The sequence below is a fragment of the Zootoca vivipara genome, chromosome 6 (assembly GCF_963506605.1).
Source record: "Zootoca vivipara chromosome 6, rZooViv1.1, whole genome shotgun sequence".
In the NCBI taxonomy this organism is placed as follows: Eukaryota; Metazoa; Chordata; class Lepidosauria; order Squamata; family Lacertidae; genus Zootoca; species Zootoca vivipara.
Window position 1 is genome coordinate 49658697 of NC_083281.1, and position 66296 is coordinate 49724992.

The window sequence follows — 66296 nt, forward strand, 5'->3', positions numbered from 1 at the left end:
ATTATTGCTCTGCCTCCATGGTCAGAGGCAGCAATTTTTGGGATTCCAGTTGCTGGAAACCTCAGGAGAGGAGAGTGCTCCTGTGCTCGAATCCTGTTTTTCAGTTTCCCACAGGCATCTGGTTGGCTACTGTGAGAAAAGGATGCTGAGCCATTGTCCTGATCCAGCAGGCTCTTCTTGAGTTCTTATTACTTTGTTGTTGTTGTTGTTGTTTAGTCATTTAGTCATGTCCGACTCTTTGTGACCCCCTGGACCAGAGCACGCCAGGCACTCCTGTCTTCCACTGCCTCCCGCAGTTTGGTCAGAGTAATGTTGGTGGCTTCGAGAACACTGTCCAACCATCTCGTCCTCTGTCGTCCCCTTCTCCTTGTGTCCTCCATCTTTCCCAACATCAGGGTCTTTTCCAGGGAGTCTTCTCTTCTCATGAGGTGGCCAAAGTATTGGAGCCCCAGCTTCAGGATCTGTCCTTCCAGCGAGCACTCTGGGCTGATTTCCTTCAGAATGGATAGGTTTGATCTCCTTGCAGTCCATGAGACTCTCAAGTCTCCTCCAGCACCAGCACTAAGTCTTATTACTTAGCTGACTAATACAATAACAATAGACAAATTGGGCAGGTATTTTTAACAACTATTGGTCACTGATTTCTTAAATTGAGCCTCCATGTACGTACACAGTATATCTGTGAATGTGACATGCCCAAGAAAAACAACAGGGGAAGACTTGTTTATCAGCTTTCTAGGCTTCAGGCCATGGCAAGGCATTTCTTGTGCTTGTCATAAGTATGTTCAGAATGTAAAGGCTAAACAGATGCAACTGCTTGCCAAACAAAACCCATTATTTATCCATTGAAATGGTTCAGGCTACCGAGATAATAGAATACCGAACTTGAAAGAGGTGTGCAGGCTTCCACTGTGCTGCTGAGCCAAATTCAAGGTGCGAGGGATGATGCAACGTTCTTACGCAAGATGAAGATGAGGAGAAATCTGCAACAGTCCCATATTACCATCGAGACACCTCTAGACTTACCTGAACTAAATTAGAGACAGAGGCAGCCCTATCATTAGTGATGTGAAAATGTGAAATGTGCCCTTAGGCTCAGGGCTGGGCACCACACAACATCCATTTTGTGCCCAGTATTATATTGTGCTGCTTTCCTGAGTTTGGCTGGAATGATTCGAATATATTGTTATAAATTGCATTTAAGTGTATTGTGCTGCAGGATTACAGCCTTGCTGTGGGTTACTCTGGGGTGGCAAAGTTGATGCACATAGCAAGTTTCAAGAGCTGGGCCTATTGGAGCAGCTTAGAAGGACCCAATCTGGGTTGGTGGTCAATCCTTGGTTCCAGCTCCACCCTGCCAATGGCTCTGGCTCCACCTTCTCTGCCTTCTGCCCTGCCAGTCCCAATAGGCACCACTGGTTGGGAAGAGTTATGGGACGATTGTGAGGGATCTCTGCCTCCTGTACATCTCTCACACTTTTCTCCCATGTGGCAGATTGCAGGGCTAAAGCTGCATACTTCTTTGTGTGTGTGTGTCTCCACCTGGAGATACAACTCCTCCACCTGCCTAGGGTAAAAATCCGGACACAAAAGTTGAGCTCTTTTTTTGGCAAAGTTGTTGAGGGAAAGTGGCAGGAGGCCAGGCAAATCTAGAGGCTGTGGGTCAAAGCCTGGCACACCTATTTTGTGAGTTCTCTCTAGTAGACGGGAGGCTTCCATTTGTTTCTGGCTGAGGCACCAAAACATCTTAGGCTGGACCTGGATTGACAAAACCAACAGTTCCCTGGCTGGCTAAGTTCTTATTCCTTGGCAAACAAGGGCGTTCCCTCCGAAGCAAAGCTCTGTGTGAAAGGAGGTGGGTGTGGTGCTGGCAGCTGAAGGCACCTGGAAGGGCTAGGCCAGAACACGTATCTACACCAGCATGACTCTGGCAGGAGAGGAGGCAGCACAGCGCATTCTGCACCTGTTGAGCCATATGCCTGGTTTTGGTTTGTTTTTTTTAATAAATATTGACACTGCAATTCCTGTAGCAATAGAGTGATAAAACAACGGCCAGTCTCTTAGAATGCACGAAGTTGGGGGGGGGGGGTTAAGAACAATTATGACCATGTGGAAGCATTTCCTTAGTTCATGCAACGTTTGCATGGATAGGAAGGCATGGATGGTGGGCAGTGAGATTGTACTCCTACCTCTGAGACCTTCATGCATTGATGCAAAGCTCTGAGGAAAGTCCACATTTGAGCACTGAGAGGCTCCCTCTGTGCAGCTGGATCCCTGCCTTTGCATAGCACTCCAACACTTTGAAGCAGAAATCTGGCATGTCATCTTCTTGGATGACACCTTCCCGTTTTTTATGGCAAGAGCGTGGCGGCCATTTTGGTTGTTGTGATCCTGCCTGATTTATCACCACTCTTTCCCCCCACCCCCCCAAAAAAAATACTTTTTCAGGCATGGCACCCAAAAATGCGTACTTTGCAATGTCACATGAAACTGCAGCCCTGAAAAAAAAACATTTTTTAGGGGAAATCACGCCATGAAATCATGAGAGATCACGACAACAAAAGTGGCCACCATTCTCTTGCAATACAAAAACGGGATGTCCCTGTTTTTCCAGGACACTTGTGGGGTAACTCTGTACAAACATAAAATCAGACCTTGATATGAGCATAGAAAGATCCAGGGCATAACTCTTTACTTTTGCATGCAAAGCTTGTGATCTGCCACCGAGCGTCAACCCTTTCTTTTCAAATCCTTCCCCAAATCTCTCAAAACATGCCCCATTCAAAATGTTAATATTACAAAAAGAAGGTATTTCTGTCAATTCTAATATAGCTACAACCAACAACAAACAGGGTCTATTTTTCTCCCCACTTCAGGAGGGACCTAGATCCATTTCCTCTCTGTTAACATGTTTATTCATTTGTCCGTATCACCAATCTACCAAAACGCTGATGAGCCTATTCTTTGATTCCTGAAAATACAGTGGTACTTCGGGTTACAGACGCTTCAGGTTACAGACGCTTCAGGTTACAGACTCCACTAACCCAGAAATAGTACCTCGGGTTAAGAACTTTGCTTCAGGATAAGAACAGAAATTTTGCGGTAGCGGTGCGGCGGCAGCAGGAGGCCCCATTAGCTAAAATGGTACCTCAGGTTAAGAACAGTTTCAGGTTAAGAACGGACCTCCAGAATGAAATAAGTTCTTAACCCGAGGTACCACTGTATAGGCCTTTTCCAGTATGGAGGAAGCACAATCCTGACTGCTAGCCAACAGTTAAATAAGAAGCCTAGAAGAAGAGGATTAATTTTCGTACAAAACACTGAATAACACAGTCAACAGAGCCAAACTCAGCCTGCCTCCGGGTATTTGGAAGTGGCCTCTGAAAACAGGGGACAATTTATCTGAAGAGAATCACCTTAGCGCTACAATTGCCAAAGTCTGTCCGGACCATAGAACAATGTCTATTATAGCAGATCCTGCACCCAGTGTTGAGACACTGTTTGTTGCATTCTAGTTATGCTACTGACGTGCATTGTCAGCTTTTAAGATGGCCAGGGTAATGAATGCAACAACCTGGAAAGAAAAGCACAGTTCAAATAAAGTGGCATTGATAAGGAACTTAGGGGAACATTTTGGAATGATAAAATTAGCAAAGTTGAAAAAAGCAAGAAAACACCAAGAAATGTTTAAGCTGAAGAAACCCAGGGTTAATACAGGCAGAGTCATTGTAGACAGCATTCATAAGGAGTGCATAGAATTTATAATGTATCTTGAAAACAGACAAAATAACAATAGTAACAATTACCGTATTTTTCCATGTATAAGACTAGGTTTTTAAACAATAAAAAAATAGGTTTGAAATTGGGGCTGGTCTTATACACGAGTAGTGCTGAGGGGTGTTTTCTTAACTTGGAGTCCCCCAAAATCTTATACACGGAAAAATACGGTAATCAACTTTCACCAATGAAAAATATTTTTAGAAGTGCACACTGCGCATTTAGGCCAACATGTAGTTTGGCCCATAGAAGGATTCACCCCAGCAGCAGCTGATGGAAAGAAGGAAAAGGCAGCACAGGCAATCACGCTGGGACAAAACAGGCAGACTCGCCTCTGAATTTGCACTCAGTTTTTTGTTTTTATGCTGCTTTTCAGAGGAAGGAGCCCTCTCGGCAGCTCACAATCTGTCTCATCGAACAATTAAAAAAACACGATTAAATTACAATCAGCAGCACAAAACACATCCTGGTTGGTCCAGCCCAGCAATCCAAGTAAAACTCATTCAACAATTAGTCCTGGGTCCAACAATCTAACCACTACACCACAAATGGCTATTCTGGCTTGCAGCCTGAAAACAGGATGACCTCTAGCAGCCAGTGTTGGCTGGTGGTTGATGGGACTTGTAGTCCAAACCATCTGGAAGGCCTCAAGTTGTGTGAAGGCTGCTCTCTCTAGAAATATGACTTTCATAACTCAAGTTAAAGCTGAACAAGAGTAACATTTCATTGCAGCAAGTTCCAGGTTACAAATTAACTTTGCTGGCACTGCATGGCCAGGGTCTTAACCACACATGTCGCAGCAGGAAATGGATCCTGTTTTTCTTCTCTGCAAACATTCAATACCTGGTTCTTAGTATTTTCAGCCCAGGAAATTGTATTATATATAGATCACAAGTTGGGAATGCATGGAGGAAGGAGGGTGACTGGAAGTGGTAGAATTAACTAGATTCTAAGCAATTCAGAAAGGTCCCCCCCTGCTTTTTTGAGGGTTGGAAGGGCAAAGCTCTATTAATGAATATACAAAACAAATGAAAAATTGAACATAAAATATTGCATCATTATTATATTACAATCCTCCCTCCCTTCAAGGAGATCTGAGCAATATATACTGTTCTCACTCATCCCATTTAATCCCCAAGCAACCCTGTGAAGTACAATAGACTAAGAGTGAATGACAGTCACCCTAGCTGGCAGCATGGTGGGGCAGAGGCACTTACCAGACCTCCCTGCAGGTGTGTCACTGCTGCTTACCAGGAGAGAGAGGTGGCAGGTAGCAGCAAGGCAGGCATGGTGCAAACACACCGTGCCAAGCCAATCCAGTGCTCCTGCTGGCGCATTTGCACCATGCTTCTCTCTTGGTAAGCAGCAGTGACTCACCTGCCAGGTGGTCAGGTAAGAATATAGCCATTGCAGCTAGTATCTATTGATGGATGGCCTTTAATTCCCAGGGTGAGCTTAATAGATAAACAGGGATTTGAACCCAGATCCCAAACTCTCTACACAGCACTGGCTCAAAGTACGAAAATCCATGGCCGCATATGAGTCAAACTGTAAACTATAATCTCGGGGCAGAGACCTGTCGTCTTGTATTTGGTAAAGTGTTGCCCACATAGTTGATTCTATATATATTAATATTACATTGCACTATGAACCTAGAAATCCCACTTCAAATCGTGCTTCTGGCACACCGTCTCAACCTCAGCCCCTCAACAGTAATATGGGATAAGACTGACCTACCTCTCAGGGTTGGTGTAACACTCAGAAGGCACTAAGGTAAACAATTTTTTTGCAGCTAGGGAAGAAATGCACTGAAAAGTGTGGGATCAATGAGAGCAAAGGTGCCAGTTCCCTGGGGGCCCTGGGGGCCCAAGCACCCACACATTTCCTCATAAAGAGGCCAGGCACCCACAAACCCCACGGTCGCAGGGCTAAGCTGGCACTCCTGAATGAGAGGTTAATGGGAAGACCTATAAACACCCAGGTCACCAGGAGAGCCTCTAGTGGAATTATGCACATTAGTTTAAAACTTTTGTGGGAAGAAAATGTCACCTTCCTCCTCAATATGACTCTCTTTTTTCTTGGAGGTTTTATTTATTTATTTTAAAAAAAAATATTCATTTTATATCAACACTTACAAAAACAAAAATACAAATACAAATACAAAAAACAGCAACACAACAAACAAAACAAAAACAACACAAATAAACTCTTATCTTTCCATCTCTTTCTCTAACCATTGTCATATGGACTTCCCTAAGTCCCCCCTATTTGATTTTCATTTCAACTCATCTTTAGCAGTTCCATACATCATAATCTTAAACATTTTAAACAACTTAACCATTACTATAAATTCCTCACATTATAACACTTACATATATTCATCTTAAATTCTATACTAACATCTACTTCTAACCCTACAGCCTAAAATTGACTTCCAAAGATATCCTAACTTTTAAATACTGCATTATTTTTCTAAATAAACTTTAAACTCCCGGTACGTTTCCGAGCACAATTCAAAGTGTTGGTGCTGACCTTTAAAGCCTTAAACGGCCTCGGTCCAGTATACCTGAAGGAGCGTCTCCACCCCCATCATTCTGCTCGGACACTGAGGTCCAGTACCAAGGGCCTTCTGGCGGTTCCCTCGTTGTGAGAAGCCAAGTTGCAGGGAACCAGGCAGAGGGCCTTCTCGGTAGTGGCACCCACCCTGTAGAATGCCCTCCCATCAGATGTCAAAGAGAAAAACAGCTACAAGATTTTTAGAAGACATCTGAAGGCAGCCCTGTTTAGGGAAGCTTTAAATGTTTAATAGATTATTTTATTTCATTTTTCTGTTGGAAGCCGCCCAGAGTGGCTGGGGAAACCCAGCCAGATGGGCAAGGTATAAATAGTATATTATTATTATTATTATTATTATTATTATTATTATTATTATTATTTATTAACTTCTTCCAATCTTCTTCCACTGTCTCTTCCTTCTGGTCCCAGAGTCTCCCAGTCAGTTTGGCAAGTTCCATAAAGTCCATCATCTTCATTTGCCATTCTTCAATAGTTGGTAATTCTGGTTTCTTCCAATATTTTGCTATGCCTTTCCTTGGAGGTTTTAAAGCAGCAGTTGGATGGCAACCTGTCATGGATGTTCTAGTTGAGATTCTTGCATTGCAGGGGGCTGGACTGGGTGACCCTCAGGGTCCCTTCTAACTCTGCAGTTCTATGGTGATATGTCTCTCAGTTACCCTTCCCCCTAGTAATACAAACAGTGGCTTCTTCCCCTTCTTGGCAGACCCTGTAACGGAGGCACCTGCGGCAGGCATTCAGCAAAGCCACTTAACATTCCATACCTGTGCAAAGGCCACTCCATTTTCAGCTCAACACTCCCTTCCTCTTGTGTGCTGGATCCATTTCTACAGAGAAGACAAGAATTCACTGAGCCACGTAAGGTGGTCAAACCGCATCCCCCACCCCAAGTCCAACCAGCAAACACACTTTGGGCTATAACTATATTCAGTCAGTCCTCTCAAACATCTCTTGTTTAAAGCCACTGGTGTGTATTCGAAAGGGCTTGGTTTCATATTCTGTGGTGCCTTTCTCTGAAGCCATGTCCAAACAGCTGCCATTATAGTGCCCGGGAAACACCTCCAGATGCAAATGGTGCTGTTTCTTAACCAGATTTTTATACCTTCCTTTCACCAGCAGTCTCTGGGCAGCATTTTAAGACTATTAACTTGACAGCAGAGACCTTCTATAGCCTCCTGTAAAGGCTGTGCTTGAAGGATGGGTGAGGAGGTGATAACTTGCAATGTAGGCTACCAAATCTTAAAGGGAGGGGCCTATAAATTTGCCTTGAACAAAGTTAGGCCTCAAAGCTTGCCGATCACTTCCTCCTCAGGCTTAGGGAAATAAAACTTCACCACATAAATTCCTGCCAGCTGTGCTGTTGTTAAATCATAGGAGCCCTGTCAGTTTATTATTATGATTATTATTTAAAGGAAGCAACCTTCAGCTGTTTCTGTAAAGCAAATGGTGGGACAGGAGGACCCACCTTTGGGCAACTTTTGGCAGGGCCTCAGTGCCACAGCCTTCCAGCCATGCCATAGCCTTTGAGCTGGACACTCCTTGCCTGCTGAGTGAAGGTGACCAGAAGTTCCAGGACAGGAAAGAGGCAAGGCCTCTCTCCTCTGAGGGGAAAAGGGCCAGAGGAAGGTGTTGAAGGAATTTGCAGACAAAAGCTTGATATTTATTAACAGTGTGAATGGACAGGAAGGGCATAAAGAGAGAGAAACTTGTGGCTGAGGGACATGGCCTGGATTAAGACCTTTAGAGGCCCTAATCACTGAAAAGATTACAGTGCTCTTCTTTTTGTAATTCAAAATGGAAACCATTAAAGGGGGGGGGGTGTTGTGGAAGGCTAGCAAATGGCTTTCTCACAATGGCTATTTCAATGCTTTTTAAAAAATATCAAATAATTTCAAAAGAAAACGCTCATTTTGTGTAGGTTTTGCTGGTGCCCTAAGCATGTGCCTAGTCTGCCTCTTGGGTAATCCAGTCCTGCCTAGTAGCCACATTCCCTTTATGGGGAACCTTCTGAGGCATTCCATACCAGTGATGGGAAGGTCCAGAGACAAATGTGAGTGAGCAATGGATGCAACTCTTACATTTGTACAGCATGGTACATTCTAGCCATGCAAAAACCAAAGGTTTCCATACACCCCCCTCTCCATTGTGCAGGCAGGCAGACAAGAGGTACCATCACAGTTCAAGGACACATTCCAGCCAGGCAAAAGCCTCTGAGGACACCAGGGGCTGGTGAGCAGGAAGGGGCCTAGGGCCAGGTAGAGAGGCTATGAGGCATTCAAAAGTTGAACAAATAGAGGGAGACAATTCCAGCCACTAAAAGTTGTCCAAAGGGCTCCCAAACATTTTATTCAGAAGTTCCACTAAATTCAATGAGAAGAGGAAACCTTGTCCCTTGTTTCTCCCCCCCACCCTACTCAAAAAAGTGTTTCAGTGTGATGCATATGCATTCTTTGCTTGCTTATTTAAGATACTTCTGTATGAAACGCATTTCAAAGTATAGGAACACAGAATAAAAACCACCAACCAAGAAATAAGACACAATAATGCATCATAAAATTAATACAGCAACTAAAAACAAAGCTTAAAATGCCTTCTCAGATGTGCAATAAAAACATTTTAAAATAATCAAAACCACTGTTCATTTCACACTACACTCAGCTGCCCCCACAAGCAAAGTTTTTGGGTGACGGATAGGAGGCCCAACCCGCAACAAGTCCCCTTGTGGCCAGGTGCAAAATTGGGGCGGTTTCTGCACCTTTAATAGTTGCATAGCACAATTTCAGATTGCCTGCTGAAATCCCCTTTGCTAAGCAATTATTACTCTTTTGCATCTGCCCTCCCCATGCTGTTAGATTTCAGTTTCTACCCCCACCCCTTGCACCCCTGACCATTGGGCCAGGCTGTCTGGGGCTGATGAGAGTTGGAACCCAACACCTGGAGGGCAAATCTGGAGCTGCCCCACCCCTGCTATAAACTATGCAAAGGCTGTGTTTCTGTCCATTTGTGAAATGCCATCCTAAGCATGTTTACTCTGAAGTAAGGCTCATAGTTCTGCCTTAGAGGATCTGTCTGCAAGCAGGTACAAGATCCCAGCCTTATAGCTTCATTTGGAGGCTTTTTAGCTCACAGCAGCAATGAGGTTTTTACTTCTGCATAGAATTGAGAGCCAGTATTGGGTAGTGGTAGCCTAACCCACCAGATCAAATCAAACTTTATTTGCGTAGCCGACAGGCCATAGCATCAAAAGGACAAACACTACCAATAAAACCTATTAAACCTATTAAAACCACAGGTAAAAGCTGGGTTAGCCTAACCCACCTCACAGGGTTGTTGTGAGGATGAAATGAGAGGGAGAACGAACCACTTGCATCACCTTGAGTTCCTTGGTGCAAAAGGCAGGATATAAATGTAACAGATTTTTTTTTAAAAAAAAAAAAACACGGTTGCAGCTTTAAACAGTTAAAGATTTCAAAATAATGGGATCTGTGCCCAGGTGACAAAAACCGGCAGGTAAATGGCGAGAGAGGGAAGGGCTGACCACAAGATATTGAGGACGGAAATCTTGCGAGCGAACGTATCCTGGGGGGGGGGGGGTTCCACTGTGCCTTTAGAAACGAATTGTAGCAGGAATGTTGCATTCCACTTGCTGATAAAAGACTCCTTGGGAAAAAAAACTCCCTGAAAGCAGGTTAAGACACTTCCTGGAGTCAGAATTAAAACTGAGGAAGGAGGAGAAAAGGGAGTTTCCCTTCTGATCTCTCTTTCTCTCCCAGTCAGGAGCAAACACCCACCCACACCAATCAGGTAAGCTCAGCCAGGCGTTGATTTCTCCCTAGGTCCCTCCCCTATACCTTTTCCAAAGGCCCAATGGCCTTGCCCCTTTGGGAGATTGACTAGGGTCACATGGTCTCACTCATGGGCAGGTAACTTAGGAAGAAGAGGAGAAGAAAAAGATTTTTTCCCCTCCTTGATTAACCAAAGCTGGGTTTCCTGCCATGATGTCAGAAGGAGAGAAGCCTACCGCTCGTTAATTTCATCCCCCAGTCTGACCTAGGAAATAAGAGAAGCACCTCATCAAGGCAGGTACAACTGCAAAACAGAATATCTCTTTAAATAATTAATTTTGGTCTTAGCTACCTCTCCCCCCCCCTCGCCCCTTCCCCCATAGTTCTGGCTCTTCTAATATTGTCCTTTTTAATCTCCACTTTGATCACTTGGAGAAAGGGGGCAACCCTTTATTTGTGGGGGTTTGTGTTGGGTTTGTTTTATACTCGATCTCTCTCTCTTTCTCTTTCTCTCCCTTTTTTTTCTTTGTTTTGTTGTTCTTTTGTTTTTTACCTCTGCTTTTGATTGTAGCTGTTTCCCCCCCTGTGGTCATGACGGCTGCTTCTCCGCACAGTGACTCTCTGGTGGTCTTGTTTGGGGCAACAGCTGGTGCATATGGGGCTAAGCTGGGTTCCGATGAAAGGGAACTAATTCTCTTGGTGTGGCAAGTTGTGGATCTACACAGCAAGAAGGTATGGCTTCCCAAACTCTTGATACAAAGTTGGGTGACGTGCAAAAAGGAAAAGAGAAAACAGCAAATGCAGACCTACCCAAACTTGCCTGAGAGTAACATTTCCTCCCCCCCCCCCCGCACTCCAAAGCTGAGAAGGGCTAAGTATCCCCCTTTTCCAAAAATCTCCAGAGCCGGGGGGGGGGGGAGCAACTTAAATAGTTTGACCACACACACACACACACACACACACACACTTAGAGTGGGGAACTCACTCGTTTCAAAATTGTCCTTAAAATTGATTGATGGAGGGGGAAATCTAGACTACAAAAGTGTTATCTCCCCCACTCCAGCTACTTTTTATCTGTTAGGCTTTAAATGTCAAAAGCTTTTGCTTCTTCTAGAAGTTGAGTCTTTTCCTCATTTGGGGTATTTGGTGTGTGTTGTGTATTTTTTATTTTTTTTAAATCAGGCCTGCATGTTGCTTCTGGGACCTATCGCTTTATATGGGAATCGAACCCAGGGAGGGGGACTTTCTGTGTGCATTAAGAGCAACTTGGTCAAATCTCATTCCCTCCCTGCCTTCATTCTTGCACCCTATGTCATATATTAATAGCTATTTTAAAAGCAAAAAAAAAAAGCTGCCCAATTGTCAATATGGTTGAGACCCTTAATGAGAGAGTTTCAGGGTGATCTGATTGACAATGAAAACCAGCCAGTTCTGATGGGATAAACATAACTCTTCTCATCAGGATTATATAAGAATTGCAGCCAAGTCCCTTTTTCAGGGGAAGGGAGCAAGTCTCCAGAGGAAGAGAGCAACCAGGAGTTAACAGAATATTGGATTTTGTGAAATTGGCAAAATCTAACCTTTAAAAAAAACTTATAAGGCAGATTCCCTTAAACCATTGTGCTTTTCTTTTAACACACATGCATGTGTGCACACCACCCTGTTGCATTTTCATACTTTTTCTTCTCCCTCCAACCCTCCCCCCCCCATTCCCACTTTGTTAAATATTTTCAGGTAGGGACGCTGCACAAATGCTTGGTGAAGGCCGACAATTTGGAGCTGAGCGATGAATGTGGAGAGGTGACGGGCTTAACCCCTGAAGGCCTGAGCAAAGCTGAACCACTTGATCGAGTTCTCCAGCAGGTGAGGGCAGCTGAGGGTTAATGTTAATGCAGAGAGCAGGATTTTGACTGATGCAACAAGGCAAATAGACTTGCTTTTGACTTTCGCTTTGAAATCCGCTCCGCGGACCAGTTATTCACAGCAGCAATATTGCAAGCATGGTTTCTCCTGCCAGTAAGGCCTGCGCTGTTTATTCACCACATGCTTGCACATTTCTGATTATCGTCTCCAGTGACTTCTAGCTGAACGATGACAAGTATTGAATCTGGTGCTGTTAATAACCAGAGTGTTCGCCATGAGAGCCAGGAAGTCCCAGGTTGTAATTTCACCTTTGCCTTTAACTCCCTAAATGGCCTTAGACTATCTGTACCCCCACCCCCCAAAAAAAATGATTACTAAGCTTATGTGTTACACACTCTGAAATCTCAAATGTGGTGTCTAAATGCAAAGTATAATGTTGACTATAACCTGCAGTTATTTGGTCTGCAGTGGCTCATTCAGACATGCCACTCATCCAGGGACAAATGTGAACTCTCCATGGGAATTTTTGTATGGGTGACATATTCAGGCAGCTTTGGTTTTGAAAGCCTCTTGACAAAAGTCCAGTAGCACATATTGGTAGTTCAGAGGTCTAAAAACAGTCACAGATTGCTTGTACAGCCAGGTTAGCACTCTTAATGCAATGTGGTAAGGCTGTTCCTATGGGATTTGGGCAGTGATGTAGTCTGGACATGACACTTTTAAATGCTGATCTACTTGTCCAGTAAATAAAATAAAGAAAAATAAATGATGGAGCCTCAAGAGCCTCTTTTTCCCAAATACCAAAGAGAAATTGAATACAGAAATATTTAAATAGGATCCCTAATGGGGTTCAGGTGAAACTGAGGATGATTGGGGGGGGAATTATTCTGAATATGGTAAAAGGACAGAAATTGGTCACCAAAAGGGCCATGCCTGTACACAACTTGGACAGCAAGCCAAACTGGTTTGTCTTAATGTAATAGGTTAGGGGGAAACAACTGGTAACCCTGAGGCTAGGGGCGGCGGCAGAGTATGTTGTCTTTTAAGCAGTCCCACCAGTAGCCCATTGCCATGAAAAAAGGCTTCACATGAGGGAAAGGAAGGGGTGTTTTAAGGGGATACTGTAGTTGCCTTAAGAAATATTTGAATGTGCTCTTCACAGCTTCTGCAAAGCCAGTGAGGTGCAGGGGGCCAGAGTATGGCTCTCTGTCTGGGGAGATGACTCCCACCACCACAAAGTTCACTGGGTGACCTTGGGCCACACTCAGGCTGACCTGGGAGCTAGTTATTACAGGGCTGATATGGAGGTAAAAGTGGTTGGGAAAGCTTTGCATGCTACCCTAAACTCCTAGGATGAAACTTTGGATAAAACTGTATTTTTTTATTTTTATCCTTTTTGGGGGGATACTCTGTCCCTGAATGCAGAATTGGCTGCCCTCCATATGTTGTGGACTACCAAACATGTGTAGGACACCAGGTTGAGGACACCAGGTTGAGGAAGGCTGATATATAATACTTTATTCTTTTAAGCAGTTCTGTAAAGGAAAGTTAGACTGAAGGGCAGGGAGTTCGCCACACATTCAGATTTACTCAATGAGCTCTGTGGGATTTGAACATGGATGTAACTACTGTATTTAGCTTTGTTTTCTTACATTTTCATCCCATCTTTCTCCAACCTCGAGGCCCAATGCAGTATACATGGAGGTCCTGAGTAGTCTCCCATCCATGCCCTGGCCAGATCCAGACCTGCTTAACTTCAGCAAGGTGGTGGCCAAACTTATATATGTTGGAAGGCCCAGTTCTCCACCCAGGGAAAGTTTTCCATCTAGGGGGAAAGGCTTGGGGCATTAAGACTTTTTTCCGTCCTGAAATTAGTTGTATATGGAGTTCATGAGTGATACAGTTCTGCACATTCTCTCCCCACTCCCTCCCCAGCACTCAGCCAAACTGCAGCTTCACATACAGTGCTGCCCTTTCTGTATGTTGCTGTTAATGTGGGGAGAGAGTGTGTTGGTTCAGTTTTCAAAACATGTAAAGGTGTTTTGCCTTTTTCATTTATGTGTATGTATGTGTGTGTTATGCTTTTGAGCAACCTGGAGTCAAATGGAAAAATACAACGCCATAGCTTTTTTGGAATGTCTGGAACTAGTTCTTCATATCTCATTAGAATTGCTGGTTGAGTGTGGGGAAAACTTGCTTAGGCAGTGGAACAGGTTAGTGTGTTGCCACTTCTGGTGACAGGGATCGGCCCAGTAAGTAATGAGCAATGTATTTTGGTGTTGCTGTGATTTTGCCCTACATTGAATCATCCTCGGTTTTAATTATGAGTACAGGAGACTCTGGGTAGGGCAGGGGGAATGAAGTATTTTTTTGCAAAAGAAATCATTAGGAGTGGTGTATTCTCTCCCCCCCCCCTTCTCCTCTTCTCGCTCTCCCTGGGTAGATTTCATGCAAGACCAGTTAAGACTGTAAAGTGACTTTTCAGTAGTTTGGAAATAGCTCTGAGACAAACGTTACATACTGCATGTTCAATCTTGTCCTTCGTCTTGCAACCAAAGACATCTGGAACAGCTTAGCTAAGTACACTTTGTTGTTCATCTTTTTAAAAAAAGTGACACACTATAATTATGCTCAATACTTCTATGTGATTGTATCCTATCATCACAAATTGCAAGTTAGATGTAGCTACTGCAGCACATGCACAGAAGACATGCTATTGCCTCTGTCTAGGTGTGGTTGATGCTTCTTGGTCAAATGAAGGAGGATGCCTTGGGTGAGGCAGAGAATTTTGAGCTAAAGGATCCACCCGAAAGTCTTGCTGGTTCTTAGAAATCTCGGCTCTACAGTATATCCTGTCCTGTTTTAAGACACAGGAATTTGAACATTTATTTGAACTAAGGAATCTTCTAGTCCTCAAGAACCCAAAGCATGGTTTCAGTGTTCCATCAATACTACAATTCAGATGTGTGGTGCATTTCAGCCCATGCTAGTTCCTGCTGGCCCATGCAGTTGATGGAACCAGGACAGTTTCTAACGTCTGCCCGTATGGTTCCCCATAGTGACTTATCCTCCAATTATTTACAGAAGAAAACTTGTAATATTCCAATCCTCACTGTCCCATCACTACCAACCCCCTCTCTCGCTGTCACACCTTGCTGAAAGTTCTGTTCCTCCTCCTTAATGCCTTTTGTTTACTCTGTGGTCACTGGTCTTCCACCAACTTTAAAAGCCAGAAGGGTGTGTTCTTGTTAAGAGAAATACTAGAAAAGGCATCTTGTAGGACAACTTGCCTTATCAATTACGAAATGTACCTTGGCAGCTGTGGTGTGTGAAATGGCCTTGCAGTCATTAACATACATTTGCAGGTGTATTACACATAAGTTGCACCCACACCCCACTTAACTTATAAAGGCTCTGAAGAGAAAGTTGAATTCTGAAAAAACGGCAAATCAAGGATAACTAAATTGGTGCCATTTCCTAAACTCTCTCTCTCTCTCTCTCTCTCTCTCTCTCTCTCTCTCTCTCTCTCTCACACACACACACACACACACACACACACACCAGAAGTCAAAAATTGGCAGAGTGATTTCCCGCCCCCAAACGCAGGGATTGTCCCTGCTAAAGTGGGGCAGTTCGCTGTTTGTGTGCTTGGGGGAAAGTGGGGGCTACAGTGTTGAACCTGGGGAGCTGGGAGTTGCCACTGAGCCCACACCCTTTAAAATTGCAGAAATAAGTTTGAATGGCAGGGAGATTGTTACTGTATATAAATATTTTCACGCCCAGTGATTTAAAACATTGTTAAGTATCCAGTGCAATTGAGGTTCAGAAGTTCTGTCTTGCTTAGCAGAACTTACAAAGCTGCCTTATCAGAACACAGATCCATCTGGTAGTGGCTGCAGTACTCTGGGATTTCGGACAGGGATTTCCCCCAGATCTCCCTGGAGTTGCTAGGGATTGAACCTGGGACCGTGCATAGCAGATGCTCTGCCACTGAGCTGTGGCTCTTCCCAGATTTGAGCATGGAAGCAAGAAAGATTTCAGTAGATGGGGGTGAGAATCCCAGCAAGACTCGAAAGTCTTGTCCTTCAAACTCTAGTCAAGTTAAAATTGCAAAAAGCAGCACAGTTCTGGAGCATTTGTTGTGGCCACTTTTCACAGGCAGAGCTGTTGGCTCACACCAAAGGCTCATCTAGTCTAGCACTCGCCTCCTTCCCACACTTCAGTGTCCAATCTGATGCCTCTGGGATACCCACTAGCAGGACATGAAGAAGGCAAGAGCCCTCTCTTGTTGTTGCTTTCCAGCAACTAGTATTGTATTTGGAAGCACAGTGCTCTTGAACTTGGAGGTTTTGTTTGGCTATCATGACTAACAGCCACTGGTAAGCACATTCCTGGAGGATAAAGAGAACACCCTTTTAAATACATCTAAGCTACCGGCTGCCTCCAATAAAGTGCAACAGGTAATTCCTGCCCTGTAATTCAGCCTCCCTCAACCTGGTGCTCTCTAGATGTTTTGGATTATGACTCCCATTGGGAGGGACACCAGGTTGAGAAAAGCTGTCATAATTACACGAAAGTCATCTGCTCAGGAAAATCGCCCTCTGCTTCTTTTGAAAATGCAAAGGGATGCTTGTGTCACGTTGCAACCCACGGTTCAGTGTCATTTGAACTTGAGCCATCAGACAATGCTAAAACAATGCTGATAGTAGCGATGGAGCTAGTTGCAACTGGCAAGTTGCTGGTGTTTGCTGCAGAAATCGTTACCCAATATCCAGGAAGGCCACAATGAGGAGTTGACACATGCCTGGAAAATATGCACATATGGAGCAGCAGTTGACTAACCTCAACCCAGATGTTGTTGACCTACAAAGCCCATGAATTCAGACCATTGACTGTCTGAGGTTGATGGGAGTTTGCCCAATGACATCTAGACAGCATTGTTTCCTTCCTCTTTGCCTTGACCTTCTGATAGAAAATAGCACTGTTTCAGAGTCAGAAGATCAGCAACCTGTTTGAAGCATGGGAAGCTGCCTTGATCCTGAGTTGGTCCATTAGTCCATCTTTCTTAGGTCAATTCCAGACAACCTGCTTATTGAGCAGTACTTAAACTCCCATCAACCCCAGCCAGCATAGCCAATGAACAAGTTGTCCAGCAACAGTTTGGGTGTGCTTGAGTCCACTCTTTCCCCATGCACATTAAGTTGTATCCAATTATGCTCTACTCAGAGTTTACCCATTGAAATTCATTAACCTTAGCCCTGCCCATCAATTCTAACAGGTCTACTTAGTTGGAGACAGCCCATTGCTGGTACACAAATATAACATGTTCACAGTATGATGGGTTGTGAGCCTTAGAAGTCTTTATTCTAGCTCAAACTTTTATTGATAGTTCTCTTTGCTTAGTCCTGATTTAAACTCTCGGATTGCAGGGCTAAGTTTGCGTTATCTTGTTTTGTTAAAAAAAAATCTGAGTCCTTGAAGATCAAAGGGAACCTTCACATAGCTGAATAGCCATGTGCATAGCTTGTTCAGTATGGATCTAAGTATTTGGTTAAGTCCACAGGGACAATTGCTTATAGCTGCCGCAGCAAACACAAGGTAAGGTCTTTGACATGTGTAGACACTGATAGCTCTGTCTGCGGGCCCTTTGCTTCTTTTTGTCTGACTTGGAAGCAAGCTGGATGAATAGGCTGATCTCCTGCTATTTTACACCTCTCTTATCTCCTCTCGCTCACTCACTCTATCCATAGATTGCAAGAAGAAGTGTGTGAAACATGAATGGCATCATCAGTTTTTCTTTTGGCCTTTGTCCCTCATTTGTTGTAGGGGATCCAGGTCCCAATTTACTTAATAGTGTGCACCATGCATGTGTATGGCAGTTCCACAGTTTCATAAGCAAACGTATATAGGTCATGCCTACAAGGAACTAAAATGTTTTCTTTCCATCTGTTATGAGGTTGGATGTATTGCCATTTGGTTATCTGTTCTTGTACTATGGCTTTCCATGCTGTGTGTCCTGAACTACTGCTATCCTTGAGTATGTGAAAGATGACTCTTGGCTCAAGAGAGTGCAGGATAATGTGTGCAACATTTTGTGATGTTCGTTGGGTCATTATTTCCCTGCTTCACAGCCAGAGGTGTGTCATAATCAATGTCTGTGTGCCAATCAAAGGCCGTTCAGACATCTTTTTTATTGTGTGTTTGTGATGTTTTGTGCTAATTTTGGTATTGGGGCCATTACATGTGATCTCGCTTTCAATACTATATGTTTGAGATAGTTTGGTTTTCAGTCAATCCATACCTTGTAGATTCCTGCTGAAATCCTGCATTTCTTTCCCTTGAATGTGCTGTGCTGGTGGGTTTTCTTCTCACTTTTGTTGTGCTATAATGCCTCTCTGGACAGCAATAATGCAGTAGTATTCAGGAAGCATGATGTGCAGACAGTCCAATATAAACCCCTCACTAATGTATTCTTATTGCATCAATGACATGTAATATACCTGCAAACAAATTGGAGGAGCACTAACTCTTGTCTCTTAGTTGCTGTATTTGACAATGCATTCTGCCCGCATCCCCTGCATGATAGCCTTGAATTGATGTCTAATTTCCCCTGACAACTACACTTCTTTGAGCTTGGAATTCTAATGGAGATTCTAATGCACTCTGACCCCAGGGCACCTCCACACAACAGTTATGGACTCAGTACTGCTCATTCATATAAGGCAGAGATGGAGACTGGCCAAAGGTGAATGTAAGGCCAGCACCTTACCTTAGGAGGCAGCAGTGGGCGCTGCCAGGTCTGCATGGTGGAAAGGTTTCCCTTCATCACCAGGCACTCAGCTCCCAGACAGGCCTTGCACAAGAAAGGCCAACGCAGCGCCTGCCTGCCTGCCCAGTCTGTCCATTCCCAGCAGCAAGGGTTGGTGGACTGGCTGGCTGGGCTATCTTGCCTGCTTGCTTACTTAGTCTGAGGCCACCTCAGCTCCTGGCAACCAGCACCCCCTGGCCAGCCCCAGAGGCACCATTTGCTTGCAGAGCTTGTAGCCAGGGCTGCTGCAACAAACAGCTGGGCAAGCCTTTGGGCAGCAGAGACACAAGAGGGCATCAGAGGAGGGAGGGAAAGAAAAAAAAGAGATACAGAGACCCGCAGCACCCCTGAACATCATTCAAGGCACCCCACATGGCACACTGGTTGAAAACCACTAATATAAGGCCCTGTCAGCATTATACATTTAAAGTAGCATCATACCACTATAAGCAGTCATGGTTTCTGCCAAAGAATCTTGGGAACTGTAATTTAAGGGTGCTGGGAGGTGTTAGGAGACCTCTATTCCCCTCTCAGAGCTATAGTTCTTAGACTAGCTTAAGAGTCAATCTTTCTTCTCAGGGAACTTGGAAATGTATCTCCCTAAGGGGAACAGGAGGCTTCTAACAACACTCAGCACCAATTCAGATAGGAAATCTTGCTGGTTCGTTTGGTGCTGCACATGTTCTAGAGCACTTCCAGAATTGTTTTTACAAGAAGAAACTGTTGTATCTATTTTAGTAAGGTGCTCAGGTCCTGTTCCTTGGTTTGCGTCAGAATACAATGACCTTTTTCCATTTGTGATTTTTTGGCAGCCATGATGCTTCTACTGATTCCATCAGCAGATGGAATCTGTCTTTATTCTTTCAAACTAGTTTGGTTCCTGGTGTATTTGCTCTTAGTAGGGGGGAAACAAATTACAAAATATAGTCTCTTCTTCTGATGCCTGGTGGGAACTCTTCTTCATTTAAATTGCAAGGAACATCATGTTTCCTTTGATATTCTGAAAAGGTAATACGTAAATTTAACATGCTGGAAGACAGGTCATTTAACAAACTAAAATTATTCACCTGGTTGACAGGCTAGTTATTACTTCGCTTTTTTTCAATTGGGCTTCTTACCTGCCTTTTTCCACAAGGTCCCAGGGTGTGTTGCCACAATATAAAAATCCAACATTAAAATCAGTTGAAAGGAGCTGGGGGCAAAATGCAGTCTAGGAAGGCTATAACCCCTTAAAATATCTGGAGAATGTGATTTTGGGGGTACCTTATTTTTTTATTTAACAAGACTGATATACCATGTAATCAGCCATAACTTCTAAGAGGTTTACATAAAAAGGTAGAAAATATTCATAAGAAAACACTGATGATAAAATAAAACTTTAAAAGCAAGTAGACTTAAAATTTATGAAAAGACGGGTGAAATCACCAGTTTCAAAACAAATATTCATAAGCAAATCACATGTGTAAGTAGGTTTGCCTAAACAAATATGTTTTTAGCAAGCGCTGATGAAAGTGCCTGCCTAATATCAGTGGGAAGGGTATTCCAGAGAGTAGGTGCTGCTGCTACACAGAAGGATCGATTCCTTGCAAGTGCAGAATGATCATTATGTTGGTTCCACAGATCAAATGGGCAAATGTCTGATGAGGTGATCCGTCAAGTAAACTGGTCCCAAGCTTTATATACGAAAAGTAACACCTTGCATTTGGCCCTGTAAGAGATCTCGTGGTGGTAAAGCACTCTGGGTAAATGCAGCGCAGTGCCATGCACGAACTGACAGTTCAGGAAAGCTCTTAAGAGCAGGGCCTATGTTGACTTTGGTGCATTCATGTCTGGTCCTGCAGATTAGTGGGAGGTGTTGGCTCTTGGTATCCGAAGAACAGAGGCATCACCTTTCTCAGCATCAGTAGAGTGAAGTCAGCAGAAATGGGCTGCATGTTTTCAACTTAAAAAAATAAAAGGGGGAGAAAAGGACACAAGGGAAGATGGTACAGCCATAAGATTCCTTCAGCCTGATTAACAGGTTGTAATTTTGTTTCAAGGGAAACCTGTTCTGCAGCCTTTTCCTCCTTCCTCTACCACCCCCCACCGCACCTTCCCCATTTGATGGGAAGGGGCGTCTCCCTTTTCTGTCTCTTTATATGGCCTTGCAAACCATCTTGATTTTATTCCGGGTGGGGAGGGAGTGCAGAAGGAATTATTGCAATAATGCATCAGGGTTGGGATGGGAGAATTTCTGTCTCATTGCAGGAGTTTTCCTTTCTTTGATATGCACCTTTGGCCCCATCTGAAAAAGTGACCAGGAAAGCTGATTCAGCAGGATTCCTTTCAATTTGAAGAATTAATTTGGTGAGGGCCAAAATGCTGCTTAGCCACTCCTCTGCAGTGTATGGAGGACTGAGACCTGCCTGTGTGTTTGTGTGTGTAAAAGTACTATACAAAAGTTGTGTGTGCATTTGTTGCCCCACCCACTTTTGCCTCTGGCCCCGCCCACCACTTGCATGTGTTCCTTGAAAGGTTTGCTCAGAAGGAAATGCTGACAACATGGGCTGGGAAAGATTCTCTACTCCTGCTCTCCCCACCCCCTTTTTCTTTTGCCTGAAATGTTCCCCAGCCCTTTAGAAGCAGTGACAGAAAGCACAGGGATTTGCCCACCAGCTGCATATTTACGGTAATACATTGCATGCCTTTAAAATGCAAACCAAGCCTGCGAGTTGGTAGGGTAAACTTTGGTTTTGTTGCAGAAGTGGATGCAATTCTGGTGGTGGGTGGGAGGTATTAACATTCCCTCACCAACATGCCGGTCAGGTGTTTACCTTTTCTTTGGAGCCAGCCAGCGTTTCTTCCACAGGGCATGTGGAACTGAAATGCCATTGGACTTGCGGTTTGATGGAGCTTGGTTCTATTTCCTTCTCTGATTTAACTGGGTGTCAGTCAACACTTGTCCGTGCTCATCCGTGGTGGCTGATGCCCACTGAGACTGGTAGTGGCAAAACGTCCTAGGCCGGTCCTGCCCCAGGCTCTCCCTCCCTCCGCTGCCCCCAACAATCTGCATGAACTAAGTCCAAAGGCTCCATAGAATTAGCTCAAGGTCTGTAGGGTCTCCCACCTCATAATAGCAGATCAGACAGGTTGCATTAATTATATGGGTGTGCTGGATTTTGACGGATATGCTTGGTTGCACTTATATGCCAGAGTTCTGCCAAGGCACTCGAGGCTATTTACAATATTAGGATAAACAAATCATACAAAATATTCTCAGGGCAACTTCAGGAGCTGCTGGCACAAGCTCCGTGGTCTGGGCTTTATGTCTTCTGCATTCCCCCATGGCCTGCAGGTCTTAATACCCTCAGATGGGGACAGGGATAGGCAACCCCAATAGTTCTCTCAGTAGCTGATAAGAACCACAGGCAGGAGGAATGCTGCTGTGCTTGGGTCCTGCTTGCAGGTTTCATATTATGGCATCTGGTTTGTCACTTTGAGAGCAGGGGGCTGGACTGGGTGAGCTACTGCCTTGATACAGTGGAGCTTTTCTTGGGTGCTTATGATTCTTCTGCAGAAGTTAGGTTTTCAGATATATTAGTAGCAATTTATTTTTTGCACCTCTTTCTTGATAGCATCCATTTCTCTTTTGCATCAAGATTACCTACCCCTTTACCTTTCCTAGGGGCAGTCTGCATCCTATTTAGTTCCTCTTCATTCCAGTCAGTTTTCTTCTGAAGTGTTGCAAAAAATAAATAAATGGTGTGCGCTCTTGAAAAATTGCATAAAAATATTCAAATTTCCAGAAATGGCACTTTCTTAATTTTCGTTGCTGAAAAAAAAAAAGAAGACCAGAGTCCTGTCACTGTGTAGGCTGAATTTGATGGGAATTGTAGTCAAAACATCTGGAAGGCAACAGGTTGGCAAATGCTGAAGTTAAGCTTTGCAAAGAATTCAAATGGATGCCCATTAAAATTGGTAGTTGGAGAACAAAGATGCCTTTAATCAGTTATCTGGCCTTCAACATAGCAATGTAACATGATTTAATGGGTCAAATGCATTTCAAAATTATTACTACAATAATTATTTAGCTGTGTGCTAGGTACTGTATGGAACAAATATACAATGCAACTTCTCCATAATGATAACCCTGTTCATGGGAAAGCCATCTGAAGGAGTGCATAAAATAAAATGCCTAGTGCACCATTTTTAATTTGGTGGACTACTGAATCATGTTGATTCACCTGACAAGGTGTGTGTGTGTGTGTGTGTGTGTGTGTGTGTCAAGGGAGCAAAAGCTGTAGCTCAGTGGAAGACCATCTGCTTTGTAGGCAAAAGATTCCAGGTTCAATCCCCAACATCTCTAGTTGGGGTTGGGAAAGACTTCATTCTGAAACACTAGAGCCTTTGGGGAACCTTTGGCTCTCCATATACTGCTGAACTACAACCTCCATCATCCCTGGTGGGAACTGTAATTCAGCAACACAGGTAGAGGGTCGAAGGGTTCTCATCCATGCTCTAGAGCAGCGTTGACAACCTAAGGCCCGTGGGCCGAATGCGGCTCAATCGCCTTCTCAATCCGGCCCGCGGACAGTCCGGGAATCAGCATGTTTTTACATGAGTAGACTGTGCCCTTTTATTTAAAATGCATCTCTGGGTTATTTGTGGGGCATAGGAATTCGTTCTTTTTTCTTTCTTTCAAAATATAGGCTGGCCCACCACATGGTCTGAGGGACGGTGGACCGGCCCACGGCTGAAAAAGGTTGCTGACCCCTGCCCTAGAGAGAGGTGTTGCCAGTTAGTGCAGGTAGATACTGAGCTAGAGGGACTAATCTCACTTCTTCAGTGGCAGTGCCCTATTGCTAAGCATGAAAAAGTACTTTTGTACTTGAATTCTCAGTGATCATTAAAATAGAATCCCAGAGTCTGCTGTACTGTTTTATGCCTGAAATGGGTCTCCACTTGCTGTCCATCCCACCACAAGCAACTTCTCTGTAACGTCCTATAAAACAAGCACCTCTCTTTGTTTATAACTTCTAAAGTGTCAGAGAATACAAAAGCACATGCACTCCTCTAATGCAATAGTTACCTAGGATCGCATCTGAGGTCTGTTGTGCCATCACTGGCTTCCTCTACTTTCGCCAGGAAAAGGATTACCCTGTTCTTTGCCTTAAAAGTAACATTGTTTTCCCCTCCCCTGCTTTCTTCATTTTGCATTTACTTGTGCCAAGGCCTAGGTGACAGCATGCATGCACCCATGTGCATAATAAATGTGCAGAAACTGCAAACCCAGTGAAGGTTTCAGATATGTTGAGATGAGTCTGCCGAAAAAGTACTCTTTATTCTAAAGTTAGCACCATGCATGCCATGTGGGGTGGGGGGGGCATACTTGATATCTGATATGGATTTTTTTTAAAAAAAAAATGTGTACACCAGCCTTCCTCCTGCTGGTGGGAGTTGTAGCCCAAAGCACCAGGAAGGCTGCTGTGCACGGTTTCCCCCACCTCTGCAGCTATTGTTTAGACTTCCTCCTGATTGGTCCAGCTGTGCAGTACAAACAGTGAAAGAGTGTTGGGTAAATACAACGGGACCATGCTTTGCAATCAATAGAGCCAGTGCTAAAGATCACGTTGCTTAGGAAAGCTTGTCCTTGGAGTGGGGGGAGAGAAAGAGAGAGAGAAGGCAAGAGGAAAACTAAACACTAACAACACACTGCAACACCCACCATGGGTGGTTGGTTTTTTACTGACTCAGTCTTATCTGTGTGCATGTGTGAATTCTTCTTAACAAGTGTTGCTTTTTAGAAATAGCTTTGGAATTACCTAGTTATTGTAGTTCACTGTCTACAACCAAGTTTGGGTAAGAGTTGAGGCTACACTTGTTGTCATAGAAGAGATACCTAAGGCGTCTCTTCTCTCTTCCCACCCCCTTTAATGCAACCACGGAGAGGGCTCTGAATATGATGGGATCCGTAATGCAAAGAGGAGGGTGCCTTAGGGCCCCTCCCAATAGGGAGGTGTGTTGGGAGTTTTTGCAGCTGCCTTCTACAACATGTCAATAATGAAATGCTCACTACAGCAGCACAAATACAGTGGTACCTCGACATCTGAATGTTTCGACTTCCGAAGTCGGCAAACCCGGAAGTCTTTTCGCCGTGCGCGCGTTCTGCGCATGCGCAAAACAGACGCTTCGACAACCGAAGAATTCGACTTATGAAGAGCGCCGCAGAACGGATCGCCTTCGTAAGTCGAGGTACCACTGTACTAAAATTGGAATGATACAGAGAAGATGAGCATGGCCCCTACGCAAATTTGTTCCATATTTTTAATATTAAATAAAGAGAAACAAAAAAAAACACCCCCCAAAAAACCCCAACATGTTGTTAATGAAATAGTAGTGGATTTATGCTGAATGGTCCAAACATCATTATTGCCATCTGAGGAACCACAAAAGCGGGACAGAAAACCAAATCCAGAGCATTTATGGTGTGAAAAGTTGCAGGATTTTTTTCAGAAAACCACAGGGCACAAACTTATTGCAAGTGAAACACTATGCCCACCCTGAAATTTTCCACACCAGTTGGTGATTATTAGTTTTTTTGTCAGCATTTTGGTGTGTGTTTCTCCTAAATTTGTGTCTGTTACTTTTCGTAACACAATGCATTTAAAGATTTTCACCAAAAAAATATTTTTACACTTTCCCTTAATGCAAAGGGGACTACCTTGTGTGTGTTCCCCCCCCCTCCCCATGGCATATGCTGTTTATCCACAACCCTTAATTGTTCCTGGGCATTTGGGGCTGCTGGGAATTGCTAGTTGACTTCAGTTGGGGAAGGCTCTGTTACAGCACTTCCAGGCTGCCGTTGCTCTTTGGATGGGATTCATCCACACACCCAGTAAATTTGGGTTGTGCAATTAGAGATGATTGGTGTGTGTGTGTGTGTGTGTGTGTGTGTGTGTGTGTGTGTGTGTGTTGCAGAACAAACTTTTTCTAGTAAGAAAAGTAGCAGGAAAATATCCTGGAAAGTGTGAGATGACACTTGACTTGCTGCAACATTGTCTAACCTCCCTGCAAAAAGAAAAAGAAAAATCCGGATGGATGCTTAATAACCAGGTCATCTGGTGTGTGCTGGAGGATTTGTTTGCAGTTCTGATTCCTGAACTATGAATGAAGCAGAGTTTGTGGAAGTGGTCTGAGTGTGAGCTCCAACAAAACCTGTATTCTTTTCTTCTTCCTGGTTCTCTCAGTAGTGCAGCTTTACCGTGTGTGTGTGTGTGTGTGTGTGTGTGTGTGTGTGTGTGTGTGTACACAATGATTGTACTGCCAGCCACCACTGGTTAGGAGTCATCAGACCAGCAGGCAGTGTTTAGTGAGGTGTTTGCAGGTTGAAAGATGGCCATGGAAGTGGAAGCTGGCAGGGCGGGGAAGCGAGAGAGCCACGTTGGATGGAGAATTTTTTAAGAATGGAGCAGATCTCAAGACTTCTGCTGCACTAGTTCCTCCAGGTGTGTGGTGTGCGGGGCTGCAAATGGCAACAAGTGATCATTTGCTCCACTGTTGTAACCTGGAGCCCTGCAGGTGTTTGGGGGCTACAGGGGGTTGGACTGGATGGCCCTTGTGGTCTCTTCCAACTCTGATTCTAAGTAGCTGTAGTTGCTGGGGCTGATGGGAATTATAGTCCAAAACACCTGGAGGGCACCAGGTTGGAAAAGGCCATGCTGGATCACGGGTGGGGGATCCTGAGGCCCTCCAGTGGTTGTTGGACTCCAACTCCCATCAGCTCCACCTAGGATGGCCAGCTGGCCAGGGATGATGAGTGTTGTGGTCCAAGAACATATTACTGTTAAGTACAACCCTGAAATTATTATCTGTGAGTGCATGTTTTAACTTTTTAATCTGTTTTTGGAAGGTTTTTTAAAAACTGCATTTACAAGTTTTTATTGTATTCTATTGTTGGCAAGTTTGCCGCCCTGGGCTCCTTTGCGAGGAAGAGCAGCATATACATATTAATAAGATAAATATGCTATAGTTCCTCTCCTTACTATGTCTCTGTACTTATTTTGTTTGTATTCTCATCTTTGGAAGGTGCCTTGCTCAAAGTCTTAGGGGCTTCCATTCCCTCCCCCCTAAGAGTTGTTTATTGTCTTCTTACTTATGAAAACTGAAGCCTATTTTCTGTCATGTTTGGTTGGCACTGTTTTGGTTGCATAAGGATCCATGCTTGGATAATGTGTTTGCTCTCAGTGTGTGTAGGATGACCAAGAGGGATTTGCACAGACGAGTCTGCTCCATTAGGGCAAATGGGGCACTGCCCCACCACTCTCAGCCAGCTGCCTGCCTGCCTTCTTACTTACAATCCGTCAAAGGGGTAGCAGGCGTCAGCTTTATTCTCCTCTTTACAGTGCTGCCTTTGTAGGACTCATCAGATCTAGGATTTCTTTGGCTTTGCCCATCATTTGCCTCCCTGCCCTATCGGGCTCAATGGGTACCAGCCGCCACTGGATTTGCATGTGGGTTTTTCTCCAGCCCAGCTTTGGAAGGTGCAAACTTGGGGCTTTGAGATCATGAATGTTTTACTTTGGCCCATCGAGCATCCAGCCACCATAGCTTGTGTGTGTGTGTGTGTGTGTGTGTGTGTGTGTGTGTGTGTGTGTGTGTGTTGCCAGAAGCAGAAAGAAATTAGCTACAGCTTGATGGATTGCATTTGTTGCGTGTGGCAGCTTTTTAGCACAAGGTCACAGTGATCCCATTTTCAGTCATGTGGAATAACAGTTAACAGACGAATGAAAAGCAAAACCCCACTGACCGGGGGGGGGGGGGCTTTCTGTTTCAGAAAGTTTCTTTGCTTTTATTATGCCTGCAGGTGCGTTTGTAATCCCAAAAACTCATCTCCCTTCACCAGTATTTCGTGGGCACGAGCTTGCTCTTGGTGAGGCCAAACTGGAGATTACAGCAACACCAGATTTAGCAGAGAACAAGCTGTTAGATTTTTAAGAGGTATGGCCATGAAACAGAGGCGATGATTTGGGCCCCAGCCTGTGTGTGCCCAGCTGCGTGTGGCGTGACACCATGACATCATGTTTTGAGCATGCACACTGCCGCTGCTCTCTTAGCACCGCTTCTGTGGTGCCGCGGCGGGGGTGGGGTGGCAGAGCATGGGTGCACATTCACAGCAGAGCTCAGCAGAGGCCCAGAGGCGAAGGCCTCAGCCCAGTCGCCTCCGTGGTGGCAGAGTTAAGGCCGCGGGCAGCAGGCAGAGTGCCATGAAACAACATCCATGCCATACATTCAAAGCTCTTGGCTCCCCGGCCTTTATTCTGAAACCTGGGGGCTGTAATTAACTCTTTACAGAGCTACAATTCTCTGCGGCCTTAACAAACTACTGTTTCCAGGATTCTTTGGAAGAAACCATGTGCTTTAAAGACCTGGTATGGATGTGATCAAAGACTCCTTAAAGATACTGTGCTCTCCATTTGATAAGGGATGCTAAACCATGAAGCCTGAATTGATAATCTATGAATTATGCCCAGCTAGCTGAGGGCCATAGTTTTGAAGCAGGTTTGAAACCATGGTTTGTGCTAAAACATTGATGCAGTGTCTGCATTGTCAAGCCAGAGTTATGGCTGTGTTGCGCTGCCCCTGGAGGTTACTACAACACCTAGAAATACGGTAGGAGTGTTGAGCCAACAGAGTGTTGAGAAACCAGTGTAGCCTAGTGGTTAGAGTGCTGGACTAGCTGAGAATGTCCCCTGCCTGTAAAACTCAGGAGAGCCACTGCTAATCAGGGCAGACAATACTGAGCCAAATCAACCAACCATCTCACTTAAACGTAAAGCAGGTTATGGTCGCACAAAGGGAGTAGGGGTTATACGCTGTCAAGCTTGGAGTTGTCTTGAGGAAAAGAGAGCAGACAGATGCTGGCATTTGGCCAACATGCAACTGACTAAACTTGCTGAGCCACTTTTCTCTCTGCTACCAGATAAATAGCCAGAATCCTGTCCAACCAGTTTCTAAATCTGCTGCTCAATCAGTTTTTCCCCTTCTTGGCCCAAATATTCACTGTAGGCTAAATGCATTATAGGAGCTGGCGGGGGGGGGGCAGCTAAACTTTTTAAACAAAGCCCTTTACAATAATTTTTCTCTTGTTACTTCATGATTCGTGCTTAGCACTGCAACTTTATTATTGGTTCTGTTTATGAGCCAGTAATCATTGTCGATTATGATGCAGAAAGCCCAGGTTCAGTCTCTGGCATGCATACACACACACACATACACACACACACACGAGAGAGAGAGAGAGAGAGAGAGAGAGAGAGAGAGAGAGAGAGAGAGAGAGAGAGAGGAGAGACTGGGAAAGACTTCTGAGACCCCCGAGTGTTGCCGACAGGCAATCCTACAAGGACCGGGCTTAGTAGAATATGACCCTTGAATCATAGAATTGTAAAGTTGGAAGACACACTGAGGATCATCTAGTCCAGGCATCCCCAAACTGTGGCCCTCCAGATGTTTTGGCCTACAACTCCCATGATCCCTAGCTAACAGGACCAGTGGTTGGGGAATATGGGAATTGTGGTCCAAAACATCTGGAGAGCCGAAGTTTGGGGATGCCTGATCTAGTCCAACCCACTGCAATGCAGGAATATGCTGTTTTCCCATATGGGGATCAAACCTGCAACCTTGGTGTTATCAGCACCACACACTAAACCACTGAGCTAAAGGAACCATCAATCATACTTGATGCCAAGTGCCCATGTGTTTTACAGGTTCAAATCTTCACTCTGCTGTCAAGCCTGCTGGGTGATGGTGGGCCAATCAGTATCTCTCAGCCTAACCTCCCTCAAAGGGTTGTTGTGAGAATAGAAATAGGACGGATTAGTCACATGTACTACCCTATAAGACTTTGGATCCCACTGATCCACAATGTCTGACATCCCACTCCAAAACGCCCTGTTTCAGAGCTTTGTTTCCACCACTGGTGATAGCTCCCCAACCTGCCTGGGTGGTTTTCAGCCCTCTGGACACTCCACCAACAGCAGAGGCCAGTGGAGAAGGAACTAAACTGCATGTTAATCTTCCCAGGGCATCAGTAATCAGGGCAATTCTCTGGTTGCAGCCCAAAGCAACCATATATTAAACAACAATGAAACAACCTGACATTTTACCTTGAGGGCTGCTTGAGTGGATTGGTGGGGTACCAGTTTTCAACAGACATTGTAGGGAAGATTCTGTCTCCCCATAGAAAAATCTTTGCTCTGGATCACTCTATTTTGAACAAATATATTCATGTATTGACCTCAATCCCCTATTATTGAGTTGCTAATGAACTAACTGTTACTGTTTACCAAATATTTTCAGATACATACTGTATTTGGATTTCCTCTAACCTGAGTCACCTGCAAGAGACTGGTGCTTTGGACAATGGATCTGACTGAGTCAAAGCCTTGCTTTTGCTGTAATTCCTGTAACCAAACACACCTTGCGCACAGCTACACTCCTACAAAACAGACTGGGGGGTGTCAAAACTCCAACTGCATTTGTTAAAATGTTGGCATGAAGACAGTTTCTCTTAGGCTGCTGAACTCCACGCTCTGTAACAAGGGAGGCCTCTGAACTCCAAAATGTGCAGACTTCTGAAATGTCATGTTAATGAGAATAAAGAATAGAAGTGTGTCTTGGGATTTAGTTTTGAAACTGGCACAAGCCCCAGAAACGCTTTTTTCCTGCTGCATACTGTTTTGCATCATTGGGTTCTATGAGTGAACCTTGAGGGGAAGGAGAACAGGTGGAAAATACTGTTTCTGACAGTAAAAGACGTTTGTTTTGTTTTGTTTCTTTGCAGATTTCTCAAGACTGGTGGGTTTCTGGTTGTGCTGGTGCTCATTAGCACTGTCTGATAGCTGCAAAAAATATTATTGAAGGAAGGAGTGGCGATCCTATGTTTTAAAGAGATCAGTAACTAGGAAGCCCCTGATTCCAATGTGGCCTCAGCCTGCTGTGAAAAGATGTATGGGGTTGTGAAAACACCATACATGACTTCTGCCAAATAATCCTGGGAATTGTAGTTTACCCCCTCACATAGCTACAGTTCCCTGAAACTACAGTGCCCAGGATTCTTGTGGGGGGGCGGGCGGGTGAAGAGTCTGGTGCTTTAAATGTATGTTGTATATCAGTCTTGGACTAAGTACTTGGGTCTTCTGCCCTCCTTTGCCTCATCCTCTCCATTATTGAGTTGCTGAACATTGTTTGCTTAACTTTCTCTCCTTCTCAAATTGGTTAACAGAAACTTGTTAATTAGTGTTAACTGTTTGGTAGCTTTTGCTAAAACAGCACTGATCTTGCACTGGCATACACTCTTTTGTTTTTTAAAAGGCAGTGGTTAGCACCCATGAATGGCAGATACACATAATTACTGCGCTTTTGCCAAATTGGTGCATGTGTTTAATCAGGGATAGAATAATATGTGAAACCAAAATGTTCCTGCTCCCAGTTTGACTGGATTGCTCTGCTCTGATCCTCATTTTATATTTATTGTATTATTATTTTTAAAAGAAGTCTGAGTTACCTTTCGTCCAGGCACTCGGTGCCTGCTTTGCACATCACACTGGACCAAATCATGGCTTAGCACAAACATGCAGCTTCCCAGAGAATTGATCACATGAGCAGTGTTCCTCCCCTAATCCTCTGGTCTGGAGGAGGCAAACCATGGACCAAGTTGGGAGGATAAGCTAAGCCAAACCATGGCTTGACTCAGAGCAGCACAGCAGGAGGAGGAGGACCAGGGAAAGACCAAAGCAGCCACAATCTCTTCTCTGGGAACCGTCACATTTCCCAAGCCTCTCCCGACTGCATTTCCCAGAATGGGCTGGGCCTTTCTGACATTTTTGCAGAAGCATTCCATTGGGTCATGTTTCAAACTCGCACATTTGGTGACTAGTATTTTAAACTGGGAGAAGAGGGACTGAGTTGGAAGCTTGCAAATCTGAATACAACTGTTTGCTTTTTCTAGTTCAGCCAACTGGTATCCAGTGACCTAAAGGCTCTGGGAAGAAACACTTACACATTCTGCACAGATGGCCAGCTCCTCATTCGGCAGGTCCTTCATCCAGAGGCCTCAAAAAAGGTATGTGGCTAGCAGGATCCTAGCACTAGCCTGAAAAACACGAATGCAGTCAGTGGTGGTTAGAGTAGGTCTGAAAAGTACAACCCCTTCGCCATCGCCATGGCAGATTGTATAGTCTCCAAATGTGAGTGGAACTCATGAAAGATGCACAGCACTGATTGACCCAAATCATCTTGCTGCCTGAGACAAAATGCTTTTGCAACTTGTAAGAGACACAGGAGTTTCACAATGACTAGGTTTGGATGTTATCATGATGGGAATGGGACCTGCCTTCCACCCCACTATCTAGCATGGCTGAAAGGAAGAGATTTTATTTACCACAATTTACATTTCCAAAACCCTAAACTTGTTAATCCCAACTACTGTTAGTTGGAAACAAGTCAATTTCAAACTGATTTATTGAAGCTGGCTTGTTTCGGTTAAGATAAACCACAGTACAGGGCTTTGGCGTAACCCTAAAGTATGGATAACAAAATTTGAAACAAAGGCTTCCAATCTCTTCCTTGCTGGGGAATAATATGAAATAAAACAATCTATTATACATTAAAAGCCTCCCTAAACAGGGCTGCCTTCAGATGTCTTCTAAAAATCTGGTAGCTGTTTTTCTCTTTGACATCTGATGGGAGGGCGTTCCACAGGGCGGGCACCACTACCGAGAAGGCCCTCTGCCTGGTTCCCTGCAACTTGGCTTCTCGCAACGAGGGAACCATCAGAAGGCCCTCTGTACTGGACCGAGGCCAGGGGAGAAAAACAATAAGAAGAACGGGGGAGTGGGGAGTTCAGAATGCTACAGGGAGGCAAGGCTCATTATCATCAGAATAAACCAGTTTGTTATACCACCCTAAAGCTGCCACTAAGTATGAACAGAAAGTGCCTAAGTTCATCTCTCCTCCACTGCCATGCCTTCCTCCAGTAGTTTACGGGTGCTGGGAATGGTAGCTCTGTGAGGGGCAAACTACAGTTCTCAGGATTCTTTGGGTGAAGCATTGTGCATGAAATGTATGGTGTGGATTTGACCTTAGTTGGAGAAACGTAAGGATCTGCATCTATGTAGATCTGCATGAGTTTTTGTAACAACAATAATTATAGTTATAATAGTGCCTTTGTGTTACTCTTCTTCCATTGGAGAAAACTAAACCTGTGTAGGATATGAATGAGGCTTTCTAATGCTCCAAATATGTTGTTGTTTTTCTCCATCACAGAATCTCCTCCTGTCTGACTGCTTTTACTCATTTTATGATCTGCGCAAAGAGTTTCATGACTGCTACCCTAACGTGGCCCCCGTGAAAGACCAAACTATCCAGTCTATGGCAGAATGTATCCTTTCTCTTGCTCCCTCTAAAGCTGGATTAGCTCCTTGTGTTGAGACAGGTCCCAGTGGCCCTACCAACTGTTAATCCAATGGGGTGATTTCTTCTCCCCACTTTTAAGGAAAAGGAAAACCTTTTTTCTTTTCTTTTTTAGTTTTAAGAAAGAGCTGAGCTTTACACCACAATGCCACACTCTCTTTAGGGTTTGCTTGTAATGCCCTAGCTGTGACTCAGTATATGTGACCCATCTACCCCTTTCCTGCTAGGTTGCACCAATGGTACTGTAGAGTTGGGGTAGTTTATGTGGCATAATACACTTCAGGTCCCTAGACCACTGTCCCGAGAATAATCCGCCCTGCGGAATGCAGGTGTGGGCCATCCCTGTTCTAGAAAACATAGCATTCACCCTAGCATGGATGGGATCTGTAGTCCAAGAACTTTGATCATTGGCCGTGATATCTGGAGCTGTAGTTCAATCCCTGCTCTATCACTGTAGTGAAATAACAACAACCCATGTAGCTGAAGATATCATGGGTAGTGCTTTTTTCTAGAAAAATAGGTGTTGGTACTCACCATGAAGTTGTACAGTAAGTGCCACACATTTCAACCCAAAAAAGAGATGGTGGTACTGTGTGCCCTTGAGTACCCCCTGGAAAAAAGCACTAGTAATTGTGTGTAGCCTTTACTTCATGGAGACCATAGCCATATATGCTGCTGGTGTTTCTTACTAAGCACTTGTGCATGTATCAATTGCGGTCGGATCATCATTTTTCTGATAGAACTCTTCATAATCGCAGCCTGCTGTCTGACAAACAGAATAAATATTAGTCAGCCTATGGTGCATTCACTGCCATAATTGTGTGTCCTTGTTGCTCGTGAAACCCTTTGCCCTGTTTTCTTGAACGTGCTCTCTAGATATAGGCTTTAGGATTAACGAAGCGGAGGAGGATTTTGGAGTGTGGCAAGTGAAAGCCATGGTGGCCATTATTTTCAGCATGCTGCCGGATACATGTGGTAAGTGGAAACAACTGGTTCTGCTGAATGTGGGCACCTTTTCATCATGGCTTACAAATGCCAATTTTCCTCTCTTCAATCTTCTGTGTGCATTTCCATTGGAAAAAATAAAGTTTTTTTTTAATGTGTTTTGGTCAGTTGCAGATCACAGGTTCACTGTCCCAGAAACTGTGAAATACAAGTATGAAACTGGACCCTGGTAAGTAGCAGCTTCACAGTCCAGCAGTGGGTGCATGATTGGGAGGGGGGTGCAAACATCTCTGTCCCCAAGATGATTCTGTCACCCTGGTGTGAGGAACCATTGGCCCTCTATATGTTGCTGAACTAAAACTCCCATCAGCCCCCATAAGCATGGCCCATAGCCAGGGATGATGGGAGTTGCAGTCCAACTACATCTGGAGTGCCAAAGCTTCCCCATACCTGGTGCATCCCATGAATCTGGTTTTCTTTTGATTTCTAGACCTTCTGATTCCAGAGAGAGTTTCTTTGTTGGTGGGGCAGGGAGAGAATTGGTCAAGGTGGTGCAAACATGTACATAAATCTAAAACAAGCTGGGCACTTCTGTTTTTTCCTCATTTTAGCATTCATATATGAGTTTTCCCAAAGTGGTTAGTGTTCCTGTATTTAAACAAAAGAAAAGTTCCCAGTGTTTGCATCAAAAATTGCAGTGGGTATAACTAAATGTAATATATAAATTTTGAATAAATTAAATGCTTGCTTTTTAAAAAAGAGCCAGCCTAATCTTTCAGGAAGCTCATTCTTGCTAATACGAACGTAATCAGTGGGCTACCTATAAGTTCTTTCTTATATAATTACCATCATCCCATCAGCCGAGGCTTATGATAGTTGAGAATCCCAACTACCTGTGGAGGGCCCACAGCCTTTTCCAACCTTTGTGTGTGTGTATGTGTAAAACACACACATACACCTCCTCACTCTTTATTCCAGTATATCACAGGTGTGTATTTGGGGCGGTGGGGTTGAAGGGGAGCCTTCATAAGTCTTCCACATATAAGTGTTCATTTCTTTTTTCCACAAGCACATATTATTTTCGTGGTGTTTTCTTTAAACACCAAACTTGTTATGAGAAGAATTTGTCCATGTTGTTGATACAAATTATTCCTCATAAGAAATGGAATCCCAGTGGGCCAAAGTAAAATGTTTTGCATGAATCCAGGGCATGTTCCCCATTTTTCCCATGCCTCTAAGAAACATTTACGTTGATGCAGATATGGCCTTTGACCCTCCAGCAGCTAGGATGCAATAATACCAAAATAATTAAAGCACCTAGACACCAATCATTACACAATTGCAATGAGACCTTTAGATACCTTTACTCATTTTTGCCTGTTGCATTAAAGGTTAATCAGCCCCTCGTAAGGTTTTTCTCACAGAATATCCTATATTCTTTTCTTTCAGTCCAAAGGGATGGGGGAAAGGAGCAGTTATACTGTAGAACTGTATTGCAAACTGCAGTTGGATGTAATGTAAGCAATGAAAGGCAGGCTGCCGCAAATTGTGTGGGAAGGTTTGGGGCATGCTTGGTCTTTGCACTTGTGCTGCCACCAGAGAGAGAGAGAGAACATGACATGAAGGGACAACTCTGTTTATCTCGGTGCTCTTTCTGAGCTTCTTGGAAGTCTCCTGCCATGCAGCCTGCCTTGAATCAAGGGCTGCCACCTCTCTTGAGCCAAACTTCTCAGTGGGCATTTGCACACTTCGCTCTTCACTCGTATTGTTAGTGTGTCTCTGTATGAGTGTGCATTTTGTCAGACTGAAATGAAATCATCAGGAGTGTGTAATCTGCTGTATTAGTGAGTGGGCAGTTGGCATCCAGGCCAGCTGACTAACAACTTGCTTGTGAATTTCCCCTTCCCCAGCCTTTCCTCAGTCCCATTTCCTGGGTCACAGGATGTGTGGTTGTTTTGCTGGGTCCTTAAGAGATGGAGAAGGGTGTGATTGGATTGCTTTAAATTAAAAACACGCAAATAAGCTAATATGGCAAGCAGGGGGAGAAAAAAGCCGCAGGCAAATTTACAGATGGACACAGGCAGATGGACAACAGGGGGCTTCCTGCAGCTTGTCAAATCTTTTGGGTGGTTTGATTTCTGATAGTGTGCTGTTTTTCTTTTATTGCATTGGATAATCTGGATTCCCTTTTTTCATAGATATCTTCTATATTCTGTGCTGCATCATAGTTACAAAGGGGGTTCTTTTACTGTATGTGCTGTCTAATCTTTAAGCAGAAAAGCAGTATCTTTTTTGTTATTAAAAATGTGATAGTGAAATGATGAAATTTGTCCTTTATTTGGGAGGTGGCAATGACAAGGTGTCTTGAATGGCATCCATTTTCCATTGCTCAAAGCAGGAACACAGGCTGCCTCCTTATACTGAAACAAATCGCTCTTCTAGCTCAGTGCTATCCATACCAGGGGTAGCCTCCAAATGTTTTGGCTGTGCAGGAAAGAGCAATCTCCTTGCCAGCCCAGTGTGCACTTATGTTTTGCTTTGAATGCACTATCTTGGAGCAGTGTCTTTTGCTTCCTGCAAGCTCAAGCTCATGTTTCATTTCACATCCTGGCTGGGATCCAAAGAGCTATTTTCATCCAGTGGGAATGGTTCGCACTTCCCCCTCCTTGAATATCCGAATTCTCCCATCCCATATCACAGGCTCTCTCACATTAAAAACTATGTGGACACCTGAGTTAGCAGGATGTGTTACTGTTCAAGAAACGCAAGCACACAGGTGCTTGGGTTGCACAGAACTCATTGCGTAGTTCTTTGGTTCCTGGCCTCCATTGTGAAAGGGGTTGAGGCTCCCACTCCAGTGGCTGAAGCTGTGCACACCGGAATTGCCAAATAGCATAATTTGTTTTGTAGAAAGAACTCAACACTGGTGTGCTTATTACACGGTTGCTTGCAGCATTGTTTAAAAAGAATTGTGGAGTGCTTGGATCAGTTGCTGATCTCAAACCTCCTCCTCTTCTTTTCCACAGTAGTAAATCAGAAGCAGTGGACAGCGAAACAGTAATACGTGCCAGAGGGCTCCCTTGGCAGTCTTCCGACCAGGACATTGCTCGGTTTTTCAAAGGCCTTAATATTGCCAAGTAAGATCTGCTCTAAAGTTCCCTGTTCAGGATGCAGTGCTATTTGACTTCATTGCTACAAATTCGTATGTGTGTTACATATTCCTGCTGAAGGATTCCGAGTGCTTGGGAGAGAAAGAGGCTTTTATGCTTTCAGCCCATATGACTTGAGAAGTCAAGATACAAATAGGCCCCAGCCGATAAGGGGATCCTTAGGGTTGCAGCCTAAGTTGTCTACTCAAGTCCCAAACTTTACTGCAGCGATGGACAACCTCTGGCCAGGGGGCTCTGGCTGACCCTCAGGGCACTCCCTGCCCACACCGTATCCACAGAGCTGTGCCAAGCTCTGCACCTTTCACAAGTGCTTTCCCCCGCTGGAATGTGTTCTTGAATAGTGATATGTTGCTTCTGGCTTGCTTTGACGGGGGACAGAAAGGGGGGGGTCTGACTTTTGCAAGGTTGGGAATGTAGCTCGAAGTACCAAGCTAAGAGTCAGATCCATTGTTCTGACCAATTTTGCCTCCCCCCTCCACACCAACGTATGTAACCCCTGGAATGTTCCCAACAAATAAATGTGGCCTTTGAGCTGAAAAATGTTCCTGCTTTACCTTAAATATGTCTTGCATCCATGCACTCTGCCCCAGAAGAATAAAAGAGTGATTGGTTTTTTCAGGATGTAGATGAAGTCATCCTTGTTCATCTTTTTTTTGTGTGTCTCCCTGCTAGAGGTGGGGTGGCCCTGTGCCTGAATGCCCAAGGAAGGAGGAATGGAGAGGCCCTGGTGCGATTTGTCAACTCTGAGCAGAGAGATTTGGCCCTAGAGCGGCACAAGCACCACATGGGTAGCAGATATATTGAGGTACATTGCTTGGGTTCAGGTCTGAATGTTTTTGGATGTTGTTAGCCCCTGTTGTTTGTACAAGAAATAGTGGGGAATGGATGAATAAATGAAAAGAAACAGATTTATCTTTACTAGGTTTCCTATTTCAACATTAAATCCGAGCCATTGTCAAATAATACTAATTTGGGAGCTGTTTGATCTAACATCACCAGAAAAGAGAGTACAAATTTCCACAATACGTCCATGTGCTAATTTGCAGGTAAAGATGGAAATTCAGTAATAATTAACTACAATTGAAATAGAATTGAGATGCTATGATTTAAATGGATGCATCTCATCCTAGTGGGGAATAAAATGGAGGACTGTCCTCTGTAAAATAGGACGTGTGGCCATGATAATTTGAGGGATCATCAATACGTGCCCACAGGGTCCCCTCCCCTCGCTCCTCCCTCTGCTGAAATTAGGCTTGGAAGATGCATTTTGTGTTAACCAGTGTAATAGGTTGCTCTGTGTGTGGCGCTTCTAGGCCCAGAAGGTTTGCTGACCTCTGCATTATCAGATCAGTAAAGTGTGTTTTGCATGCACAGAAGGGTTAAAAACCCGTGTGTTAAAAAAAAAAAGTCCAGAAGTTATGCAATGCTAATGTTGTTCATATTTAGTAGTATAATCTGTCGCACCAACACAGTACTTTATTTTTGCCTTACTTTACTTCAGGTTTACAAAGCAACTGGGGAAGAGTTCCTGAAGATTGCTGGAGGTAAGAAGTTTGGAATAAACCTTTTTAGCTTTGCCATTGAAAGTTTGCAGTTATGAATGCATGAAAACAAAAGAAATTTATAGTGTACTATCCATGCTCCATTAGCTTCCTAGTTAGACTACTGTCATGCACTTCACCTGGGGCTGCCTTTGAAGGCTACTTGGAAACCACAGTTAGCTCAGGATGATGTGGGATTGCTTACTGGGACTGGGCATTATGACAATATTGCTAACTGCACTGGCTCAATTTCCAGGCCTGCTTGTGAAATAATTAGCAGCGAACAAGAAAGACCTGCCCCAAAGAGTTACCCGAGTTACCCCCTGTAATGTATTGTAATGCTAGAATGTGCTGAAGTGTGCGAGTGCAGGGGAACTGAGTGCTTGACAGTGCTTTACAGATGCCATTGAATGGCAGGTAACGTTTGATAGGGTTGCAACATTTAACCAGTCACATTAGATCAAAGGTGGTAGACCTGCGGCCCTCCAGGCACTCTTGGACTCCAGCTCCCATCAGCCCCAGTCAGTGTGGCAAATGGTGAGGGATGGTGGCAGCTGATCAGCAACATCTAGAGCAGGCATCCCCAAACTTCGGCCCTCCAGATGTTTTGGACTACAATTCCCATCTTCCCCGACCACTGGTCCTGCTAGCTAGGAATCATGGGAGTTGTAGGCCAAAACATCTGGAGGGCCGCAGTTTGGGGATGCCTGATCTAGAGTGTCCTAGGTTCCCCATCCCTGGGTTAGATGAATTCATTTTGAAACACTTTTGATCATCTTAAAAGTTGCTTCAGAAGTTGAGGGAAGTATCTCAACGATCGAGCATCTATCCTGCATGCAGGTTCCAAGATCGATCCCTGGCATCTCCAGGTAGGACTGGGAATGCCCCTTTCCTGAAACCCTGGAAAGTTGTTGCCAGTCAGTGCAGACAGTACTGAGCTTGATGGACCAATGGTCTGACTTCTTAGGTTCTAAGCTTCCTAGGTTCTAAGGACCAGTGAACTGAATGCCAGGTATGTGTAAAAGAGATATAGCAAATTATTGTAACTCTTCACCCCCTACCCACCTGCAGGTACCTCCAACGAAGTAGCTCAGTTCCTCTCCAAGGAGAACCAAGTCATCATCCGGATGCGGGGTCTCCCTTTCACAGCCACGCCTGAGGATGTCCTGGGGTTCCTGGGACCCGAGTGCCCCGTCACAGGAGGGAAGGAGGGGCTTCTCTTTGTCAAATATCCAGACGGCCGGCCTACGGGAGATGCTTTCGTCTTGTTTGCCTGTGAAGAGTATGCGCAGAATGCACTTAAGAAACACAAGGAGATTCTGGGGAAGCGATACATTGAGCTCTTCAGAAGCACGGCAGCAGAAGTCCAGCAGGTTGGAGCACTTGCCCAATTCTGTGTATATGGGGGGTGGGGAGAAAAAAGTGGCTCATCACTGTCTCACAGGGAACTGCAACATCTGGAGGGCGAGAGGTTCCCCATTCCTTTCTTGGCAAGAAGCTGCATTCCTGCTATGAGGTGGCTGAGGGCAGACAGAGGTGGGCCAGGGCCCCATTCACCCAGCCTCCACTGCTTCTTTCTTCCATCCTACCAGTAGGAACTTTGACTTCCATGCAGCCCAAGCAAGGGGCAGGGGCAGGGCTGCTATTTCTTGCTGAGGCCTTTGTTTCCTCTTCCTTGTCACACAGCAGCAAAGAGCAAGCGAGAACTGGAATTCAGTCCAGTCTTGTTCTTTTCCCACCTGCAAGGGCAGGGACCTCCTGAATGAGAGGCAACCTGGGTTTAGCACCCAAAAGTCACTACTGTGAAGAAACAACTGCTAGGTAGTGGAAGGTGGAGAATTGCTATACAGAAACTCATCATCTTGGGGTCAGGTTGCTGCATCCATGTAACGCATTATTTATTGAACCTCACACAAAACTGTGTTATACTGAATCACGTGTGAACTTAAGAAGCTGCCTTGATAATGGGCCATCTAGATCAGTATTGACCTAGGGCATCTCTGTCTCATTGGTCTGGCACATGCAGCTTCCATGTCTATGCAGTTATTCCATTTAATCTGTTTTTTATTAAAAGTAGTGACTGATAGGGACACGGGTGGCACTGTGGGACGCGGGTGGGGCTGTGGTCTAAAGCACAGAGCCTAGGGCTTGCCAATCAGAAGGTCGGCAGTTCGAATCCCCGCGACTGCCAACCTAGCAGTTTGAAAGCACGTCAAAGTGCAAGTAGATAAATAGGTACCACTGCAGCGGGAAGGTAAACGGCGTTTCCGTGTGCTGCTCTGGTTCACCAGAAGTGGCTTAATCATGCTGGCCACATGACCTGGAAGCTGTACGCCGGCTCCCTTGGCCAATGACGCGAGATGAGCGCCGCAACCCCAGAGTCAGTCACGACTGGACCTAATGGCCAGGGGTCCCTTTACCTTTACCTTTTAGTGACTGATAAACAGAAGCAGACGCTGCTGACATGGAATCCTATTTTTAACACGTTAGGAGTTCTTGAACAGGAAAAGAAGGCAATCTAAGCTCCTAACCACATTTACCTGGGAGTAAGTCCCATTGAACTCAGTGGGACTGACTTCTGAGTGGGCGTGTTTAGGATTGCACTACTGTATTGTTGGCCTGTTGCAGCAGAAGCCATTAAAGCCTCACCAAGCCACCTGTAACCTGTTGCCCTCCAGGTGGCTGGGAGTGTTGACTTCCATCAAACCCCCCCCCCCCTACAGCCAGCACAGTTACTGATGGGAGTTCCAGTCCAGAACATCAGGATGGCAACAGGTTGGGGCAAGGCTGACCTCACAGATTTTTGTGTGTGGCTGAATAGCTATGACTGCAGAAGTGCATCACCAGACAGCAGCCACTTTATTTGCTGCTCTGCCTCCCTCTTGTCCTCTTTTAATCAGCTTTTGAACAATGGGCCTCAACAGGCAGCTTGTCTCCAATTATTTCTGTCTGGTTTCTGTCTGTTGGGAGGAACCCAAGAGGGAGAAGCTTCAGAAAGTAGCTCACGGGAACTGGGAGGCAAGGGGACCAGTGAGAAGCAGAGATTTCCCCTGGCCCAGATCTGGCAAATGATAATAAGCAATCTTTCTGCAAGTGGGAGCTGGTAGTAGATGTTGTGTTTGTGCGCGCTGTGTGTGTGTGTGTGTGTGTGTGTGTGTGTGTGTGTGTGTGCTTTTTGGAACGTGTAATGTCATTTCGTGGAGGCTTTCCTTGCCATTAAAACAAAATGGTTGAGCAGGGCTCAAGTTATAACAGCTATTTGTAGCATTGTAGCATTTAACCAACTTTAGCAGTTGGTTACTTTTCATATATTTTCAGATTATGTCTGTACCACTTAAATATAATGAAACATTATAACATACCAAAGAAAAAAGACCAGGGTTCAGGTGCTGAGGCAGGTAACCAATATCGCTTCCTGCACGATTAGAGGGAAGAGCATTGCAAGCTAAGCAGTGTGGCAAGGAGAGGCTTGCGCTGGTTTTTCCAAGGATGTCCCAAATTAATCTGTGGCTCATACTTTTTGGGGAGCTTGTTTAAAGCAAGCAAGGATACCAGAAGCTGCTAGTCTGCAGTGCTTGTTTCTTTTTGGCAGCTGGACAGAATTACTGTGTGTGCACCCTTTTGTTCAGAGTCCTTGCTCACTTTGTAGGTGCAGCGTGCCCTGACCCCCCTTCCCTTCTATGTATATGATGTAAAGGTGCTGATGTAATGTGGGCTGGATTGTACCAATAATGAGCAATTGAGAGAGTAGCACAATACTTCCTACAGCCTGTTGCTCATTAGCCTCAGTTAAGTTTCTTTCTTTCTTTCTTTCTTTCTCTCTCTCTCTCTCTCTCTCTCTCTCTCTCTCTTGACAGGGTCATGGAAATGATGCACTAGCTGCACTTGGACTATGCTTTAATAAACCAAGATACAAACAACCCTGTGATTAAGGGAACAAGCAAACCAAAAAGTCTTCAGTTTTCTACAGTTTCCCATTTTGTCCAAGCTAGGAAATGAACAAGCTTTGGAACAAGCCAGAAACCCATCTTCAAACCATGGCATAATATCCTGGCTTGTTCTGGAGTAATTAACAATTGTTTCATGGTTTGGGTGAAATGAGAAATTATAGTTAACTGAAGAGTTCCTGGCTTGTTTTTCTTGCTGCAATGGGAAGAGTGAAGGGGCTGGATAAGTAATCCAAGGCTTGTCTATATCTTGGCTTGTCAAACTGCAGCAACCCATTGCAGAACTCTTTCTGCATTTCCTTGGAGTGATTCCCCAAGCAGGAGAAGATCTGCCTGCTTAGTTTTACTCCTATATCACTTAGTTGCTCCCATCAGTGCTCCCAGCTGAGGTTTCATAATGCTGGCTGGATCCCCCCTCCCCTGGCTGCAAACCGGTATCTTGTGCTGCCAAGTGCAAAGTGTAGCATGGTGTCCTCTAGCTCAGCTGTGGGGAACCTTTGGCCCCCCCAGATGTTGCTGAACTATAACTCCCAACAGCCCCAGTAAGCACAGCAAATGGCCAGAGGTGATGGGAGTTAGCAACATCTAAAGGGCCAAAGGTTTTCCCTCCCTGCTCTAGATTTTAGTACATTTTTTCCCTGAACTGCATTCTACATATATAAATTGGATTTCCAAATTCTTTTTAAAATTGATGGGGGGGGATTTAAAAAAATTAAAGCGTTGATTGGTCTGTGTGTTGCAATTTTTGTTACCTTAACTTGATTATGGTCATCAGAATGCAATGCTTTCCCCAGTGTGTCCCGCCTAGCACTAACATGGAGTTTTGGTGCCAGGCAAAGATGTCCCTCTTCTCCCGCGCATTTGAGAGAATATGGTTTTTATTGCTGTTTCTGTGTAGTATTGCTGTTTTGTTGCTAAACTTGATGGTGGTTTTTAAATGCGTATTTAAGTCTTCAAGAGACTTTTTGTATTGGGTCGTGACAAACAAATTGCATAAATAATAAGTGGCATATTTTGATCAACAAATCTCTGTGAAACAGAATTTGTTGCAAGTGAAAGAGCGCCTTCCTAGCAACATTTCTGTTTCACTGTGCCTTATCAGAACAGTTGCAGCTGGATTTTAAAGTTCAGTATCCATTCCTCAATTTATGACATATTGAGTCCTGCTTAAGTCACACACTGGACCACAGCTGAACAACTGCTGGCCCAGTTTGGATTACCATATTCAATTTTAATTAGCCTTTTACCTGTGCATGCATCCCCTTTGATCCTCCCTTTGTAGCCCGAACAGTCAAACCAGGAAGTCTCTAATTAACCATAGTTTCCCATTTCAACTGAACTGGAAAACTATAATTACCACACTTGAAACAAGACAGGACATTAAACCACAGTTGGAAGCTGGTTGGCTATTACTTCTAGTTCAATTTGCTTGCCTCATTGAAGGAGATGGTGGATCAAAAGAGCTTTGTGTTTGTTTATGCAAAAACCCACTCGGCTATTCCTGCCCAAACGTGGCTACTGTGTTTCCTAAAATGTGAACTTTTAGTCTTGTGCTTTGGGTTAGTTTGCAGTCTGGAGCTGCTCTATATGATGCTTTTGCCCTGCTGAGTTCTTGGTTTTATTTTAACTTTTGTAGCGCATCACCTGCCAAGGGTTCAGGGTGGGAAACGATAATTTCATGTGAGTGAGAAGAATTAGAGGAGACCTTCTGGACAAGGCTAAAGGTCTTTCGAATCCAGCTTTCTGGTCTTGCAAGTAGGACTTGAGCGCCACAGCACTCTCCCCTCCTGTGGTTTCCGGAAACTGCACTCAGAAGCACACTGCTTGTGGCAGTTGAGGGTGGAACACAGCCATCAGGGTTAGGTTTTATATAAAAAAAGCTTTATTGTAACTTTATGCATAACAAAAAAATAAAATCAGCAATCTATGCATAAGCAAAAACCAATCGCTTAAGTTGTCACGCCTTGTTAGGGAAAGCTGGTACCTTCTTGAATAAATAAATCCCCCCCAAAGACAACAAAATCCAAACTTCAGCTTGTATAGGCAAGTCAAGAGGGGAAAACCGTAACACATATTAGACACGCATCCTCTAGATCAGGCATCCCCAAACTGTGGCCCTCCAGATGTTTTGGCCTACAACTCCCATGATTCCTAGCTAACAGGACCAGTGGTCAGGGATGATGGGAATTGTAGTCCAAAACATCTGGAGGGCTGAAGTTTGGGGGTGCCTGTGGTAGATCTACCATACTGAATAAAACTTACCATAACCAATTTTTCATAAATAAGTATTTGTTGTTGCTTACTCCTTGAATGAGCAATTCTGCCCATGGCAGTGTATTCCAAGAATTTTCCATGCCAATCTGTTACATGCATTATAGAGGGTTAGTATCATTCAGCATTCAGTTTCGTCTACGGCTGCCTTCTGACTATGCCTCCCATCTTGGAAAATGTCCCTTTTACTCAGCCCTGCTTGCTTCTGTTTTGTTTCCGCCCCTGATTCTTTGCCAACAGGTCCTCAACAGGTACATGTCAACCCCTCTCATCCCCACCCTCCCCACACCTATCATCCCCGTGATGCCGCCTCCGTACACCATCGCTGCTGGCAGCGTGCGAGACTGTGTGCGGCTCAGAGGCCTGCCTTACACAGCTGGGATCGACGACATCCTGGAGTTCATGGGAGACGCTACTGCAGACATCAAGCCACATGGAGTCCACATGGTCCTGAACCAGCAGGTATGGGAATTCAAGGTGGTTTTTCTATGGTTTCAGTTAGAAGTAACGGGTGCAGATACTGAATTTGGCCATGGGAGATACAGCCCAAGAGCTCCCAAGTTCTTCATTTATGTAATCTCCAGAGAAGGCCCAATCAATCAAGCTGGGATACGAACTGCCCAGAACAGAATCCTCCGGGGGGGATCACATGATCCCAGAGAACCAATCCTGTGTATTGCCTTCTAACATCTCTTTAAATATTGATGCTTTTAATATTTTAGACATGTAAATTGTGCAGCAATCAATGGAAGAATTTCTTTAAAAATTAAAAATAAAGTTCTGCTTAAAAAGAAAAATATGCTAAAATTACTGGTGGGACCACTGACTTACAAAAGTGGGGAGAATGCCCTGCTTGACTTCTCTTCCATCCCCTTACCTGGTTTCTTCTGTCTTCCAGGGCCGTCCCTCTGGTGATGCTTTTATCCAGATGAAATCTTCTGACCGGGCTTTCCTGGTGGCCCAGAAGTGCCACAAGAAGATGATGAAGGACCGTTACGTGGAAGTGTTCCAGTGTTCAGGAGAGGAGATGAATTTTGTTTTAATGGGTGGCACTTTAAATCGTAGTGGCTTGTCTCCGCCACCATGTAAGTTACCATGTAAGTCTCCCAAGTTCTTCTGCTCTCTTCTGTGCTGCTAACGCTCTGGTAGGTGCTGATGGCGCTGCGGTGGGGGTCTTGCCCTCTCTGTCTTGGGTTGAGTTGCGGTCTGTAATCACCCCTCCGTGGATAGGCTGGGATTGGAAGCTGGGGCCCAAATCAGATGTGATTCTGAGGCTGTTAGGGCTGTCGACCGCTTCAATAATTTTAGCTCATTGATCACCTGCCTTTTAACTATACTTTTGATTTATTTATCTTAATGAATTAAGTATGTGTATCAGCAACCTCTCAATGTAGGCGCCTTTTTTGAGGAAGTCAATGGTAACTTATTTATTATTTTATATTAGCCCTAATATAAGCATACCCAGGGCATGGTCTTGAGGGCACATGAAAGAGCAAATTTGCTTATCCTCTATGAATTTGTCCTATCCTCTTTTAATCCTCATGAACCCCTATCCTGAGTTTCATTTATTTTGTATGCTTGTTTATAAGATTTGTTACCTGCCTTTCACCATAAGGTCCTAAGGTGGGTCACAACAATATAATCATACAAATAAAAACAAGTAATCTAAAGCCATTTTTTAAAATAAACCATAAAACGCATAACAATTCTAAACAAAAGCAGCACAACATAGGTTAAACAAAACAAAAGTGCCCCCCCCCAAAATAAACCTGTCAAAAGCTGTGGCAACAAGGTGCAGCTTCAGCACAGAATCATACGCCCATAGAATTGTAGAGTCGGGGGTTCCAAGGGTCATCTAGTCCACCCCCAGCAATGCAGGAATGACAGCTGAAGACTCCCTGACAGATGGCCATCCAGTAGAATACAGTGGAAGCTGAGTCATGATAGTGTGTAGGTGCATCTCTGTGGTGAGTGAGTTCCACAAGTTGGGGCTACCACCATTCCCCACACTTCAGATGATGGTGGTGGAATTAAGAAGAGAGCCCCCATCCCAAGCCAATCTTAACACCAAATAAGGTCTGTAGGAAGTTCAATAATGGAAGAAAGGAAAGACAGAAATGTAATAAAGATTAACGCTTGCCAATTAAAACTGACCTGAACTGTTCTAACCAGCTAACAGTGCAATGTACATTTATTAAAAAGTTAAGTCCTGATAAGTTCAGTTGGACTTACTCCCCAGAAAGTCTCATAGGATTGCAGCCAGTGGAACATACTTTTAAGTAACTATGCTTAGTTTCATTGTATAGTGTTAGATGATGGGTTGCATTGGTTTCTTAGGCTTGCAGCCCTGTATTTTAAAATATTTTGGGGGTATTGGTAGCTAGAGATGCTCCCCAAATTATTATGTACTTTGCTTTTGTTGGCGGACTGTGTTAACCTCATTACCCAAAAAAACACTCTGCAATAAATTTCACCTTTAGCAGAGCTCGCTTGGCAATTACATTTTTTTGGTGCTTTTCTTTTTTTAATTGAAGCAATTGGCTCTGCAGCTGCCAATGAGATTAATCTCCTCCTGCCTCTTTGCAGTGGGGAGGTGCTGGTCTTCAGGGACACAGTTTGTTGTTGAAGACAGAGCATCTATTGGGACAAGGGTTCTGATGGACCAAAACTGAGTGATGAAACTTGATGCATTTTTTGCGGTCTGAAAACACTTTATAAACTGTGTGGCTGGATTCATTGCACATCAAAGCAATGATATCTGCAGCCAGTGGCGGTGCAATGTGGGGGCAGTGCGCTCCCGGTGGCATGTCTCCAGGGGTGGCAAGGCGGCGCCCTGGCTCGCCGTAAGCGGCTCCTGCTTTGCTGCTTTACAGCGAGCCAGGGAGGGGCGGATGGGAGCCACGGCTCCCCCTCCCTCCCTCCCTGGTTTGCTATAAAGCAGCAAAGCAGGAGCCACTTGCGGCGAGCTGAGGCCCCTCCTCCCAGCCTCCTTCCCACCCTGGCTCACTATAAGCGGCTCCTGCTTTGTCGCTTTACAGCGAGCCAGGGAGGGAGGGAGCCATGGCTCCCAAGAGGATGCAGCTTTGCCAGTGCCCTGGCAAAGTGGTGTGTGGGGGGGTGACAAAAAAAATCCACACCGGGTACCACCTGGGCTTGCTACGCCTCTGTCTGCAGCTTGGCATTGGGGTTTTGTTTTGTTGGAGGACAATAAAAGGGTGGCTTAAGAGCCAGAACTTGAAAGTGTGGGTAGGTGACTTCCACATTTTGCTAGACAGCTCATGGCTTAAAATGTAGTTGAGAGAAGGATCCTGAAAAAATACAGACCAGTTGTTTCCAGGGCTGAAAGCAATTATTGCTGTTTTGATGCCACAGTGACTGTTGAGCTTATGCTGCCAAGCCTACCACGCTTAAGTTGCTTTTTAGAGACAGGAGGAAAAACAACAGCCAGAAAAAAAGCCCCAAGAGGGCACATCAAGCTTTCCAATAAAGTAGAATATGCAGTGAGGGTCCATTTATAATAAGCACAACATACAATAAGGCCTACAAATGCACGAATATCATTGTAACATACTGCAATGAACGAACACATCTGTGAACTACTTTCAGTAAAGTAACCCAGCAATACATTTGCTGGCTTTTAACACATATTAGAAGAAATGGTTCACTCATGTTTATAATTAAATCAAGATGCTGGGCTTAGTCAGTGGGCTAGATTCTGACCTCCCCAAAGCCCAATGGGCCATTTAAACTGGTGGGTGGAGTCATCTGTCACCTTTTCCTTTACCTTTTCCTGGGTGGCTTGAAACAAACCATGCATGTCAAAAGGCATGGGGATTTTCAGGTGCTGCTAATCTATAGTAAAATCAGATTTTGGGAGGGAGGCACATATCATGTATGACATCAAGGACATGGCTTGGGGGAAATGGCCAAAATAAGCCTGTGCGACTGAGGTTCCCCACCACTGACTTAAAACAATGAGCACCAGAAACTTGCCTTGCTACTCCAGTAAGTACTTTTCTGAGAAAGGACCAAAAAACCCCAAAGCTCGATGATGAGGATTCTGAACAGATGACCATGCACTGCCCATCACATAAGCTTTTGCTCACCAGTTTCACCTTTCGAAGTGTGAACTTGTACTCCACATCTGCACTTTGGTCATGTGGTTTGTTTGTATATAGCATCTTCCACAGATTTGTACTCATAAAGTGCCCCCCCCCCCAAAGTCAAATACAACACCATGATAAACATAATGCGTGATTAAATGTATAATATAATGATATCCCTAACTGTTCAACAAGTAACAGTTCGCTTAAAATAAAAAAGGAAATGTAAGTCAACATAAAATTTACCAGCACACCAATAAATTTCCCATAGTTGTCCAAAACTTATTTATTACATTCATGTGGCAGACACAGTGCTCCCCACTTTATCCTCACAACAACTCTGTGTGGTATCGTTAGGCTGAGAGGCAGTGACTGGCCCAAGATCACCTAGTGGGCTCTGTGTGGAGATTTGAACCAGGGTCTTCCAGGTTCCTTGTCCACCATTCTAGCCCCTAATGCCATGGCAGTAGTAACTAACAAGTAATGGCAGCCACTAGTAGCAATGATGGTAGTAACTACTAGCAACCTACCCCTCAAATTGATACATACTCAAAAGGCTGGAACTCCACTTGGAAGTTTTCCCGCCAGCAGCTCCTGGGACAGAGGGCCCGGGGCCTCGCCTGTCCAATGGAATCTGTCTTTGCTAACTTGCTTTTTGGGTTTTGTTGTGTGATCTTTATCCACAGGTCTTTCCCCTCCTGCCTATGCCTTCCAGACAGCTGCCGCCGTGATCCCAACAGAAGCGGCATTATATCAATCGCAAGCGCTCTTGCCTCAAACCAGGTCACAGCAGGCTTCGGCTGCTGTTGCCGCTGCTGCCGCCGCCGCCGCCGCTAGTCCAGCTGTTACCTACTACCCAACTCAGGCTGCTCAACTTTATATGAACTACACAGCTTACTACCCCAGGTACTATCCTGTTTGGGCTGGTAGCTTTTCCAGGTAGGGTGAACTTTTTGCACCTGCATGTGTGAAACAGCCCTTGGACCTACCACTTTCCTCTCTTTCCAGCCCACCGGTGTCCCCAACCACAGTAGGGTACATCACAGCACCCCAAGCAGCAGTCGCAGCCGCTGCCTCAGCCTCGCACACTCCAATGCTGCCTCAGCCTGGTGCCCTTGTCCGGATGCAGGGATTGCCCTATAATGCAGGAATGAAGGAAATCCTCAGTTTCTTCCAGGGATATCAGGTGAGTCGTGTTTCTACCTTTGCTTCACCCTCTGTGTCGCTAGGTAGCCTCTCAGTTGAGAACTGCAGCCGGAACTTCTTGCACCATGCAGTTTCCGCAGTTTCCATGTTTCTCCAAAAATAAAACACCCTCTTATATTTATTTTTCCTCAAAAAAAAACACGGTGGCTTATTTTCAGGGGATGTCTTTTTTTAAAAAAATTAAGTATGGTACAGTTTAACCTACAAGGTAAAACTGACTATCACTATGGCTTATTTTGGGGGTATGGCTTATTTTCCGGAGAAACACAGTAATCAAGCTGATCCTGCGGCAAAATGTTGCAGTGTGGATCGCTCCTGTTCAGTTCTGGTGAGGGCGAACGGGAAGGAAGTTGCACCAGGGCCACTGAGAAGGAAGAATCTTCATGCCTGGGACAATCCCAACATTTGCAGAATTTAAGTTACAAAATTTGTTTTAAATGAAGAAGGGACCCCTAAGGGTGCAAAGACAAACAAACCACCAACCAACAAAAATAGCGCAAGGGCTTAGTATCTTGGTAACCACAGAATGTTGAGTATCTGTTAAAAAGGGGGGTTGGGAGTGGAATGCCTTGTTCTGGAGAAAACGGCCAGTTTGGAATCTGGAGTACTCCTTCTAGCTGGAAAGGATACACTTCAACATTTTCTTTCAGGTCCCACTTCTTTTATAATTGCCAACAGTTGTTTCATTTGCCAGTCATACATGTAAATGAAATGGTGTCCCATCAACTATGTAGGGCTAATTCCATCTTTATATTATCATTCAGTTTGCATACATGAGCAGCCATTCTTCTAAAGGGGAAAAGATGATACAGACAAGGCTTGCAAATGGATAAATCTTGCAGAGAGGAAAGATGAACGCCTTATAAGACAAAATTTGCCATTCAGTGTTTTCAAAACATTTGCACTGAATTGGGGGGGGGGGACAACAACCTTATGTTGAATTTATTGGGAACAGCTCTCTTTTCTTTTTAAGTCTAGGGATGGGGAACCATTTTCAAACCAAGGGCCATATTCCCTTCTGGGCAGTCTTCTGGTGACTGCATGCCAGAGGCAAAAGTGGATGGAGAAAGAATGTGGTTTATTTTTAACCTTTGTTATGGTTGGCTAGTTTCTCCATACACTCAGCACAGCCCTCTATTCTCCAGGTATGCAAGAGGCATTGTCAGAGATCAAGGAAACATTCTAACCTGGGAGGATTTCCCACCCAGGCCTGAGATTTCCCACCCCTGTTTTATTCTATCCAGATGCTTTTGATCAATTCAAAGTTGCAGCTGTAAAAATGATTTTTTTAAAAAAAAAATGGGAATAACTGATTCTTTTCAGTGTGCGTTATTTTCTGTTTTGTTTCCTCCAAACAACCATTCTTATGTCAGAATACTTGTGTGCTTTCATCATCCTTCTTTAGTTCCTCATTCTTGCCAAACAGGTGTTCTTACACATTATAATCTTTCCCCAAATCTCCTCAAGCAGCCCTGCCCTATTCAAGGGTCTCTCAAAAAATGAATTCCTCCTTATCTTATTCTGTAATCTGTTTCTGAACTTGCCCTGTGCTGCTACATCTAATTTAATTATCTTCTCACTGCTTGTCATGCTTAGAACTTAGTGCTGTATTTGGAGGCAATGCTGCCATTGGCCAGTGTGGATCAGTGGGAGAATGATTGATTGAATCGAGTTGGGATGCAGGGGAGGTTATTTAAAGGGTGTTGCCCTGGCAGTTTGAAAGTGTGACGTCTTGCATAGAAGCTAAACGACTCTAGATTACACTGTTCTGCATTTCTCAAGGGTGCTTGCTGTCTGGGCCCATTACAGTGTCACAGTTCTTACTGTGCAGCATAAGGCAGTTTGTAGCATGGTGCACAAAGCTGAAACATAAATTCTGACTTCCCACTGCAGTAGTATTGAAGCTTGATTCTGTAAGGCTGGTGGAAGGGTTATAGTACACCCTTGCAGCAAAATAGTATAGTGTCTGTTCTGTTTATTCACTAGTGAAGAGTGCCTGGCATTGCCCATGTATCTTTAGAAACAAAACAAAAATGTGATTTTTAAATGGACAGTGCAGGTGGTAAATTTGGACCCACCACACAGAAAATTGGGTGAAGTCACACCAAGGTCACATTTTGGTACACATTTTACACATGTGTAAAAATGATGCATGGGGGGGGGGGAAATACATGAGACATTGCACTACCTTTGTAACCCAAGAAAATCTTTAATAAAAATAATTTTTTAAAAAATGGTGGCTGGCATCCAAATGCTAACAAAGACTGCCACCTCACCTTGGGACTCCTCATGTTAAGTTTGGCAATGATATAATGAGAAGAGCTGAACCCATGCAAAAAAAAGAAAGAAAAAAGGATGAAATCATGGCTGAGTCGCATTTTGGTCCACTATCTTGTTTCAAAATGACACCTGGTGAAGTGCCTTCCCCATGTCATCTCATGAATAAACAAGTGCTTAAAGAGAGCTATCTACTTCCACATATATGTGCATGTAATTATTTTTCCAACCTATACTGAGCTTTAGTATTGCCTCACCTTCCCAGGAAGTAAAAGGGGTGTTATTGTGTCTGACCCGTCAGCTTTTCCAATAGGACATGATGACCAGATATCTCTGACAAGCAGAAAGATTGAGGGGGGCAGTGACACAAAGTGATGGCAAAATTCCAGAGGCATTTGCATTCTCTGTCTCTCTAGCTCTGGTCCCCACTTTACAGGACAGGATACCTCATTGTGGTGGATGTCTCTGGCATAAAGGGTTTTCTTTCAAATAGATGCTTGAACAAAGACGTCTCCTCTGCTCTGGGTTTCTTTAGAAACCTGACATCTTGCATGACTCCCACAGAGGCTTGTTCTTGATGCATTTCAGAATCATCTCCTAGTTTATGGTTTTGTCTATATGATTGAGGGCAGGGAGGAGGAGGAGTGGAGAACCTCTTCTGTATGTTCTTCTTTCTTTGGGTGTGAAACTTGAAGCCTTGGAAAAATGAACCCGGGGGGGGGGAGCATCTAGTTCTTATGATTCTAGAGTGGTGTTTCCCAATTTGCTTCCAAAGCCGCTCTGAGATTTGATGTCCACTTTTGCGAACTATTCGCAGGTTGTATTTTGAAATCAACCTTTTGTCATCCAATTAAATTTTATTTTGGTGTTTGCTTTCATTACCCTTATAATATTTAACAATTGGTGCTGGGCAGTGTTTGACAGATGACACGGGGTAGCATTTTAACACTGGGCCATTAATGAGGGTTCATAGTTTGCTAAAACAAAACACCTGGCGTTAATTCCAGGGCTTGGTCTGAATGGTCAAGTCGCCCAGCTCAGGAACTAGCTCTGCTCTGTAGTTCCATGGACTATTTTTTAAATGTTTTTAACCTGACTTAATTCAGCTTTTTTGTTTCTTATTTGTCACAATCCAAGAATACATTTTATAGCTTTGCCAGGACACTCTGGCCTTGTAACACAGTATGCCATGCTGTTGCTTAACTCAGCATTATAGATTGGATCTCTGACAGTTGCAGCTTTTGTAAAGAGGCTTATGGCTGGCTTTAAAAACAAAAGTGCTACCTGGAGTGTGATCTAAAGGTACCCAAGCATTAGCTAGACTTCTGATGGTGTCCTGTAGGTTGTGCCATGCTTTTGCTTACATAGATTCTGGCATCTCAGGTGGATGCCTCCAAGGCATGGGGACAAGGGGCTTTCCAACGAAACAAAGGGCCTTAGAATCTATGCTGCTCTTTGGTATCCCCATTCAAAACATTGTGCTGGGACAGACCCTTGCTTCTGAGATCCTTCTAAGAGCCAGCATAGCTTATTGGGTAGAATAGCACTTGCTTTGCATGCAGAAAGTCCCAGGTTTGATCCCTTGTCTCTCCAGTTGAAAGGACCAGGTAGCAGGTGAGGGTTAAAACCCTTCTCTACATAAAATACTGGAGCTGGAATAGAGTGGACAGAACTGAGTTAGGTGGACCCAGTGCCTGACTTGTATCTTCCCTTGACAATTGTAGCCATGACTCCTCCCCACCCCTTTTCTAGTGATGTTTGCAAGTGCTGGTCTGTGTGGCTTGCTGGTAACAAGATGACCTGCCCCTTCTCTTGCTGACCTTATGTATCACACTTGTACTGTAGTATGCACCTGACGACTACAATGGCCTTATTCAGATCAACGACCAAGCAAGGAGTGTGTTACAAGCACCGAAAGACTGGGTTTGTTTGTAAGTGTTTGTAACCTCCAGTGAAGGTAAGCTCAGATTGGCGGAAGGTGGAGCCTTTTGGTGGTGATTGGAAAGAGGGCAAAATGATCGGCTGGGAATGGTGGGAAATGTTTTTTTTCCTCCTTGCATCCTCCCTTCCTAGCTTGTGGTGGGGACTCTGCTCACTAACATTCCCTTGCTTCGGCGCCTGGCATGAATCAACTAACCTAATGGTGGCAACGATGCTGGAGACTTCTGGAGGAGAAGGGGAATGCTGGCGATTATGTCTGCTTGGCATTCTCTCTCCACTCCCTAAGGGTTCTCTTGTTTTAAGCTAACATGATCATATTGACTGCTTTCTGGCATATATGCATGTAACAGGATCTTTCTGCTTTTGGACGTAAGGCAACGAAGGCAAAACGTTATCACTTGGGGCACTGAAGGACAAGTTTCAATGGTCATGACCAGTTCTTCCATTTTACCATGGTTATATGTAGAGCAGGACAAGGGGGCACCTGTGATCCTCCAGATGTCGCTAGACTCCAGCTCCCATCATCCAAGACCACTGGCTGTGTGGGCTGGGGCTGATGGGAGTTAAAGTCCAGCAACATATGGAGGGCAACAAGTCCCCCACCCCCTTGACCGAAGCGCACAGCATTGATGTCTCTTCCCTCTTCTAAAATACTGCACACAGGAAATCTGGTATATACTTTACATATAGGGACACGGGTGGCGCTGTGGTCTAAACCACTGAGCCTTGGGCTTGCCAATTGGAAGATTGGCAGTTCGAATCCCCGTGACAGGGTGAGCTCCCGTTGTTCGGTCCCAGCTCCTGCCAACCTAGCAGTTTAAAAGCACGTCAAAGTTCAAGTAGATAAATAGGTACTGCTCCAGCGGGAAGGTAAACGGCGTTTCTGTGTGCTGCTCTGGTTTCGCTAGAAGCGGCTTAGTCATGCTGGCCACATGACCCAGAAAAACTGTCTGCAGACAAGCGGCGGCTCCCTCGGCCAGTAAAGCGAGATGAGCACCGCAACCTCAGAGTTGTTCACGACTGGACTTAACTGTCAGGGGTCCTTTACCTTTACCTTTACTTTACATATAGTTTGAGTTTCATTTGGCATCAGACTCTCCTCCAGGCAACTGTGTTGCCTGAAACACCTGGGGATTTTTAATGCTGCAGATGTCATTGTTTCACTTTATTGCTGAGGAGCACATCCTTCAGCCAACCATGTGCATTAAACCTCCTGTTCAGATCCTGCAGACATAATATGGCAACCAGTGTGGGTTGTGGCCTCTGCTAAATGTGTGGGTTCTGGGACTGGATAACACACATGTATCAGATTTCATTCCCCAATAACATCAAGCCACCACTTGTGTGGACAAACCCATATTTTGCTACTGTCTTGTTCAAATTTGTAGGTATAAGCCTGTGTGTCAAATCTCAATTGTAGGCACTTGTTTGCTTGTTTTAAGTTGACCTTGTTGAGTGTGTGAGTGTGTGTGCATGTGCTAAAGAAAGATGTGGTGTCCAAGCCGGAACATCAGGATATATCTGAGCACCATCATTGTAGGACTATAGCCATCTTTTTTTCTTTTTCTCCACTCCAATTTAATGGTGGTCTACCTTCAGTGGTGCCTTTCCAACTGACTAATTATGCCATGTAAGCTGTGCACATTTTAGGGTATAGGGTGGGGAGCATGTGGCTCTCCAGATGTAGCTGGATTCTAGCGCTTATCATCCCTGGCTGTGATTCATGCTAGCTGGGGATAATGGGAGCTGTTGTCCAGCACCACCTGAAGTCCCCCACACCTGTTGCAGAGCATCCTGAAGCATGTTTTAGAATACACAGATAGCCCACAAAGACAGTAGGTAGGCCTGTTCTGAAGCAAGTCATCTAGAACTCTCCTACATCTGCAAGGGAAAGCTCAGTAATGTGGCCAGGATGCTTTTCAGGGAAATGTGTTTACCATAACCAACTTTCCCATTAAGTAGCTCTTAGTAAGCTTCAATATATGCGTACACACACACACACAAAGGTTCCCTGGAACATACTTTGAAAATCTCAAAAATCTCTAGCCCTTTGTTTTAGGACACTGGGGTTGTATTCAATTAAGCCCTAACACAGAGCAAATTAGAGTATTACTGTAACCTATTGTAGTAAGACATGCTCATTAGTTTCATTGAGTCTACTCTGAGTATGACTACTGTCGAATACCAACTGGGGATTTCAATCCAAGTTCAGTCTTGGTCACTGAAAAAGACTGCTAACTCTGCCTTATTTGGGACTGTAGCCCATTAGAATATGGATGTAACTCAAACTAATGGGCAGGAGACATGGAGCTTTCGCCCTCTCCCTCTCTCTCCCCAGCTTCAGGTTCTGCCTTCTCTGGAGTAGGAAGGGCCTGTGTTTCATGGCTAAGGATTGTGTGGTGCTTTGTACATGAGAACTCTTGCAGGAGTTATCAGCACTGACAATGGGTTCAAAGGGAAATCCTTTCTCCGGGAGAGATGGTGGGATGGTTCCTTCCTAGCACCCCAGGTTCCCCCTCTGTTTTTGTGTGAATATTTATTTCTCTTGAGGCATTATCTCTAGACACCTGGCACATTCATGTGTGTCTGCCCATGCACATTTTAATCTTTTACTGATCATCCTAGTTTCACACAAGGAAGGTCAGGAAATCTTCTGGGGAAAGCCGCTCATGATAAAGACAATAAGCATTTGATCTCAGATTGAAGTCCTAGATTCTGGCCACTGTGCATTTCAGGTGGGTCTTCTCACCTCAAGGATATTGTAGAGTTGGAAAACATTCAGAAAAGGGCAACCAGAAGTAGCAATGGGATGGAACAACTCCTCTGTGAGCATTTGGACCTTTTGAGTGTAGAGAAAAGGAGTAAGAGGATACATGAGTGGCATGGAGAAAGTGGGTGGAGGAAGGTTTTTCTACCACATAACATTAGAAGTCATGGAAAATTCAGGGCAGACAAACAGAAGCATTTAATCCACACTGCACATAGTGAAAATATGGAATTCATTGCCACTGGATGCAGTGATGGTCACCAACATGGATGGCTTTAAAAGAGGATTAGCCACATTCATGCAGGATAAGGCACTGTTCTGCCTCCACTGTCGGAGGCATCGTGCCTCTGAATATCAGTTACTGGGAATCACAAGTGTGCCAGAGTGCTGTTGAGCTCATGTGCAGCTTGCAGTTGTCCCATGGACATCTGTGAGGACAGGGTACTGGACTAGATGAGCCACTGGCCTGATCCAACAGACTCTTCTTAAGTTCTCAGATGTGGGCTTGGGAAAGTTTTCTGCCCTGAAAAGCAGAGGCCTACTACCAGTGAGGACTGAATTATCCCAAACTAGAAAGGATTTACTGCTCTTCAGGTTGGTCTCTAGTTGTTTTTCAGCTGCAACCAGCATGGCTTATGGTCAGGGATGATTGAGCAGCAGCAGCAGCAGCAGCAGCTGGAGAGCCACAAGCTCACAATCCCTGGACAAGGCGGCCTGACTTAGCGTAAGTCATATTGGGGAAGGGCTGTAACTCAGCAGCAGTGCATCTGCTCTGCATACAGAAGGTCCCAGGTTCCACCCCCAACATTTCCAGGTAGAGCTGTGAAAGACCTTGGCCTGAAATCCTGGGGAATGGCTGCCAGCCATTGTAGACGATACAAAATGGTGTGACTCTGTATAAGGCAGCTTCCTAGGTTTCTCTGTTCTGTTCTTGAGAATAGCATCGGTACAGCCACCCGTTTCTCATTGACTGCTCTCTTCTTCCCCGATGGAATCCAGTCACAATTACCAAGATGCCTATAATCCCCAAGAGCTGTGACGACTGCTTTCGGTGAGGGTTGGGGTTGCAAGGTGCTGTGTTGGAGCTTGGCTCTCCAGGGGTGGTTCTTCTCTCCTCCTCCTCCTCTCCTCGATCTCTCAGGGCCCAAACCTTCCCACTCTGACCCTTCTGCTCCATCCTTGCAGCTCCATGGAGACTCCATCCTCCTGCTTTACAACTTCAGTGGTCAGCCCAGCGGAGAAGCCCTGGTCACTTTCCCCAGCCTGGACTCGGCAAAGAAAGCCGTGGCCGAGAGAAGTGGATGCCGCTTGGGAAGACACTGTGTGGAACTCTGCCTGATCTAACTGAGGCTGGACCTTCTGTGGGGTGGGCAGGAGTGAGGAGAATCCCTGCTCAAAAGTCACCCCTTCCTTTAAGAACACCGTCTTCCCTCACTCAAAAGTGCCTTCTCCTCCTGATGTGCCTGGGAAACAATCCTCGCAAGTGTCTTCAACTGAGTGGGACAGAAATACACCTCCCCTCCCCCCCAAAAAAAGTAGTGCTAGGATGTTTGATTTCAACAGCGTTGCCATGCACCCCACCCCCCACTTAATTTGGAGATAAATCTGTAGCACTTCACCAGTTGTAACCACAATAGATGTATTTTTAATTTAACTTTATTTCTGAGTCTCAATTTGCAGAGGAAACTGAAGCCTATAGATTTCTTCAAATTTTCATTTCATTTTGAATCCAAACTTGCAAAAAAAATTGTTGTTGTTGGCAGAAGGGGGAGGGGGTTGCCCTTGCCTTGAAAGTTGGCTAGCGGAAGCCTGTTTTCCTGAAATGTGGCTGGGCAAAAAAACCCCACTTTGTTTTGAATGTTTATATTATTTCCTTTACTCCACTACAGAATAACTTGGAAAGCTGCATCCAAATGAAATTGCAGGAAAAGCTTTTTAGTTTCTTTTTTTTAAAAAAAATTAAATGTATCATTTTGTTGGGTATGACACAAATAAGTAAATGAAATAAAGCCATATCTGTCTCCTAACATTCAAGCTGCCAACCTGTAAACCAAACGAAGAAAAATCCAGAACTGCAAAGAATTTCACTAGGACAAGAATGGCACATAAACATTGAGGACTAGTAAATTATATTTTGTTTTATTTAAGCACCATAGCTCTCAGATACTGTATAAAGCATATTTTGCTTTAGTTTATGTGCATGCCATTTGTTTACAACATTATTCTTTATTTGTATATTATGAAGCAACCAGAGAAGTTGAAATCTCACCCTAATTAGTGCATGTCTCTTTTTTATGTGTATATATGTGTTCAAAGAATATAGTTTTATGTTTCGTAGTGTGTGCTGAAACATCTACTGTAGAAGCACTAAATGATTTTGTTTTTACCGTGCCTTGATCCAGGACTTTTCTCAAAATGTGCAATAACAGCAGAAGAAACCAGAAGGAGCCCATTTTTGCAAGAGGCTCTTACCGGTACTTTTTTTTTTGCTAAGAGCATACGACTTGGAGTAGTACTTAAAGGAAAGAATCGGCCTCTCCCTCCCATGTCAAATGATGGTGTATGCTTCTTTATATAATAAACAAATAAAAAGATGCTTGCAGGGGGGAAATAACAACCCTGGCTTTCTTGAACTCTCTCTAGATTTTGGTTAACCCTGGATTGGAAAGCTGCAGAGACGTCACACTGAAAAGGTGCTGCAAGTTGCCTTCACCATACAGTCAACAATTTGCATATCGCTTTTAAAAGACACAAATAAGTTAGTGTGAATCGGGCGGTTCTTATTTCCAACAACCTTTCCATTATGAACTTGCCTTCCGCTCTCTATTTTATATTTCTTCCAGTAGCACCTTAGAGACGAATACAGATATGAAGCAATTAAATGTTTAGCAGGTGTTTTCAGCTTCACTCTCCTGGGTCTGTGCTTGCTTGTCTCAACTTGTCTTTGGGCAGTTAGAATCAGAGAACTGTAGGGTTGGAAGGGGTCCAAAGTGTCATCTAGTTGAACCCCCTACAATGCATGTGTCTACCTCACTGGATTCCTCAGCCTTTGATTGACTTTTCAGTGCAAATCTGATCTGCTCAAAAGCATTCTGGGTATGGTGATGTGAAAGTTCTGTCTATAGCAGGAATGGAGAACATGTGGCCTTCCAGTGGTTGCTAGATGCCAGCTCCCATCAGGGCCAGCCTCATGGCCAATAACCAGGGTTGGTGGGATCTGTAGTTCAAAACATCTGGATGGCACCATGCTGGGGAAAGCTGCTTTCAAGTGCTGTGAAGCTCTCTGTCTATTTCAGCAAACATAGCTGCTCCTGTGGAAAACTGAAAAAGCTGGTTTCCTGTTGGCACTGTTCTACAGTAACTACCCCAGATGTTGTTGCACTACAACTCCCATCATCCCTTAGCATTGACTATGTGGGCTGGGGTGATGGGAGTTGTGGTCCAGCAACATCAACAAGGCTGCAGGTTCCCCAGTAGGCAGCCCTAAGAAATGTGCCACAAACTCATCTTACCAGTAGGTGTCCCCTTTACACTGAATTTGACAGTGCAAGGATCAAAATCTGAAGCAGACGCTATGGCCTATTAGCAGGCACCCCCAAACTTCGGCCCTCCAGATGTTTTGGACTACAGTTCCCATCATCCCTGACCACTGGTCCTGTTAGCTAGGGATCATGGGAGTTGTAGGCCAAAACATCTGGAGGGCCGCAGTTTGGGGATGCCTGCCTTATAGTAAGAATTACTTCCACTAATGATAACACAGTAATGACCTTCCAAAAATATATGCTCAGTCGTTCACTCTGCCTGGTCCTCATTTTAGTCATAAGTGCAGGAAAGCACCATCTTTCTGGGAAATGCTGTTGCATTAAATTTGAGCTTGAATTTCTTCGTAGTGTATTTGGAAAATGTGTTTCCACACAAGATGTCCACTTCTTATGCTGCCTCCAAAAAGGATGGGTAAAATGTTCATAGGCAACTGTGTTTACATACATGAAAATTTAGAAGTAATGTACATTAATTCCAGTTGAACTAGTGCTCACTGTTGTAAGGTGTAAGGCTCTGTGGCCAGCTGAGCTCTGTGCCTGCTCAGTCTGCTGTTAAGGAGCTCACTGTTAATGGGCAACTTCAACTCTGCTCCCACCCTCTTGAACCTGAACTGGGACTAGACAGTCCTTCAAGAACAGATAAAATTAAATTAGAGGACTCTCTTCTGCAATGAAGGACACATGGCCATCCTATCACAGACACACTTTTCTCAGGTTTATCTTTGGAAACATTAATTTGCCTGCGACCTCATGTTCTATGCAAAAGGTTGGGGTTTATGCATGCTTTTTTAAGAAGGCCATGTGACATTATGAAATTGGTTCCTATTTTAAAAGCTAGTTGTCTTAAAATAGAGAGGGGGTTTTCTTTTAACGTTTTGCAGAAGATGATGCTAGGGGGCAATCAACTTGGACTTAAACACTTTCCATGAAAATAGCACATTACTCACTCTTGCAATTCTTAACTGTCAGCCAACTGTTGCACCTTAAGCCGTGCAGAAATTCTCAAGCTTTCTTCATCCAGGGAACTCCTTCCACATTGTCTTCTCTGCTGAGGAATCCTTAGTGGATTGCAGAGGATTCTGGGCTATGGCAGCTTTGGTCACGCCAGACATACAACTGAGTGGAGTGTGCTCAAATTATTATTATTATTATTATTATTATTATTATTATTTATACCCCGCCCATCTGGCCGGGTTCCCCCAGCCACTCTGGGCGGCTTCCAACAAAACATTAAAATACAGAAATCAAACATTAAAAGCTTCTCAAACATTAAAAGCTTCACTGCAATGTTTTCACTGCATTTATTCAGCCACACCTGGTCATCTAAGTGACTTCAAATGAGTCAGACTTGATTAGGTGTCTACTAAGTGCTGTGTTGGATCAGTTTTTCTTGCAATGCAAGAATCCAGACTTTATTCTATCCACTGTAAAGAGCAAGCTATAATTACATTGTGGGGCTGTTTCAGTTGTGACCACCATCAAAAGGAACAGAATCAAGTTCTTGCAGGATATCTGATTTAACTCCACATGCAAATATGCTTGATCTCAGCAGATTTGCAGAATTTCACCCAGTAAATAAATCCCCCTTAAAATCTGGCTCTGCCTCATCACACTAATTACTGTGAGTCTATCGGGTCAATGGACACAATGTACTTTTCACAGCATTGTAAAGTTTTTTTGGGGGGGGGGGAGGATATTTCTTGCCTTTTTGCAAGTGCCCAAGCATTTTATATTATTATGGGTACCATTTGTCCTAATGTACGATACAGAAAGCAGCTTGCTGAATGCTTGGAAATATATAAATGAAGCCTCTTGTTACATCCTTGAAATAGTAATTTAATGGATGCTGCTGGCAGGAGGGCAGGGGAAGAGGCAGGTCTGAGAGGTGTCAAGGGAGACTGTGGCAAACGAAAACAGCTTTGGCCAGCTTTTAATAGCTCTTCTATGAAGCTGAAGGCGAGCCCAGCAGGTGGGTAGGAGGAGGCGGGGCCTGCCTGATACCTCTGCATTGCCCTGGGGGGGGGGGGGACTGTTCCACATTTGATCCCAAACCATGTAATAAGGGGGGGAGGGATGTTTATATGTGTTTGTGTATTTTGCAGTACATAGAATTCCTGCAAAGCAGGGATCTTTCACTCGGGATACTCTGTTGGGTAAGGCAGCGCTTGCAGTCCCATGGACTGCAAGATGATCACCTATCCATTCTGAAGGAAATCAGCCCTGAGTGCTCACTGAAAGGACAGATCCTGAAGCTGAGGCTCCAATACTTTGGCCACCTCATGAGAAGAGAAGACTCCCTGGAAAAGACCCTGATGTTGGGAAAGATGGAGGGCACAAGGAGAAGGGGGCAACAGAGGACGAGATGGTTGGACAGTGTTCTTGAAGCCACCAACATGAGTCTGACCAAACTGCGGGAGGCAGTGCAAGACAGGAGTCCATGGGGTCACGAAGTCAGACACGACTAAATGACTAAACAACAAGGCAGTGCTTTATCTCTCTGCAACCCCCCCTTTTCTGTTTTCTCATGAAACATAAAAACAACCAATCACTCCTCCTGCAGATATAAATGCCCATCTGCACTATACATTTAAAGCAGCATCATAGAGGGTATTATTCACATGCAAGTATACAACCTCTGTATCTGTTGTACACAAAAATGGGTATGCACACTTTTGTAGTTATTCATGCGCAACATTCAATGAGTCAGCATGACTAGTGGTTAGAGGGCAATGGGAGCTGTAGTTCAGCAACATCTTTTATTATTATTATTATTATTATTATTATTATTATTATTATTATTTATTTATACCCCGCCCATCTGGCTTCCAACAAATACCACTCTGGGCGGCTTCCAACAAATACCAAAATACATTAAAATATCACAGATTAAAAACTTCCCTAAACAGGGCTGCCTTTAGGTGTTTTCTAAATGTCAAGTAGTTTATCTCCTTGACCTCCGATGGGAGGCCGTTCCACAGGGCGGGTGCCACTACCGAGAAGGCCCTCTGCCTGGTTCCCTGTAGCTTTGCTTCTCACAGTGAAGGAACCGCCAGAAGGCCCTCGGCGCTGGATCTCAGTGTCTGGGCTGAGCAATGGGGGTGGAGACGCTCCTTCAGGTATACTGGACCGAGGCCGTTTAGGGCTTTAAAGGTCAGCACCAAGACATTGAATTGTGCTCGGAAACGTACTGGGAGCCAATGTAGATCTCTTAGGACCGGTGTTATGTGGTCCCGGCGGCCACTCCCAGTCACCAATCTAGCTGCCCCATTCTGGATTAATTGCAGTTTCCGGGTCACCTTCAAAGGTAGCCCCACATAGAGCGCATTGCAGTAGTCCAAGCGAGAGATAACCAGAGCATACACCACTCTGGCGAGACAGTCTGCGGGCAGGTAGGGTCTCAGCCTGCGTACCAGATGGAGCTGGTAGACAGCAGCCCTGGACACAGAATTAACCTGTGCCTCCATGGACAGCTGTGAGTCCAAAATGACTCCCAGGCTGCGCACCTGGTCCTTCAAGGGCAGTTATCCCATTCAGGACCAGGGAGTTCCCCACACCCGCCCGCCCATTGTCCCCCCAAAACAGTACTTCTGTCTTGTCAGCATTCAACCTCAATCTGTTAGCCGCCATCCATCCTCCAGGCACTCACACAGGACATTCACTGCCTTCACCGGTTCTGATTTGAGAGAGAGATAGTTGGGGGTCATTCGCATACTGATGAACACCCAGCCCAAACCAACTGATGATCTCTCCCAGCGGCTTCATATAGATGTTAAAAAGCATTGGGGGGGGCACTAGCTACTAATTAAGTATATTGTTGCACACAACCCAATCTCTGAGCAGTGAGAGGCTCCATATCTCTTTTCCAGGGTTCAGTTTCCTTGGAATGAAGGTCAACAGAGACTGTGGTGCCTTTATAATTTGTGGTTTCATTTGCACGTGTACAACCTGAACACAGGACAGAGGAACTCAGAGCACTAACACTCCAGAAGATCTTTGCTTCTCCATTAGGTTTCTAGGGAAGCCCCAAGTCACATATCGGGGTCCAACACACCAGCTTCTGTGTCCCCAGCTTCCAGAATCCCTCCCAAAAAAAACACTCACACACAGCCTCCCTTGTTCTATTGCTCTCCTTCCTGGGATGGCAATGTATTCAGCCATGTGAGGTGGGAAAAGAGCCACCCATTTGTCTCTATAACAACAGGGCAATCTTTTTGGACATGTAAATGGCCAGTTAAGAGCATCTTAGAGAGACTGGTCTAACTGGTGCAACAGCTTCTTCTTCTACATTCTAAACTTCTGAACAGTCAATATAACTACCCCTCAGTAACAGTGAGGCTGAGCAGAAAAATGTGGCTAGGAGGAGGAGAAGGAAGGCAACAAAAGCCTTCAGCCAAACTTAGCTGGTCTCTTCCCCTCATATTCCCCCTCCCAAGCAGCCTTACTGTTTTTCTTATTACTGGAGTAGCCAGATGTCATCCAGATGTTATTGAACTACCGTACAACTACCATCATCCCTAATCATTGCCCATGCTGGCTGGGGATGATGGAAGTCCAACCTCATCTGGAAGGCAGCATATTGGCTACTGCCATGCTGTATACTACTCTTTGCCTGCTAAATAGGTCACAGTATCTTTCCGATTTAATAGCGGTGACGGGGGTGGATGGGAACGATGGTGTTCCCTGCACGGTATGTGCACAGTGGATGTCCCTGTCCAGGAAAGCAGGTGGTGAGAAGCCCAGTATTGACGTGCCGCATCCTGATTTCCACTGTGATTCCATCAGCTAATTAATATTAGCACAGCTCACTTGAGCTTGAAAAGATGCCAAGTGGAACACAGCACAAAACTGGAAAAGCGAAACTGGCTCCACCAACTTAGAGGAACGCCAAAACAACTGCTTGCAGGATGTTCAAGCCACCAGCAACAGCAGGGGCTTAGGAACAGCTTTGCTGTTATGTAACGCAGGCGGATGAGACTGAATTCAAAGCAGCAAAAGGCCAGTTTGGTTGAATAGTGCAGGTATGCTCCATCCTGTTTTCTCATTTCTTCCGCTTATTAAAAGTTCATCTCCTGCTCAGATTAAGTTCTGGTGTGCTGGCATCATCAAGGGAATGGCCCCCATTTTTAAATCTTAGCTCACCCATCAACACACTGATGCTGCACTTCTGAGCACACCGTTACTGAACGTTACATGTGACTAACCATGCACACACAAGCTCAGCTATTGTGTACACATACTGTACACTGGCTGAATGCAAATCCCTAACCGTTGAGCTGTATACCTGCACAGCTATTAACACATAGCATTCAACCAGTGATGAGTAAAGAGCCT

The 66296-nt window shown here is 44.6% G+C and overlaps 1 protein-coding gene and 1 non-coding gene across 8 annotated transcripts; both read left to right on the forward strand.

Annotated features, from left to right (window-relative positions):
- The first annotated feature begins 10256 nt into the window (after window positions 1–10256).
- Window positions 10257–60324, forward strand: ESRP2 (epithelial splicing regulatory protein 2). Of its 7 annotated transcripts, none has more exons than XR_009557774.1 (17): window positions 10257–10434; window positions 10708–10868; window positions 11871–11999; window positions 31793–31906; window positions 33109–33223; window positions 34132–34230; window positions 34369–34429; window positions 37227–37337; window positions 38043–38175; window positions 38872–38914; window positions 39983–40284; window positions 45370–45591; window positions 46028–46226; window positions 49919–50138; window positions 50241–50418; window positions 54561–58147; window positions 58609–60324. XR_009557774.1 is itself a non-coding variant. In XM_035117067.2 (17 exons), exons 2-16 carry the CDS (start codon window positions 10728–10730, stop codon window positions 54648–54650), a joined length of 2157 nt encoding a protein of 718 aa, XP_034972958.1. In that variant the 5' UTR covers window positions 10257–10434; window positions 10708–10727; the 3' UTR covers window positions 54651–54672; window positions 58609–60324. The 7 variants fall into 7 exon arrangements, 6 of the variants coding, with proteins under 6 accessions (XP_034972958.1, XP_034972960.1, XP_034972959.1 ...); XM_035117067.2 differs by having other exon boundaries at window positions 54561–54672; XM_035117069.2 differs by having other exon boundaries at window positions 46028–46214; window positions 54561–54672.
- Window positions 25027–25132, forward strand: LOC118088048 (U6 spliceosomal RNA). The gene has a single exon (XR_004692908.1). It is a non-coding gene; the product is annotated as a U6 spliceosomal RNA (small nuclear RNA).
- Window positions 60325–66296: the final 5972 nt, after the last annotated feature.

Excerpts from the sequence above, each read along its gene's own strand:
- ESRP2 (XM_035117072.2), top strand. The coding sequence starts at position 10,728 with ATGACGGCTGCTTCTCCGCACAGTGACTCTCTGGTGGTCTTGTTTGGG. Across the intron at positions 10,869-11,870 it reads TGGATCTACACAGCAAGAAG|GTAGGGACGCTGCACAAATG; the intron begins GTATGGCTTCCC and ends AAATATTTTCAG. Across the intron at positions 34,430-37,226 it reads AAGTATGAAACTGGACCCTG|TAGTAAATCAGAAGCAGTGG; the intron begins GTAAGTAGCAGC and ends TCTTTTCCACAG.